The sequence below is a fragment of the Micrasema longulum genome, unplaced genomic scaffold, assembly GCF_059751315.1.
Source record: "Micrasema longulum isolate JH-2025_06_02 unplaced genomic scaffold, ASM5975131v1 h1tg002195l, whole genome shotgun sequence".
In the NCBI taxonomy this organism is placed as follows: domain Eukaryota; kingdom Metazoa; phylum Arthropoda; class Insecta; order Trichoptera; family Brachycentridae; genus Micrasema; species Micrasema longulum.
The window spans coordinates 194843-264282 of NW_028279359.1; the positions used below are offsets into that span (position 1 = coordinate 194843).

Here is a 69440-nt window from a genome sequence, read left to right on the forward strand (position 1 = left end):
TCTGCAGCAGTGAATCTGAAATAAATATTTCATGTTAAACATCGAACCCGAGACCTCTTGCATGATAGGCAAGTGCGCTGCCCATTACACCACGAGGTGAAAATATACATTTGCTAACATTAATTGCAATGTTTGACCACGAAAATAACGCTTCAAATATAAATGAGAATTTTATCTAATTATTTCACCAAAATTAACAAATGGAAGAATTGATGAAATACAGACTGACATAGTATTGGAAGTTGTGTGTTAATAACAAGAAATTGTATTTAAAAACATATTTAATTATAATATAATTGAGGCATTCATGTAGCGTAAAATATATAGAGTAAAAAAATTATCACAATCACAGAGGTTATACATTTAAAACATGTACATATTAAACTATGAGTTAATTAGAGTTTGATTCTGTATCCAAATTACAAATAATATGTAACTAATATTAGCGTTTATCGCAACTGAGAGGGAAGACATTTCAAGAAGGAAATATGCATGTTTAGGCATTTACAGGGCTCCGTACTTAGCATACAGAAGCGGAGAAGCAGGTTGAAATCTTCTAAGAGTCGTATCACAGTCTCATTGCTTTACAAACATCTTCCTTTGCCTTTTGAACTGAAACAGAAATATTTATTAATTATTTTGATTCAACACTTTATATACATATAAGGGCGGGCATATTGCCTTGAGGCAATTTCTTCCTACCTACCCAAACCGTTCAGTTTGAGAAAATTACAAGTACATAGACATATAGTGAATCTTACAATTTATACAAAATTAAAAACAAGATTTACAAAAAATAAAAATAACACTATACAATGAAGAGAGGAGAGGGGATGGGAAGGAAAGAGGAAGGATAAAGGAACAACTTAAATATTGAGATAGTGACATTTCAATCTTGACTTAAATTTTTTTTTTTTTTTTTTAAATAAAATAAATATTTGCGTTCTTATGATTTACCCAAATATTTAATTTTGAGGGCCATTTTCAACGAGTTGTAAATAACTCACTATTAGAAAATGGGAATTAAGTTGGGGTAGAGTAGGATTCGAACCACGGACCTTTGGTCCGTGAGTCCGAGACACTAGCCACAGGACCACAACCCGATCTAAATGTCAATAAAGAAGTCTCTAACATTGGTGGGTAGATTATTCCACAATCGAGCAACCACTACTGTGAAAGAGGCAAGAAAATTAGAGCGATGAAAGGATATTAAAAGGGTTCTCTCGTTACAAGAACGAAGAAATGGTCCGTGTTGTGATAGAGGTTGGAAGAGCTCTCTCAGATAAACAAGTGGGATTATTTAAATATTAGTGATAGAATGTGAATATTTCTTCCTTGCCTGATACTGAGCCAGTGTAGTTGCGTGCGATATGCGGTTATGTGGTCGAATTTGCGAAGATCAAAGATATAACATATACAAACATTCTGCAATCGTTCCAACTTATCAAGTAATTCAGAGTTAGTATCTGGATAACATACATCTGCATATGTATTCATTAAAATTTACCATTGCTCTATTTCACCGTAGGGTTAGGCTGAGAGGATGGATCGCCACACGTCTATCCTGACATACATTCCTAGCTTCTTCCAGATTCATCGTGACCTTCGGTTGTGTCTGCTTTTGACATGACCAGACTTAAAATTTTAGTTTCTCTAATCTGATTATGCCACGTCTTTCTTGTTCGTCCTCAACATTAACATCCATTCTCTACATATCCATATCTGTTTTGCCATTCTTTCGTCATCCGTTCGGTCTGCATGACCAAACTGTCTCAGTGACCCTCTCTCGATATTATCAATTATGCCCATGGCTCACTAAATGCAGTGTACATCGATCGTCTGTTCCATGAAAGTAAGGTCATGAGCCCTTCACTTCAGGTGCCAGTCCAGGAACATGAAATATCGCAGTGAGAGTACTTCCTCCATATACTCGAATCCGTTTTAAAGACTGTGGGTCTTCTCATCGATTTCACTCGTACAAAAAAGCAACTTTCAAAATTTTCTTTTATTGAGGAAACATACAGTACAATTACATAGTTTTATAGTACATACATTTGACTTAATTCCAATGGACCAGTGATGTTTCCATATTAGGTATATTATCATTACACGTAATCTTAATTCTATGATCTAAGGTTATTAATTAACTATTTTTAGTGCAAAAAAGAAGGAAAAAAAAAACATAAATGAAAGTAGTTTTAAAAATTAATATCTAAGTAAAAAAATTAATACATTAATTAATTTTGAAGTATTTTTAAAAGTTTGTATATCTTACTACTAACGTATTTAAATAAATGGAAATAATATAAAATTAAAAGGTATGAATTGATATAAATAAGAATAAAAAAATCATGCTTAAATGCAAAAAAAACACATTTTCAAATAGGAAAAACATATATATATAAATAGGTGCGAAGGTTTTCACGGTCACTGTTATCAATATTATGTATCTTTTTTGGGTGATACCGTGTATGTTGGATTTGATCCGACGTTTCGGCTACCATTGCAGGAGCCACCTTCAGGGAAAACTGTGTTTTCTCACACAGTTTTCCCTGAAGATGGCTCCTGCAATGGTAGCCGAAACGTCGGATCAAATCCAACATACACGGTATCACCCAAAAAAGATACATAATATTCATATATATATACTTTATGGAATTCAAAAAAGAAACAAATGAGAAAAAACAAAAAAGAAGAAAAAAATAAATAAAAGACAATAAATTTAAGTTGATTTTAAAAATATCTTCAAAAATAATGACACACTATAGTAAGAAAAGCAATATGTATATAATTTTTAGAAGCAATTCTAAAAGTAATTAAGAGTAGTTTGAAAGTGTAAAAACATGTCAAGCGTAGCTGAGAAAAAAAAAGAACAACAAGTATATGAAGTAATTTTTAAAATTTGAAAAAGCAATATTGAGAGAAGATTTTAAACCAAAGGTAGTTAATAAACTGCCCTACGAAATCACCCAACCTTTAGAATACCTAGTGTCAATACGAACTATTGCCAGAATTCGTTTTTACACAGATCGTGTTCCACTTTTAACAGCTTTTTTAACCATATAGATATATATCATACAGGATTACAATTATTTAAAAATAGTGTATTGAAAACTTTTGAATAAAACTCCGGTTGGTCCCTTTTTCTCTTATATCACTCAAATTACATACATTAATATTATTATTATAAATTAAATTTCTCTTTTGAAATTTTGTATTACTACTAAAATCGCTTTAATGAAATTTTATCGACTTCTCTTGGTTTAAAATCTTCTCCTTATATTGCTTTTTCAAATTTTAAATTGATTACTTGCCATACTTGTTATTCCTTCTTTATTTTTTCTTTTTTCTCTGCTGCCATTGGCATGTTTTTATACTTGTTATACTTTTAAACTACTTTTAATTACTTATATTATAAATAAAATCAATATATTGCTGCTCTTACTATAATGTGTCATTAATTTTGAAGATGTTTTTTAAATTGACCTAAATTTAAATTTACTGTCTTATATTTCACTTAAAGATTCTTCGCATCGTTTCTTTGAATCCCTTAAAATAAATATGTGTTTATGTTTTTCCTTTTTAAAAAAAAATGTTATTACTATTTTATTTTATTTTTACATCTGAGTATGTTTTTCATTCTTTATTTCCATTCTTAATTCTTAATTACTCTTACAAATTTTCTTCATTTTTTAATATTATTTCCATTTGTAAATACTCACTACAAACTACAAACCTTAAAATATATTTTTTTCACTTAAATTTAAATTTTCAAACAACTTTCATTTATGTTTTCTTTTTCCTTCTCTTTTTTATACTTTCATAATTAACATTAGATTTAATTGCTTTTTAATATGGAAACTTCACTGGTCCATTAGAATTAAGTCTAATTGTGTAAAATATTAAACTTTGTAACTGTACTGTATGTTTCCTGAATAAAAGAAAATAAAAAAAAAAAAATAATAATAATAAAATTAGTGAGTATAAATAGTACTTTTTTATCAAGACTTTAAGTACTCGCTGCCGGGACATGTATATATCCTATAAGAAAGCTTTTCAATAATTTACCATTAATATTACACAAAGAAATAAGATTTAAGACTGAATTTAAATAATACGTTCCTCTAAAAATAAAATTAGTTTTTATTTCAGGGATCAGAAATAACAATAAATTTGATAACCTACGCTTTTATATATCGCACCTTTGATAAAATAGTCATTACTCACAATACAAGAATTACCAGGAGAGCCCAACAACTAAAATAACATTTTGAATAATATAACTGAAATCACTCTAATAAATTTAATATGGCAACCGGTTTCAGAACAAAACTGTTCCTTTGTCGAGGCTACAACAAATTTAAATATAGTGGAATCCAAATATTAGATTCGCAGACAAAGCTATCATTCCGTTCTAGTTACATAATCAGTAAATCCCAAAACTGTCTATACAAATAATAAGCATATTATGATCAAAATTTGCCTATTGTTATCATTACATGGATATAAAAAAATGAAAATTCTTTTTAATTTCTACAAAATAACCCTACTGTTTAAAACATTATATGCAGGTCTAACAATGTAATTCTTATGGCGGCTGTACACACTCGTCGAGATTGTCTCGCCGAGAGCCTCGCCTGATGAGGCTCTCGGCGAGAGCATATCTGTACTCACTCGTTTTTTCAGTAGTACTAAATATTCCCGCAGTAATGGACATAGAAATTGCTGCTGCTGTTTCGTTGCCTTAGTTCTTGTATGTTTAATCGACCGTTTTGCAAATTTTACAAGACATTTTATTTGTTTTTAAAATCAAATAAGTAAAATCAGTAAGTGGAGATTGGCACTCAAAAAATACTATTTAGTAACGGAAAAAAAAAATCTTTAGCTACATGGACGCGTAATAAGAAAATGAACATATTGGAATTCATAACTCAATTTTCTAAAAATGGTTGTTTACACATACAATCTACATTTAAAAATGAGTCCATGAAATCGAATGCGAACCATATCGGCTTATAAACTGATTCAGCTGCAGCTCCAGACTGCATAGATCCAATAATTTTCTTTTATGTGGCCATTAGCGAATAACTCTTCTTTTTGAAAAAGTGTGTACATTCAACAGTGTTTTGAGTAGGTCCAAATGCTTGCAGACTGGCTGGATTTTCTCCCTAGGGAGTTGTTCATATTTAAATTTGTTGCAACAGAGAGGGAAAACATTTTTGAGAAGGGAATATGGTAGTCTAGACATTTACAGGGCTTATGACCTGTCATTGGCTGGTTTAAATTTAAATATGAACAACTCCTTAAGGAGAAAATCCAGCCAGTCTGCATGCATTTGGACATCCTCAAAACATTGTTTAATTAACTACCTGGTAAAAGAAGAAGTATACAAAATTGGAAAATTGTTTTCAGGCGTTGCCTAGTAGGTGAATTGGTTCAGCCGGATGAATCTCACCCACGTGATAAAGGTTTCAGCTCTTTTACTTCACAAAAGTCAACAGATGGAAGAGTTGAGGAAATGTGGATGTTCAAACATAGGCAGAATGGTGAATGTTACACAGTGTGTAAAGTGGCCACTTAAACCAGCCAATGACAGGCCATAAGCCCTGTAAATGCCTAGACTCCCGTATTCCTTTCTCAAAAATGTTTTCCCTTTCTGTTGCAACAAATTTAAAGTGTGTACATGCTCCCTCTCGTTTTCCTCGCGAGACCCAACGAGATCCTTTGACTCGGGCGCACAAAACCGACAAGCGACCGAGACGTCTGAGACCGACCGAGGCGAGGCACGAGAGAGCGAGACTCGACGAGAGCACTGTGTACATACTCGATCTCGGCCTGTCTTTGGGTGTCTCGACGAGTGTGCACAGCCGCCATCAGACAATAGGTTGGTACGTAAATGGGTTTTTACCTGAAGCATAGCTGTAAGACTATATAAAATGTATTCTGTTGCGATTTATCTCATTTATTTTGTGATTTATTCACGTAACCCGTTAAGTTATAAGACTATAAATATAAAGTTTATCATATATAACCCTGCATATCATGACAAACAAAAGAAAAAAAACGTGTGGATTTTATCTCTTTAAGAAAAGATGATAATTTAGAGCGCTTTAACAAGTTGTACTTAAAAATTCGCAACCTCTCTTACGCAAAATCTTGAAAAATAATTAATTAACTTAGAAAGAGTCAACAGTTTCATTTATCTAGGTTCTCTCGTCAGCGATGGTGTTGGGTGTGAAGGTGAAATACGGCGACGTATACGAATTGGCAAAAATGCTATGAGTCGCCTGGTGAAGATTTGGAAGAATCACAGTATAACCATTAAAACCAAAATGAGACTGGTGAAGGCCTCGGTTTTCTCAGTGTTCATGTACGGTGTGGAGTGTTAGACACTGAGGGAATCTGAAAAGAAAAAAATCGAAGCTTCCGAAATGTGGTGTTGGCAGCGAATGCTGCGGATTCCGTGGACGTCCAGATGTACGAATGCATCTATACTCCAGAAACTGGACATAAGAGAAAGACTAACATCCATGTGCGAGAAAAGAATCTTGCAGTTCTTTGGACATATTTCCAGGGGGAACTCTGATAGTTTGAAGAAAACTATTCTCCTGGGAAGTGTCGAAGGGACAAGGTCGCGTGGACGTCAACCGACAGAATGGAGTGGCCTAGTCACTGAATTATCGGAATCATCACTGACGAATGCTTATAGAAGAGCACACCGTTCCAGATGGAGGGAGACTGTCCACAGACGAGCCATGCCTGGAGTCAGGCGTGATCACCATCCTCAGATATGAGGCACGGATTGAAGAGAGAGAGAGTACTATAATTGTTACTATAATATATTATATATATTTTTTAAATGTAGCTTTAGAACCAGGTATGTTTGTATCTAGTGAAGCTGCTATGATTATTTGCTTGCAATTCAATTCGATGTCAAATACTTATTTAGTTTTATTTTGCATTGCATGTATTTACTATTATTTTTTGCCAATAAACGCTGTATTTTGGCAATGAACCTTACCTGAATATGGACATATTTTTGTGTACTTTGTGTATTCATTAACCTGTCATTCTACCTGATATTTAGAGTCTACATTACGAAATGGGTCAAACAACTCTTGGGAGTAATGTAATGTTGGCTACAAATAAATATTTTACAATAATTACGCACTTTGATCATAATGAGGAAGTTTTGTGATTTTAAAATTACTCCGCTTATAATTTTTCCGTGAGTTGCCCCGATTGGTGGGTTGGCTTTCCGGTGACCGGAAATGTACAACAACAGCCTGCTATTGGTGGATTTTGGAGAACTAGTGACATCGTTCAAAGCAGTTCATTTTTATCAAAATCATTTTTGAAACATCACCGTATACATAGAATTAAGAATAGTCCAGAAACCGCAACGCACATCAAACAGGAGGGGACTTTATTACTCATAAATGAGTAGGTTTACGTATTGACCCATTAGTTTCTTTGTAGATGTCGCTCAGTACGCAACTCCTGATTTGAATTCAACTATGCCGTGTTGTGTCCTTTTAAAGTGTAGAAATACTGCTAGGATCTTAAAGAAACAGGATGCAATCCAATTTCATGTGTAATTAGCAAATGAATGTGTACATAACAAATGCATTACTTAAAAATTTAATTATTTTTCCATCTGTCAGATTGTCAAAGAAACAAAATGGAAATTTTGTTAGTGTTGCCAGGGTAGTAAATTTTTTGACCCTACTTTGTTCATCTAATGAGAGAATTTATGAAAATTGGATCTCGGATTCAACAACTCTGTGGTGGACATTTGACTGACATTATCTTCAAAACATCAAATGTTATTTAACATGATATAAAAATATCAGTTTTATGTAAAATAAAATTAGTTTTATATTTTAAGTTTAAAGTTCATTAATTAAATTACTCTTATTAAATGACCCTTTACTTATCTACTCTGTTGTGTCAATCAATGTTTCCATGTGCACAATAAAATTTGAGAGAAATTATCAGATTGCTTTTTTTTTACCTTACATTTGTGTTATGACTTTTTTTCCCATCAAGCAACATTACGCTGCGACCTCACGAATGCGCGCGGTGAAAGTAGGGCATAGTGGGGGAATTATTGGACACAGTCCTATGTATTCAAATATGATTCTACGCTCCTTCTGGACTATTCTTAATTCTATGGCCGTATAATTAAATGCTCTTATTTTTACCGCCCATAAGAAAACCTTTTTTATACTTAATTCCCTGTTGCACTGAACTTTTTAACTGCGCAGATTCCGGATGCACCGTCTAGTTGTGGAATTTTACCCTCCCATTTTTATTTGTGATATGGTCGACGCAAAACAAATGTTATTTTTCTTTGTATAAAATAATTGATATGTTACTAATACATAATATGACTTTATTTACATTTAATAAAATGTGTTTTCCATTTATGTTTTACAAAGACAAATAATGATAATGTTCTACAGTTTGTCTCTTACGGTATTCAATGTTTCTGTTGACAATATTACTAAGCTAGACTTGACAGAATTATTTCCTACTCTTTGTTAAAGTGGGCATTTTTGTAAAAAACATTTGTATAAATATTTTTGTAAAAAAAATAGGGCACTGCATTTATACACCAATCGTAGCGTATCTTGATCGTTTTTGTTACATGAAGGTAAGGTGATCATTGATCAATCTTACGGTTCAGGTACCAGTCTAGGGACTATGAAATATTCTAGTGTGAAATCACCCCTTTAAATAATATTTCATATCGACCATGCCGGGAATCGAACTCGAGACCTTTTGCATGGTAGGCAAATGCGCTGACCATTACACCACAAGGCCGACAATTTTTTTAACATTCATTTAATTCCTGCAAAACTGAAAAAGCAGTTTTTTTGCAGAGTTTTCTCTATTCAAATATTTTAGTAACACATATAATGTACAGATAAAAATAAAAAATCTTAAACATATCAACCAAATAAAAGAAAAAAAAAAAATTAGTAAATAAAGTCCCTTTTTTGATACCGAAATATATGAAAAATAATAAATAAATATCACTTTTTTGAACACCGTTTTAAACTGTTTGGTTTTCTTTTCTTCTTCTTTTTTTACACACTAAACTTAGAATTTATTACTCCTTTTTCTACACACTAAACTTAGAATTTATTACTCCTTTTTCTTACTACAATATAGAGTGAGTTTCTAGAAACCATATCTCCATTATCATGTCAATTTTGTCTTTATGTTTATATCCTTTTTCTATTGATTTCAATGATACTATTATTTTTAATTTTTTTATTTTCTATACTACTATATTTTACTATTATTTTGTTGATATTAATGATACTATTATTTTGTGTATTTGATTATGTATGAATCTAAATTTGCGTAATTTATATTTATATCTGATTATCTTTTTTGCATTGTATTCTTTGGAATTTTATTATTCATTACTTATACCTTGTTTTTCTGGATTGTTATTTTATTGTATCACACATCATTATAATTTAATCTACCTAATTTTACAAAGTATTTTTTATTGTTGATTATTATGGCTTGACACGGGCATAGCCTAAAAAGCCTCAATAAGTTCATTAATATTTAAACGAGTGTAATTTTGAATGAATAAATAAATACATTTAAAAAAAACATGAATTATTACTGGGCGTCTATTACAATAGGAAGTTAACATTTAACTTCGATTTTGTCTACAAAATAAAATTAAGTTTTCTGTGTGAAGAATAGAATATGCATACAATTTTTTTTAAACAGTTTAATTTTTTTACGAATTCCACATTTTCACACATAAATTTCGATTTGACTTTTTACTGTCTCAATATGTACCGATGAAGATAGCGTTTGTAATCGAGGCCCTGGACTAGCACCTGAGCACAAGATTGATCAGCTTACTCCCCCGAATATTTAAAATATGTCCCATTTACTTTAGCATTTTGATTACAAACTAAACAAATGTACTAATGAGAAAGAAATTAAAGATCTTGGGATTGTTTTAGACTCGAAACTACTTTTTGAATCGCATATCAATAAAATTACCTCAAAAGCATTGAGAATGTTAGGTTTCATAATCGAATGAGTAAACACTTTGATAATCCAAAGGCCTAATTTCATTATATTATACGTTTGTTAGAAGCCATTTGGAATACGCATCTCAGATATGGAATCCCCAGTATGCCATATATATAACAAGAATGGAAAACATTCAGAACAAATTTATAAAATACCTAAAATACAAAACCGGTATTTCTTATGTATCAACTCTTGCTGCTTCCGCCTACCATGGAATCACTTCTCTACAATACCGCAGAGTGTGTGCGACCAACTACTGCTTCACAAAATGATGACAGGAATAGTTGACTGTGCAGAACTACTTAGTTTAATAACAATAAATGTGCCAGACAGGATTTGTAGACGGTACCACCTGTTTCATGTACCAATAAGTAAAACATTGTATTTTAAAAATGCTTTTTTTCGTAGGACTTTTTCACTGTACAATACAAAATTCAAAGACAGACTACACAAACATCACTCTGTCAGCTATAAATATGACACTAAAAATGCATTATGTAACTTAGTAGACATTATAAAAATAAATATGTACATCTCCCTTCCTCTCCTTATCCTCTCTTCATGCATCCTTGTTCTAATACCGTCCAATTTACAATAACTTACTCTTCTTTTTAAAAAAAATATTTTATTTGATTATTAAAAAATATATACATTAAAATAACATTTTTATATGTATAAACTTATTTGTATTTATATAATATGTTATATATCATCTTTACTAACTTTGTATACTTTGTGGAAATCTGTTATTGGCTCTGAGCTTATACACTATATCTATTTTTTTACTATAAATATGTATGCAGAGCTGTTGGTTTCCCCAAAAAAAATAAATGTAGTGCCCTATACACATTCAGGTCTGGTGTGATAATGATGGCGGAAGTGTGTAGTGGGATGTGCATGCTAGAGTTATTAGTGTCCTGATGTAGGTACGCTTACAAGTGGTTGTATGCAAATATTTACTAACGTGTATTGAAATGTTTGACCATAAAGTCTATATAGCTTTAAATATGAATAATAATAAAATCTGGTGCCGCATTAAGTGATAGAATTATATTTTTACTGTCTGGTGACCCCCACCTCGGGTCACAAGTAACATTGTGAGGTTTATCATCCGTTATTACTCATTCTATTATTGTTAACACTCTGCAAATAACATTGCAAACTTTACCTCATAAATGGTTTTTATTTATTTTAAATGATAACATTAATTGACGATATGGTTTCTATTCCTGAACTTTGGAAGACAGTGTATCAACAGTCATTATTGATAACAGCGAAATTAATTTGATTTCTAAAGAAATGTATCAGAATTTAAATATCATTACAAGTGCAAATATTTACTTAGTTATTAAAAATATAATCTATCATCATTTGAGGGGTTTAAATGCAAAACCACCACTGTCTATGATCACCGTATTTAGGAAGACCAATTGTTTGTTTTGATTAAAACCAAAAGAACTCAACAAAATATAAACACTCGTTCAGCTACACAAATTAACTGTATTGTCCCATTTGTATCAACCGCCTTTGGCAATATAATGTAATTATTATTTTTTTTATTATATAAATAAAAGACGAGTGATACTTTAATCCACAAATTTGGAAAATCCAGTGACCGGTTTCATCGCTTTCGCAAAATCTTCGAGACTGGTATCTTTATTAAGGAGTTCAATGTATTTATACAAAACAGAGTTAAGGATAGATAATTCAAAATTATATGAAAGTAAATAAAAAATAAAGTTGTTTTTATCTTAAGGATCATTATCAAAATTTTTTCGGATTAACTAATGAGTTGATATAATGCTATTTTAATGAGTTGAAGTATTTTATTTTTAGTGCCTAAAAATCTATGACAATTATGTGTGAAACAAAATATCGGCCAAATGCTCGCCACGGCTTCAATAAGCCAAGAACAATTCAAGAGCTAAAGAATGAGATAATTCTACACATTAACGATATTGAATCTCAATTATGCCTCAGCGTCATTGAAAATATGGACCATCGGATAGAGCCAAAGCCGTGGCAAGAATAGGAAATACATTGAGCAATATTAATTTCTGCATCATCATCATCATTCCCTTTCCACACCTAATGGTGCATAGGGCACTGCGTTGCTACACCAACCGCAGCGTATCTTGATCGTTTTTTGTTATATGTAGGTAAGATGATCAGTCTTACGCTGCTACGTCTTGTTCAGTAACTAGGAAATATTCTAGTATAAAAAAACCCTTTAAAATAAAAAATTCATGTCGGGAATCGAATCCGAGACCTCTTGCATGGTAAGCAAACGCATACTCAACTCAAAAATGACCATCTCCGACTATCGCCTTTCATATATTTTACACCGCACACCTGTCTTGGATTGATTTCAACTTTTTAATATTATATAGAGAAGTTCAACAAGAACACATTGCGTGGTGGATTACGGGTATATTTATTCAGTATTCTGATTGTTTACATCAACAAACATTTATTACTAACATTATTGATTACAAATGAGAGTGGCTACTGATGACACTGTTGCCAGTTCAGATAGGGGCTCCCTTTGGAAACCTGATCAATATCAGGTGATATAGGATGCTAACTTAGTCGATAATGCTACATTAAATAATGTGCTATGGTAAACTAATGCAGGAGGCACAGATAAAGCTGAATATAGCAGCGAACTATAGGTCTGCTGACCTGTCAGCTCAATCTCCATGGGGAATAATATTAATTACAGATTGTTCTCATGACCCCTAGCACTGACCATTCACCCTCAGTGTAATATTTTTGATTTGTCGTAAATCGTCTCTCTTTTTCGATGTGACATGTTACAGTTTATTTATTTAACATAGAGTGCATTATATTAGGAGATAAGCATCATTATCAAACTCTTATCTGCACACGGTGGTACGTAGGGCACTGCGCTGTTAAATCAAATGCAGCGTATCTCAATCACCTGTCACAGGAGGGTAAGGTGATCAATCTTACACTTCAGGTGCCAATCTAGGAACAGTGAAGTACTTAAGTGAAAACCACTTAATCCTAGATCACTAACCATTCGTCTAATAGACTCCGGACACCCCGTGCTTTTGCTGTTTCAATAAGTTCCCTCCGCCCGCCTCCCTGCCCACTTCTAGTACCTTCCTAAATAGTGAAATTATTTAGTTACCCACACGCATTGATTGCGGACGCACTGTAATTAGATCGGGATATATCGCTTAGTCGTCGTCTGACAGACGAAATGTTGGTAGTTCTGTTACTTTTTTATCCTCATATATTTAAACATAAAATTTATATGTTTATATAATTGAAGATTTCCAAGAAGGCAGTAGTCAACTAAAAAGTAGAACTACTGAGTAAGTTGCCCCGCCGAAAACGTCGCATGACGAAATACATTCGCAAGGGCTGCAAAAGGCCCGGATACAGACAAACTGAGATAAGCATAATAGACAAAATCAAGAATGTTCCGTCTGCCTTGGTGGTCCTTGTTCTACATTATCGTTCATTCTTGCTATATATATCCGTTTCACCATTCTTTCGTCATCCATTCGTTTCTGAAATCTGTACTTTAAAAAATGTATTGATTAATTTACTAGTATTTATTTTAAACGCTATTATTTGTACTTTGGCAGTACATATATTACTACTATGTAACACATCTATTAGAAAAGTTTTACAACTCATTAAAACGTTTAGCTGGTTACTTCAAAAGAATTCAATAATACATATAAGTTTTATCCCTTTGAAAGCAGTATTATATAGACTAAGTATATTGAATTGCTACACAACTAAAGTGAGTGCTACAGTAATTGGACACTCTAAATTTAATGGTAAAAATAAGTAAACATAAAAATTCATCTTCATAAAATAGTCTCTTTTTTGTGTGTTTTTTCTTAAAATGAACGCATTACGCATACTTATTTTTTACCATTAGATTTAGAATGTCCAATTACTATAGCACCCCCCCCCCACCCCCAAACAATCCATCTCAGAGACCCTTCCTTATCTCATCAATTATACCTGTCGCAGACCTGTACTTTCGCCTGATTTCCGTCCATTATTCGTTACCCAGCCAATATTTCCCACATTCGTTTCCAAACTACAGCCCCTGGGCCAAATCTGGCCCGCGACAGCTAATGGTTGTTGTTATAAATTGGATAAAAAACCACTTCTATTTACTTGTAGGTAAAGCTTAATGACAAGTATAATACGCAGAAAATTTAACTTAAGCATGAGTAACTAACTAATATATTGTAAACACATATAAACATTATAACATATAAACACATAAACATTATAACATATAAAATACTATGAGATTTATGTAATTGTGATTTTCCACTGACAATAGTTTATAGTTGTGGACTAATTTTAGCTGTACCAATTATCAAAAGAGATTTAAGATGCTCATGGGTTAACTTAGGTCTGTAAACATTATTTGTGTACTTCATTTCAAGTAGTACCAAAAATAGAAAACAGGCCACGAGCAAATTTATGCAAATTATCTCTCTGAATCTTAAACTATAAAATTCCAACAATGATGAATTTTTACATTTGTCCTTAATTTTATCACTGCACTGTAAATTGATAATTTCAATGCTTCAGCTGAAAGAATCTCATCCACATAATAAAGGTTTCAGTTCTTTTACTTCATAAAAGTCAACAGATGGAAGAGTTAGGGAAATGTGGATGTTTGAAAATAGGCAGGATGGTAAATATTACACAGTGTGTAATGTGGCCACTTAAACCAGCCAATAACAGGCCATAAGCTCTGTAAATGCCTAGACTTCCATATTCCCTTCTCATAAACGTTCTCCTCTCTTTTGCAACAAATTTAGATCTCAATAACTCCCAAGGTAGAAACTCTAGTCTATCTACAAACATTTTGACATTTCACATTGTTGAGACCTTTATTCACTCTTGTCTTAAATTGCTCCACACAAAGTGGTTTTTTTTATTTGTATTTACTCACCTTTAGGAATAACCAAACATTTCCTGAGACGCATAAGTTATATAAAGGAACCCGTCTTCGTCTGCATGATCCTGGTAGGCTTGTGCCATTGTTTGGCTCATACTCAACATGGAACGGTTATTGACAAGAAGGTACACGGCCTGAAATCAAATAATTTATTACTTTTAACCAAACTCGTCAAATTAAGGGTAATCCGAGGAAGCTCCTAAAACAGGCAGCAGCTGAAACATCCTATCTTTAACGATTACTTAGTAAATTTATAAGTATGTATATTATATTTTAGGGGTTCAAACTGTCAGTAGGGTCCCAGTGACTTTCAGATCATAGGTTAATTCATATGAACCAGTGACGTCATTCAAAGTAGTGCGTTTTTATTCAAATATTTATTTTTATTTTTTCCGTACATTTTCAAGAAACTTTGTGGTACAATTTAATGCTCTAATTTTTACCCCACGCAAAAAATCATTTTTTGTATCCAATTTTCTGTGGGGCTGAAGTTCCTCATTATAACAATTTGAGTTCTTGAATCGCAAATCTTTTTGATATCAGACACTCGGTGAGTTCAATTCTTACATATCTGTTGTGGCATCGAGCCTGTTTCTGCACTTAGACTTTATTACAGCATAATTAGAAAATGCCACTTCGCATAAAAAAGTTGTTAAAAAGGTAAGTAAAACAATGATAGCTTGTTTAGACACATTGAGGTTCTCTTTAGGGGTTCAAACTGTCAGTAGGGTCCCAGTGACAAATCTTGCTGGAGGGTGTGATTTTATAAAATGCTGCGAACGCCCAGTAGCATTCTACTGGCAACACTATTGACTAGTCTAACTCGTTAGCGTCCACGTCGCGAACCCTGGGCAATGGGATCACACTCGCAATGGTGTGATCACAGCAGATAACGAGAGGACGAAAGGCAAGCATCTGGCGCCTCAAAACCAAAACCAGATAGCTAAGGAAAGGTAACCTGACAGAAAAACCCACCAGAGAAGGCAACGGGAAACCACTCTGGTCATCTTTTCCCGGGAATCACTATGGCGAGTACATCCAAAAGTCGTTTTCTTAGCTGCGCCTTGTTACATCTCTTTTACTTCACAAAAATCAACAGATGGAAGATTTATGGAAATGTGGATGTTAAAACAAAGGCAGAATGGTGAATATTACACAGTGTGTAATGTGGCCACTTAAACCGGTTAATGACAGAGCATAAGCCCTGTAAGTGCCTAGACTTCCATATTCCTTTCTAGAAATATTTTCCCTCTCTGTTGCAACAAATTTACAGCTAAATAACTACAATCCAGCCTGTCTACAAACACTTGGACATACTCAAAAAATTGTTGAAAAATAATAACGTTTTTTTCCTTACACTGTAAAGTTCGGTTATTCTCGCCGGCGTGCGATTTGTATGATAAAAAAAAATATTTTCTGTATACTTTATCCATTTTTGTTATGTTTAATCTTCAATAAGCCTTGCAAAATTTGAAAATCAGGTACACTTTGTCAAAAAAGAGTAGAAAACAAAAAAAATGTAACTACAGTCTATTAAAATCTTTCATACTATCTGCTTTATGTGTGCATAACAAAAAGTTTTCATTTAAATTATTCTAATGTGCCTACTGACACAAACCATAATGTGTATTGTTTATTTTTTATTAGGTAAAACAACAGATGTTCAATTAAAAATTATAAAAATAGTACATACATCTAGTCAATGTTTTTCACAAATATAATGATAGAACATATTTTTTATTCATTTAACTTTTTATACGTAATATGAATTGTTCATCGGGGGGCTTATTTGCCAAATGGCAATTTCTTCCAACCAACCAATAAAATAAACGTTTTATTTATATAATTTAAGTTACAAAACATATTCAATAGAAAATAAAATAAAAAGCCAAAGATATGCACAAACAGGAATAACTGTATTTGTAAATAAATTACCTTAAGCAATACTATTACTCAATGTGAAAAGGGAATAGAGAGGAAAGGAGGAGAGATTAAGGAAGAGGATGGAGATGTTTTTTCAGGGCCCCAATTGCAGTGGAAAGATAACAGAGCTATCTTTGACTGTCTATAAAGAAAAATCGATATTTGTGTACGAAAATGAGTATATTTGCATGAAAATTTAAAGTATCTTAACCAGTAACCTATAATTGAACATATTTAAAAGAAAAAAATGTATGTACATTCTGCTTTTCATACAGATAACTTAATTTTACTTTGTAGATAAAATTAAAGATAAATGTTAACTTCATCGATTGATTCGGTGTTTATTTTGTAGAACTCCATATTTAAACTTAATTAGAAATCAAACACTGATTTGAGTCTACTGAACACTTTATTTTATTTTTACAAATATAGAAATTCAAATATAAATACCTAAATTCCCCATTACCTATTAAACACTTAGCCTTGCCCTTAACCATTGGTTTTTCTCTCAATTATGATTAATGCACATGCTATAGTTCATAAGATTATTTTTATTTTCTACTTAAGTACTTTGAATTATATAACTATATAAGGACATTCAATCCATCTAATCTTCACATTCGTTTGAAAATGCCCTAACAAAGCAAAACAATTGTCACGAATTGTCGAAATTTTTGGTTTTTAAATTTTTTATATTTGTAAAAATAAAATAAAATGTTCAGTAGACTCAAATCAGTGTTTGAATTCTAATATTATAATGTTAACTTCCATTGTATTTGGGGCCCAGATGTGATTTAAACAGAGATATCTTTGATAGTGGATGGGAGATGATTCCTCAGTCGAGTCACATGGACACAAAATGAGTTAGAGAATAGAGAGGAATTGTGGATGGGTATTGAGAGGGTGCTTTGAGAATTAGATTGAAGAGGCAAACCACGAAATGATAAGCGTTGAACATGTTACACAATGAAGAAAAAACATATATAATATTAAATAAGAAAGAAAAGAAGAACTCTGTAAGAAGGTTGGAGATGAGTAAAAAAAACGGTGAAGTGGATGTGAGGGATTTGTTTAATATAGTTGACCAATTCGAACATTACTTACGATAAAAACATAAACATATTAAAAGCTTAGAAAAAGTACATACAATTAATACACACTGACAAATGTATGTTTACTTTGTTCACCGACAGGCACAGACACATTAACATAGGGTTATTACAAATTTGAACGTACTGTACTTACAATTGATTGACTTATTTACCTGATTTTGAAGAATTTTCATTCGATTTCTTATTATCGCAAGAAACTGTGACATGGTGATTTCTTGAGGAACAAGGAACTTGCTTTTGTCCAGCAATGGTAGATTTTTCTCTTTATAGTATCTTTCTACAACCAGCTGAAAACCAAATACATTATTGGGCGTTGCTTTAAAAAAAAAACCTATACAGCGTGTACGGTAATCATGTAGACATCCAAAACCACGATGATCAGTATGAGTAAGAAGACATATTGGAACATTAAAAAAAAAACTTTAGAAGCGTTTCAGAACTCGAATCGGCTTGTGGTCCCGTGGCTAGAGTTGTGGACTCACGGATCAAAGATCCGAGGTTCACGCCTTACTCTACTACAACTTATTTACAACTCGTTGAAAATGGTCATCAAAATTGAAATATTTGAGTAAATCATAACAACCCAAAGCTTCATTTATTAAAAAAAAAAACATTTAACCAATATTTGGTTGCTTACTTCTATAGAGGAGAAAACAGGAGTGATCGAGACAAGTGAACAAGACTGATCATGTTACCTTCATGTAACAAAAAAATGATCAAGATACGCTGCGATTGGTGTACCAATGCAGTGCCCTTTGCACCATTAGGTGCGGAAAGGGAATGATGATGATAGTTCATAAGATTATTTTTATTTTTTACTTAAGTGTACCTTGAATTATATAACTATAAAAGGACATTCAATCCATCTAATCTTTGAATTCGTTTGAAAATGGCCTAACAAGGCAAAACAATTGTCACGAAATTTCTGTTTTCATATTTGTAAAAATAAAATAAAGTGTTCAGTAAACTCAAATCAGTGTTTGATTTTTTATATTATATGTTTAAAAATGGAGTTCTACAAAATAAACACCAAATTAATCAATAGTTATTTACTCATTGAAAATGCCCCCCAAAAATTCAATATTTTGGTAAATTATACAAACACAAACATTTGTTTTTTTTCCAAAAAGAAAATAAAAAATGAGTATATTTTTTGTGAATACATAGTTTCTTGACACACCGAATATCGTCCTAGCTGGCTCTGCGCTCTGCAGAAGAAAGCAACCAATCGGTTTATAAAATTATTTTTTTGAATTTCGACATGCTTCTAAATATTTTTTTTAATATGCCAATATGTCATCTTGCTCATACTGATCATTGAGGTTTCGGATGTGACAGAGTGTACCATACATGCTGTAGATCAGGGAAGGATTCCTAAAGTTTTTCAGCAACAGAACACTTTGGAAATCTGAAAATTTTAATAAAAAATGTTTTTAAAACATTTTTTATTTATTTAGTAATGAGGAAGTTCAGTGGTTTAAAAAAAAAATATTTGTTAAGATACTATGAAACTCAGCCAAATTTTTTTTTTCTTCTTTTTTTATAAATCGTACTAGCTGACCCGACAGACGTTGTCCTGCCGAAAACTAGTAATAGTTCTACATTATCTCTGCGTTAACTTGCCTTGGAAAATACATTTTATTGATAAGTAGGTACCTAGGTAATTGTTTGCGATTGAATTCCAAAACCAAAAATTGTTCATATTTAAATATTAAATTTAAGTAGGTACTTGTTTATGGTTGAATTCCAAAACATTACATAAATATTTTTTTCAAATATGGCATTCTTTTTGCAAACGTCAAACTCCGGTCTTTTCACCAACAGAGGGGTGTACTTATGTAGGAATACGATTTTTAAAAATGTATTGAATTTAATATTATTTTAGTATTACCAAAAATCCAGTAAAAAGAAATAAATGGATAGAAATTATCAGGAATTTAAGGAAAGAATCTGATTGAGACCCACAAAAAACAAATGCTGTTTGTAAACATTCAAAAACAAACTTTTTTATAAACAAAAAAAAAAAAATCTTTCCATTTTTTTGTCAATGCGTTCTCCTCAAATGCAACCCTGGTAGATCGATGAATAAAACATTTATGTTCTTTACTTATTTTTTACACATTGGATTGAAGATTTTAATATCTACGAACACGCACAGCGCAAAGATCTATATTTCTCTGAAAACCGCACGTAAATCGGTTAAGCCGTTTAGAAGGAGTTTAGTGACATCACACGTACAGAGGAATTATTTATATACAGATTATCAGCGCTATGATTTTTTAAAGTTTTGTATTTCTGAAATAACTCCGCGTGTAACGTCAGAGGTTTATTTCCGCTTATTCTCATTCAGTTTTTCCCATTGGTCCAGAAACACCAAGCAGACCGGAAATCTTCCATAGCTCTCAGATCATACCCAGATAGCAGTGAAACTTGGTACAAACTTGATTTAAGATTGATGGAAGGTTGAAAAGGAAAATTTGACGCGACAAGTTTTTATCAAAAGTTGCTGGAATATTGTTATGACAAATTTGAAGAGACAAGTTTTGACAAAACTTGCTGGAATCTTGCTATGTCAAGAATGGTATTTCAAAATCCGAAAGTCATATAGTGATGATCAACACATTGCCATATACATAAAAAATATGTTGAGAATTCCTTTTTTTATTTAAACTGTTATATTTAATCCCAGGACTTTTCTACAAGGCCGATTTTTTTTTTGGCACCACAACAGGCCGTGAGGCCCAATTATAGTGGTGAATTACACCACGGTACGCCCAGCCTTAAGAAAATCACTTTTACTTTTTGCGTTCTCACCAGGAATCGAACCCAGAACCTTCAATGTGTGAGCCAAATGTCTTAACCACTACACCACGGAGGCCGCAGAATTAAATGTTAATACTCAGTTTAAAGGATAAACTATTGATATGCCACTAAGGAAAAAACATTAAAAATGAGTTTTTGTTGCACTGTCACTCGACAAAACCGTCTTGTCAAGAGCTCTTTAAAAGTAAGTATGATAAATATTTCATCCACTGCATAGTGCTTACAATAGTTTAAACTGATTAATTATTAAATATCACAAATATTATACTATTATTGAATTGAATTGATTGAATTATGTTTTATTTACAGAACGAAAAGGCTGTTGATAATGTATCGATATAATAAACCAATACTTTAACCCCAGAGGCTCTTTTACTTCACAAAAGTTAACAGATGGAAGAGTTGAGGAAATAAAGATGTTTAAACATAGGCAGAACGCTTAATGTTACACAGTTTGACACAAAGTGGCCACTTGAACCAGCCAATGACAGTACATTAGCCCAGTAAATACCTAGACTTCCATATTTCCTTCCCAAAATGTTTTCCCTCTGTTGCAACAAATTTTGATTTGAATATCGGATACTTTTTACCATGAGAAATCCCGCTAGTCGAAAAGCTAGTAAGTCATAAAACAGTTTTATTTATTTGTTTCAGAGTTGAGAGACAAAAGAATGCACCGGACTCTGATCTCCAGTCAATTGACATGAATTACTTGTCATCACATCATCTCACTTTCTTGGCAAAAATAGCCCGTAATTTTTGTTCAAAATAAATATACTGAGTAATAATAACAAGATATTTTATTTAATATTAATAATTTTAAGTAGCTTCGTGTTTTTTATTTTTTTTGGTTTGTGTTTTTTGTTTCATTTTTTTTGTTTTTTTCCTTTTTTGTGTTTTCTTGTTTTTTTGTTTTTTTTTTCTCTATTTTTTGTTTTTTTTTTCTCTATTTTTTGTTTTTTTTTAATTTCTTGTTTTTTTTTTTGCTAAATAAATCCAAACTTGCATGATGTTTGTTTTTTTGTTGTAAAAAACAAACATCATGCAAGTTTGTTGGATGGTAACTAGGAAGTTTGCTTTAAACTTGCCTCAAGTTTACAGAGTTGCAATCTCAAACTTGGGTCAAGCTTGAACTCTTGATACTTCAAACTTGATACAAGCTTGAGGCAAGTTTAAATTGCTATCTGGGTAGGTTGATTCATATGAACCAGTGACGTCATTCAAAGTAGTGCGTTTTTATTCAAATATTTCTTTTTATTTTTTCCGTACATTTTCAAGAAACTTTGTGGTACAATTTAATGCTCTAATTTTTATCCCGCGCAAGAAAACATTTTTTGTATCCAATTTTCTGTAGGGCTGAAGTTCTTCATTATAACAATTTGAGTTCTTGAATCGCAAATCTTTTTGATATCAGACACTCGGTGAGTTCAATTGTTACATATCTGTTGTGGCATCGAGCCTGTTTCTGCACTTACACTTTATTGCAGCATAATTAGAAAATGCCACTCGCATAAAAAAGTTGTAAAAAATGTAAATAAAACAATGATAGCTTGTTTAGACACATTGAGGTTCTCTTCCAACAAACTCGTAGTGGCCGACTGAATTTTCGGTATACATTTACGCACATGAACATATACGCATACACTATAGTCCTTAAAATGTAACATGATTAGAATGACACTTGTCAGAAAAAGTGACGACATAACTTTGTAGTAACGTCAAAAGAGTTAGTTATATTGACACACGAAAAATCATTTGTATCTGGCGTGTTAATTTATTTTTTTAATACAATGCATGAAACATAAATCAACATTTATATATAAAGTCAGCTTTAAAACTAAAATAAACCTAATTATTAACGACGTTCTTACAAGGATACATCATTTTGCAAAAAACGTTAGAGATGGACAAATTGATCAATGTAAATTGATCGAATAAAAAAACAATTCATTTGATGTTGTTCGTGAAAAAGTATAAATGTCTCATTTTTTGTGAATAATTGTGTTAAACACACCATAATAGGCTTGTTTTTGCGTTTTTTATATCAATTTTCGGAAACAGAGTGATCAGTGATCAGTAATTTCCCATCACTAAGTAATGAAAATAGTTTGACAGCTGTCATTCTAATCAAGCTATATTTTAAGGACTATAATGTACATTGTACATACACACGCGTACATATATATAATGAATAATAAATTAATGAAAACTTACTAGTTTTCATTAATTAATGTTTTACTAAACAATAAAAAATAATATGTCACTAAAAGTTTTGCTCTTGTAACGTCTCTACCTATAGCAAAAGAGTTGTTTCGGAACACACCTATTCAGGCTCCGTGGATCACAGTTTGAGAAACCCTTAACCCTGCCATAAATGGATCATCACAAATTTAAAAAAAAGTTTTCGTACACTTTTAGTTCGAAAATTCACCCACTGCGTTTGAGCCGTCGCTCTTTAACAGACCTGTTGTGAACTTTATTAATTTGCATTGATTAAACATTTTGTTACGTAGTGGATTTTTTTTTAGTTTATTTCATTCACTTCTGTTAAGTGGAGGTTCAGCCCTACAAGAAATTGGATACAATAAATGTTTTCTTCCGCGCGGTAAAAATTGGAGCACTCAATTGTACGTCAAAGTTTCTTGAAAATGTAGAAAAAATATATAAAAAATATTTTAATAAAAACGCACTACTTTAAACGGCGTCACTGGTTCATATGAATAGAGATAGAGTTCAATGATAAGAGAGTTACGGAAGATTTCCAGTTTGCTTGCCGTCAATGGACCGAACTGAATGGGCAGAACTGATCGAGAATAAACGGAAGAGAACCTCTGACGTCACACGTGAATAAATATAATATAATTATGAATAACTTATATAGCGCCATTTTCGTAATATAATACCTCAAGGGCGCTTTACAAAGATAAAAATTTAACTTTTTAATTTAAGAAAAATAATGTACTTTTGCATATTACTTTAGAAATACAGTAGTTGTTTTAGAAATACAAAACTTTCAAAATCAAAGCGCTGATAATACGATACTTGTATAAAAATTGAAAAAAAAAATGGCTTGGTTTAATTAACAAATAAACACTTAACTTAGCTTAGCACATTATACCTACATTAAAAGTCTGTTAAAAACAACGATAATTCGTGATCCGTACTTTTTTGAGCAATTCCTGAGAATTGAACTGATCCACGAATTTTCATACTAAATTCTACAGTTAATTCGTAAAAACGTATATTTCTGACATATGTTCATAAAATATTATCATGGTTCGTTAAAAAAAATTCAGGAAACACAGAGGGTTCGGTCATTGAAGAGTGAACACCTGGGTGGTAGATATTATGTAGGTACATAAATTAATAAAATGACTATTCAGTAAAACAGGTCAACTGATCTCGCGAGAAGATTTAAAGACATAAACAAAATCAATTTGTAGTTTTATAACACTAAACCTTTAGCCATCCGGCGTTAAATTACGGAGAAAGTAAGAAGTCCGAAATCAGCTAATGAAAGCTAATGCTGAAAGAAATCATACAAAAAATGGTCCTCTTGAACATATATCGCCATTTTTGTACAGCGCCCTTGAGGTAGGTATTATTTTACGGAAACTGCGCTGTATAATTTACTCATAATAATAAAAGTAACGTAGAATCACACCATTTATTACGTTTAATGTTGAAATTATGAATTTATTTACAACACCTCCATATTTGCAATCATTTTGTGAACATAACATCATATTTCGACACATACGTAAATAGATTATATTTTCCATACTAAAGTGATCTAGAAATTCCAAATATAAAAATAATCTAATAAATAATATTATGTAGACTTCGTAACGTAACATTTCAGTCGAACTTTTCTTCATTCAAACGTATTCTCGAATTTTCTTCAGGGACTATGGTACCATGGACTGATTTTTTATGAGAGGTAGAACCATACAAAAACTTATAAAAATCGCCTAGTTTATCTGCCGTCTTCAGACGTGGTATTTAAAAATAAATGTGATAAATAATTTTGAAAAACGGAAAAGGGATTTTGAGTATTATTCAATTAAAATCTATAACCTACTTCCACTATCTATTAAAACAATTAGTAACGAGAAAATGTTTAAAAAGGCTGTAAAAAAATATAGTGGAGCTAGGTAGAAGTAAAATAGATTGTCTCAACTGCTCCACAAGTGTATAGTTTATGTTAGGTTTTTGTTATTTTCATTGTGCGTTTTGTAATATAAATAATATAGATGTACATACATACCTAGTTTTTAAAACAGTCACCCCAGTGAGGTCACATTTTTTTTATTATTGTTTATAGTTTGTAAGAGTAAAATATGAAAAAAAAAATACTCTTTCTCAAAAACAAAAACCAGAATCGGTTCAATTTTGAGGTGCAGAAACGGGACAATGAAACGTCGATTTCAGTTAGACATGATCAGCCCGACGTGCAGCCTTTTTCGCATAGTTTCAGGGAAGCATTTATTGATTAGAGAGTTGTAGGATGAGATTTTTGAGGGTTGTGGAGCACACCAGATAGAGATTGACAGAAGACACAAATCAGACGAGTGTAAATCTGAGTCAGGTATAATTGATGAGATTAAGAAAGGATCTCTGAGATGATTCGGTTTGGATTTTCCAAATGATTCATAAGGATATTTTTAAAAGTACATTATAATAAATGTTCCTCCGAAGATTCGCGGTATGGTCCTGAAAACTTGTATATTTTTTGTATTTATTTTTATAAGAAGGTAAACATGAACAGAAAATAAAAAAGGGAAAATAATGAAACCCACAAAATCGCGAAACCGGCTTGTCAGCTTCTTACAAAGAAAAACGTTAGAGAGATTATATAAATTGAAAAATTAATAAAAACATTATTAAGAACTAAAAGCATATGTATTTTTTACACGAAATTTATTTACAAAAAATTAAATAGATGACTGTTAACATAAAATAATAATCAATATAAAGCCTTGTTACATATTAGAATTCCAATCGTCTATTCGCTTAGTAGCTGCAAGACGTGTTGTAATCTTACTCCTTTTTATTATTCATATTATTTTATTTTTTAAATATCATTAATACACTAAATTTATTTGTCAATTTTTAAAATGTGTAAATGGGGGCTAAATTTCTAACTGTCTATGCGCTCTGTAGCTGCAGGACGTCCTGTAATCTAGCTCCTATCTGTTATATTTTTTGATTGATCTTAATTAAAAACGAGGAACTAGAATCCCAACCGTCCATGCGCTCTATAGCTGCAAGACGTACTGGGATATTTATTAATTGTAGAGCGCCTTTGAGGTAATATTCACAAAAATGGCGCTATATAAATAATCCAACTATATATAGCCATTTACTTCTTTTTTCTCAAAAGTTTTGTCAACATTTTCTTTTAAGATCTGCTTAGGAATCTTATTGAAAATTTTAGTAATTGTATAATGAAGTGTTCTAAATAAATGAAATGAATAATTGAACGGTAGCCAAAATAATAATATATGGTATAAATATAGTCCCCGTTGTCTAAAGTCTAATGATCAGCGCGTTTGCCTACCATGCAAGAGTTCTCGGGTTCGATTTCTGGCATGGTTGATATGAAATTTTTACTCGAAATAATATTTTTACACAGAAATTTTTCGTAGTCCAAGAGCTGGCTACTAAAGCGTAAAACTGACCATTTTGCCTTCATGTACCAAAAATGAGTCTTTGATGCTTGCTGCGTATGCCTCAGGATAACCTAAACCCAAGTTGCCTCTTCTTTAAACCTACGGACTCACGCCGTCCTGAGGTGCTATTCTGAATCTTTTCTACCCTCTAGAGAGTGGTTAATTTGTGAATTTTATTTTTTTGCATGCAACTATACCTTGCTTCATATATTGCCTATTTATTGATAATTTTAAGTTGCTAGAATTTCACTCGTCCATGCACTTTGTAGCTGCAAGACGATTGGTAATCTAGCTCCAATAGGTAAATGTTATCAACTATCAAATATCTAAATTTAGTAAATGGGGTGTAGAATTCCAACTATGCATGCGCTCAGTAGCTGCAAGACTTGTTGTAATCTAACTTATATTTTTATTTAAAAACATATATTTCGTTTTTGAAAATATCACTAAAACTCTAAACTTCCTTGTCAAATAAAAAATAAACAAAATTTATATAAGGGCTAGATTTCTTACTGTCCATGCGCTCTGTAGCTGCAAGACGTGATATAATCTAGCGCATATATATTATAATTGGAGACGAGAAACCTGAATCCCAACCGTCCATGCGCTATGTAGCTGCAGGACGTGCTGGGATATTTATTTATTGTACAGCGCCCTTGAGGTGATTTTTACAAAAATGGCGCTATTTAAATTATCCAAATATAAATTGCCACATGATTAAACGTTAGATGATGAATTAAACTGTTTTAAAAACAGAAAAAAACTAATACGGTATGGTCCATTCTACCTAATTACCTAAGCGATTTGGATATGCAGGTCGCAATAATGCTATAAATGAAAATTGTCATGTTTGATTTAAAGTGTTCATATTTAACAATGTTTGAGATGAGTTATACATATTTAAATTTATTTCGACAGAGAGGGAAAACATTTTTGATAAGGGAATATGGAAGTCTAGGCATTTACAGGGATTATGACCTGTCATTGGCTGATTTAAGTGGCCACTTTACACACTGTGTAACATTCACCATTCTGCCCATGTTTGAAATTCCACATTTCCTCAACTCTTCCATCTGTTGACTTTTCTTTTTAAGTAAAAGAGCTGAAACCTTTATTGTTGTGAAGAGTTATTATATTCCCTTCTCAAAAATGTTTTCCCTCTCCGTTGAAAAAAAAAATAATTTGAATATCTCTCTAGGAAGAAATCTAGCCAGTTTGCAAGCATTTAGACATACTCAAACATTGTTGAATTAACTACCTGGTAAAATAAGAAGTATAAAAATTGGAAAATTGTTTTCAGGCGTTGCCTAGTAGGTGATTTGGTTCAGCCGGATGAATCTCACCCACGTGATAAAGGTTTCAGCTCTTTTACTTCATAACAGTCAACAGATGGAAGAGTTGAGGAAATGTGGATGTTCAAACATGGGCAGAATGGTGAATGTTACACAGTGTGTAAAGTGGCCACTTAAACCAGCCAATGACAGGTCATAAGCCTTGTAAATAACTAGATTTCCATATTGCCTTCTCAAAAATGTTTTCCCTCTCTGTTGAAATAAATTTTAATGTCTGTATTTGTTTGACGTTTAATCATCAGTGTGGCCAGATACGAAGCAAAGTGTAAACTCGTGCAAAAAAATAAAAAACAACAAATAAAACACTCTCTAGGGGTGAGAAGTTTCAGAATACCACCCCTGGGCTTGTATTCCAAACGCTCTCGCGGCCGTATTATCTAGTGTATTTACATACAAAATACACGAGTAAAACTGTTTTCTCGTGCCGCGAGAGTGGTTCAGAATAGCACCCCTGCTGCTTAATCGCAAATAACTATCGACGTGCATTTATATTAATAAACGACGTGATACCAATTTCCCACCATGGTTGTTTATCGTATTCGAAATCACAATGGAACATCCGTGAACACCTAATATTAAATGTCAACATATTTAAGTTTCACGACGTCTAATCCAGCTGCGCAATCACATATTTGAATTTCACCGTGTGTAAATATGGAAAATATTCCAAAAGTGCTATTATTATTTATTTATTTATTACGCTTTTTATTGAATTTAGCCGGCGGTTGGCAAGCCGAATGTCAAGAAAAGCAGTCGCCATAGTAATTGTAATTGTAATTTAATTTTCACTTTTTTGTACAAGATATTACTTACTATTTTGCCAATGCAATACATTGTACTATTTACTATAGAAAACGCTGATTTTTCGCCAATGAACTGTATTTATTTACGAGGAAAACAAATATCAAACTGACTCGAGCGTTGACTTAGAGATTATACACGCGTTGACTTGACTGCGATAACTTAAGCATGTTCATTACTGTTCATTGTGATCGCTCAAATGCTCAGCATGTTTTTAAGCACGTCGATAGTTAGTTGTGATTGAGCTACTCTAGACGCAGTCAAATCATGTGATTTTTTTTATTTTATTCATCAACATTATCCCATTTCCGCTCCTAATGGTGCATAGAGCACTGTATTGGTACACCAATGGCAGCGTATCTTGATAGTTTTTTATTATTCTCGAAGGTAAGATGATCAGTCTTACGCTTCAGGTGCCAGTGCAAGCACTATGAAATATTCTAGTGTAAACTATTCTAAACACATTTTTAACAAATGTTTCATGTTAAGCGTGTGTGGAATCGGACCCGAGACTTTTATTTTTTTAATTATTTTTTTTATTTTTATTTATTTATTTATTTTTTTTAGAGTTATTATTGTAATGATTTATTTATTTAGTGTTGTATTCTTTGGTAATAATTCTGTATAAGGAAATCGAGTGGAGATTAGTCCGCTTTATATGGTGTTCCGGTTAGTGCGTTTGCCTGCCATTAAATTACTAAATAATTACTACTACTACTACTACTACCATCACGCCATTTCCCCGTAGGGGTAGGCAGAGAGAATGGACCGCCACACACGTCTATCCTGACATACAATCCTAGCCTCTTCCCCATTCATACATCTTGTCATACATGCCCTTCGGTTCTGTCTGCTTTTGACATGACCAGACTTAAGATTTTGGTTTATCTGATCATGCCACGTCTTCCTTGGTCGTCCTCGTCTCACGTTGCCGTTTATTTTCGCCATATTTACTTGTTTTACCATTCTTTCGTCGTCCATCCGTTCTACGAGACCAAACCATCTCAGAGTCCCTTTCTTAATCTTATCAATTATACTTGACTCAGATTTACACTCTCGCCTGATTTCATCATTCTAATCACAAATAATAATACAAAATATTAATAATACAATGAAAATCCATTCACTAACGAAATTTTATTGAGCCGTGTAGATTTTTAAGTCTGAAATGGGCCTGTAGGCTAGTTATTAAAGTATAAACGAATTTACTCTGGATTTAAAGCGTCATTTTTGTGGAAATTACATCAACGGCGCTGTACAATAAACATCCCAACACGCCTTGCGGCTACAGAGCGCATAGGCGGTTGAGATTCTAGTTCCTCGTTTCCAACTGTGTTAAATTTTAGTAACATGCAGGAGCTAGATTTCAACACGTCTTGCAGCTACCGGACAGTTAGAAATCTAGCCCCCGTCAACATTAAAAAAGTGACTAAGAAATGTTTTTTACAAAATATAAACGTTTACAGATAGAATCTAGATTACTATAAACATCTGGCCAAATCAACGAATGGAAGGATTGGAGAAATATGGACGTTCAAACATAGGCAAAATGGCGAATATTGCTCAGTGTGTAAAGTGGCAACAACTAGCCAATGACACGTCATAAACCCTTTAAATGCCTAGACTTCCATATTCCTTCTCTGAAACGTTCTACAGGTTTTTTGTTGTGTAATAATCTTAACGACTCCTTGGGGAGTAAAATCCAGTCTTTTGTATCCCTACTAACATTTGGACAAACTCAAAATATTGTCCGTAAAATTATATTAAACAATCATTATTTAAATGACGAAAAACGGGCTTTTTCACTTACCGGTATTTTTGTGGGGAACTTGCTCCGGATGGCGGCAACTTCGTCCTTTCTACTTTCTGCCAAACACCGAATTTGAAATTAGACCATACTCGACAGTTACATAAAATTAGCACACTACTTATTCATGATTTGTTCCTTACCGAAGCCTTTCTTAGTCTTGAAACACTGGCGAACATTGCAATTGACGTCGTGTCTGAGGATATTCCTCATGGTTTTGGATGTGGCGTAGGTCAACTCCATGTATGTGGCCAGGGCGGACAGAGTGCGGAGCGGAGAAGCCAATCGGCGGGTGATATTATTATTATACCGCTATTATTGTGTTCTTGACAGACCGATAACCAACTATCAATAATGGCGATGTCTGTATTTACCGTGTAATTAAATGCAACTGATTTATTTCGCTCGCAACAAATACACTGCAGGTCATCGTCATTATCTGTTGACAGAGAAGTTGCAATACTTTTATGTCAGAACCTACTTTTTTTAGCAAAATGGCTGACCGGTCTTTCTGTCAAACGTAAACTGATTATTTTTATTTGTGTTATATTTTATCAATTTAGAAATATAATTCTACCCGCGTCTTTGTTGTTACTTGTTATCACACACAATGGCGCCGAGAGTTTGACGTGTTTTGTAAAAGGAACGAAATAAATAACGTTGAAATAATATTTATCGTCAACACAAAAACGCGATAAATCTATTTTTGCGTGAAATTACATTTAAAAAAAAAATTAAATTGCAAATGTCAATGGCCTACCGATTCAGCGCCGGATCTAAGGGGCGCCAGCTATCTGAGAGGCGCTTACTGAAAAGGGACGAGAATATACAAGTTTGTAGACTAATAATGCACGCAAAAACAATACTCACAGATTAAAAAACTACTCTCACTTAAATGAAAGACATAACCCCTACAATACATCACATACAAATAATATTATCACTAGATCCCCAACACAAAGACAACATAAACAAATTCAAACTGATACCACTTTCGGACAAAGGGATTTTTAGTATTATTCAATTAAAATCTATAACCTACTTTCACTGTCTATTAAAACAATTAGTAACGAGAAAATGTTCAAAAAGGCAATAAAAGAATTAATAGTGGAGCTCGGTAGAAGTAAAATGGATTGTCTCATTCGCCGAAACCAATATTGAATCAACTGCTCCACAAATGTATAGCTTATGCTATGTTTTTGTTCTTTCATTGTGCGTTTTTTAATATGAATAATATCGATGTACATGAATGAATTATAAACATAAATACGTAGTATTTGAAACTCTCTGAACATTTTGTTAATTATCTCTGTTTATTAAGTTAGTCTTCTTTGTTTATTCTCAAATGTAAAAATATTTTTAAAAAGTATATTGTTAAGTGATCTCGGCACGGGTAACCCCAGTGAGTTCACATTATTTTTATTATATAATTATAGTTTATAATAGAAAAAATATGAATAAATAAATAAATAAAATAAATACGAGCATATTATTCTGCCCTCCCTTGTAAGCAAGTGTCTGGGTCTTTGTGCCAACTAACCCTATGGTGGGGTCCGGCTCTGGGCCGCGATTACAAATTATCTTTATCGGCACATATCGAGACGGTATAAAGCAAAGTCGATATTTCTGTGGCTTGGTTCTAAAAAGGGTCATTGTCGAAAATCACAGGAGAGTAACTTTTCAGCTATTTTGTAACGTGGTAATAAACTGTTTCAGTGGCTCAATCACAAATAACTATCGACGTTCTAAGATCGTTCATTTGAGCGATCACAATGAACTATAATGGACATGCTTAAGTTATCGCAGTCATACATCAACGCGTGTGTAATCTCTAAGTCAACGCTCGTGTCGGTTTGTTTTTTTGTTTTCCTCGTAAATAAATATAATTTACTAAAACTTGGCGTTTACTATAAAAAATAATACAATATATTGCTTTTGCAAAATAGTAAGGAGTATCTAATACAAAAAAGTGAAAATAAAATTACAATTACAATTACTATGGCGACTGCTTTTCTTGACATTTGGCTGATAATCCGCCGGCTAAATGCAATGAATAGCATGATAAATAATAAATAAATAAGTAAAAATAGCAGTTTTGGAAGATTTTTCATATTTACACCGGTGAAATTCAAAGATGTGATTGCGCAGCAGGATTATACGTCGCGAAACGTAAATATTTTGACTTTTAATATGAGGTGTTCGCGGATGTTCCATTGTGATCGCGAATACGATAAGCAACCATGGTGACAAATTGTTATCACGTCGCTTATTAGCACGTCGATAGTTATTTGTGATTAAGCTACTGGTGTTTTAAACTATTATCAATAAAAAAACATTACCACATATGTGTGTGTATGCATATTTTTTTTATTGACCTCAACGCTCTACCAAAACATTGGCAAGAAAGTCTGAGTCCAATCTGATGTTGGCCCTTAAGGCACAGATTTATGTACAAAAATGTGTTTATTTGTTTAAAAATTTGAATTTTTAATTGAACATGTTTAGAAGAAAAAAAGTAAAACTATTATATTTTTCACACAGAAAACATTATTGATTCTACTTTGTATATAAAATAGAAAATAAATGTTGACTTCCCACTGTAATACGGGACCTGGGCCGCGATTACAAACGCTATCTGCATCAGTACATAAAGTAAAAACGGTATAAAGTAAAAACGAAAAACGAAAATTCAAATCATCTGACACAGAAAATCGCATTCCTGCATAAAGTGCACCCCCGTTGGTAGAAGAGCAGAGTTTGACATTTGCCAAAAGAATTCTGTATGAAATCTGTATTTCAAGTTTCGGAATTTAATCATAAAAAAGTACCTCTATTTACTAATGAAAAGTTACACCATATTTTTTTATGTTTATCCAAACGGTTTTTATATGCTTTCACGACACAAACAAACATTTAAATTTAGAATTGAATGTCAACGTCAAAACCCGGCTGGCGGTTAAAGCATGACTAAATACGAGTTGGGCATGAGTTTAGTGTAATAATTTTAGAGGGTTCAGGGAGCGTCTATGTGTATTAATAGGTCGATTGGTTTATTTAAGAGCACCGAACCTGTTTCTATGGTTATGTAAAAGCATTATGAATTAAAGTTTTGTAAGTATAGTTAATAATGTTTAATCTTAAGAGGATACGAGGGTCTGACTTTTATTCATACAAACAGTAATTATGACACTAGAGCAGTGATTTTTTTACACACTATAGATACTTACCATTAGCGTGTCCCTATTGCTTTTATTTTTTAGAGGCTATTTGCGTCGCTTCGATATTTTAAACTATAATTAGAAAAAAACGTGAGAAATCTCACAAAAAAACTAACGTCATGTCATCTCAATGCCTTAATGTACATTTTAGTATTTTTTTAAATAAAAAAAACACAGAACAGGCCCAAAAACTGACCTTTTAAACTGGGTCTGTAATCTCCCACATCGTCCCTTGGGTTATTTTTTCGGCCATCGGGCTTTACATGTTAAATAAATTGTTTACTATGAGAACTAGAACTATCCGAAAACCCGTAAAAAGGCCCAGTTTTATCCGTTGTAATATCGTAACTATTTTTCAAAAACCCAAGACGTACCGATACAGAAAAATTTATTTTGTGAAAAAAATAACAAAATCGGTTCACAATTTTGAGATGCGGAAAAAGGGACAACGGAAATAGGATTTTGTCTTTTTTAGTAGGGCATAAAAGTTCCGACATGCAGTTGTCTTTTTCGCACAGTATTGAGGAGGTATATGCAAGACAGTAATAGAAAAACAATGTTCAAATACCTACTTATTTATCGAAATTCTCTGTCACCGCATATCCTCACAATTTAAGTAATCCGAAATCCGAAACAAAAAAATAATAATGTAATAATTTTAACTAAATACAATAATTGATATCAAACTTTAAATTCTGTTCATTTAATCTATTTACGAGTATATACTCAAATCTAACAATATCAAAGCATTACCGGGTTCAGCTAGTTATGATAATAAAGTGTATATATATATATATATATTTTAGTTTTATTCCACTTTTATTTATAATTGACACGCCAGTGTCGCTCACGACGGAATCCAGTCAATATAAATAAAAGCGGAATAAAGCCATACACGTATAATCATCATTATAATTTAAATACGGGCCCAGGGTACGTATTCTGATGGGAAATTAAAATTTATCTTCAATTTTATTTATTTATTTGACTCTTTATATACATATAAGGCCGGGCCTTATATTACCTTATATTACCTTAAGGCAATTTCTTCCTACCTACGCAAACCGTTCAGTTTGAGAAAATTATAAATACATGGACAAATTGAATCTTACAATTTTATACAAAAAATAAAAACAAAGATTAACAAAATAATAATATATATTTAAAAATTAACAGTATACTATAAAGAGTGGAGAGGGGATGGGAAGGGAAGAAGTAGGATAAAGGAACAATTTAAATATTTAGATAGTGACATTTCAATCTTGGCTTAAATGTAAATAAATAAGGGGCTTCTCTAACATTAGTGGGTAGATTATTCCACAATCGAGCGGCTACTACTGTGAAAGAGGAGGCAAGAAAATTAGAGCGATGACAGGGTATTAAAATGGTTCTCTCGTTACTATAACGAAGAGATAGTCCGTGTTGTGAAAGAGGTTGGATAAGCTCTCTCAGATAAACAAGCGAAGTGGGATTATTTAAAATATTGTGAAGAAGTGATAGAATGTGAACGTTTCTTCTATGCCCGATACTGAGCCAGTGCAGTTGCGAGCGATACTCGGTTATGGGGTCAAATTTGCGAAGATCAAAGATATAACGAATACAAATATTCTGCAATCGTTCTAACTTATCAAGTAATTCAGAGTTAGCATCTGGATAACATACATCCGCATAGTCAAGGAGTGGAAGAAGTAAGCCCTGGACTAATGTTTATCTACAAAGTAAAATTATGATTTCTATTTGAAAAATATAATATGTTTACAATTTTGTTTTCATGCAAGTGTAAGTATATACATTAATTGCAACTACGTAGGTATTAACTATGCACGACTGCACGACATTCTCCGATTCCGCGTTTACATTCCTTAGCCAACAAATTTACTTGTGATATACAGGTAAACGTCGTTTTACGCCGGGACCCGTCCGAGAGACACCGGCGTAAAATCAATTCAAATACATATATTGGAAGATGTAAGGTTAGGTTCCGTGTCAAAGCTCTAAGAACAATCTAACATGTTTATTTAATACATATCCCATATACATTCCAAATAAATTACAAATGTATTTAATAAATACATACAGTTTAAATTCGTTTACAAAATAAATTATAATCTTTTGAAATAAATGATATTTTTTTATAATAAATACTAACTCACCAGTTCGTCGGTACCAAATTAAATTCTCCCACTTTTTTGAAAAAAACATCCAATTTCATTTGCTTTGATTGTTGCTTCCTTCCTTGCAGAATCATAGCACAAATTACAAATATTCGAATATTTTTAAAATTGTAATAATCACAATATAAAAATATAATCATTTCTTTATATTTTTCTTAAAAACAAAACGAAAACTAACTTGTAAATAATCTCACAAACACAATAGGCTGCTCGCGTAAACGGTAATAGAATAAGACAACGTGTAAAAGTGTGTGTGCTATTAGAATCGCGGCGCCTGCTGTCGTCTAATGTCAGCCGAACCGGGGAATCCCACGCCGGCACCATCCGGCGTAGTTGTAAATCGGCATAAATCGAACCGGCGCGGCGCAAAACGACGTTTAACTGTAGACATTTTAAACTATAAAAACACAAAATATACAGATCTTTTTCATATTTCTACTTCGTCATCCAATTATCACAAATGTTCAACAATACCAAGAATACATAATCTAGGAAACACTTATTGCATGAATGCTGATATTTTGTCGAATTCTTTACTAGTAGGTACAAATGTAATAAATTTCTGTGGGCAAGGTTGTTTGATATAATATTCTGAATTGTTATCATTTACTCTACTCTTATACTACTCTCCATTCATAGTTAAATAATTTATTTTTTCTAGGTGCTTTACAATTATTTTGTATACTATGTAATCTTTAATCTAACACCAAGTCTTTGCTTCAACCTTATTTTTACAAAAGTATGTAATACGCATTCCTATTTTTATATACAATACACACCAACAAGCTACAAAAAGTGGCTTGGTGGGATTTTAGTTTTAGTAAAAATATAACAAGTGAATTTTTTTTTAATTGTAAAAATGTATAATTATGCTATTAAATAAATAAAAATGTATGTAATCGTTTTATCTTTTGTAAATGTTTCAAGTTAGAATTTATTTTGCTATTCTTAATTATTTCTTATAGATACTAGACTAGTCTAGTCTTTTTTTTCTTAAATGTACCTATAGCTTTTGCATAGTTTTTTTTAGAGATGTATACTTTTGAGCGTGTTAATTTTATTTTATACCCGCTAACAATTCGGGGGCTTAGAGTCATAAGGGCGAAACTACAAAAAATGCTGTTTTGTGTTAAGTACTAATCTGATATCCAAACAAAATATCCTGTTAGTGACAAAAAGATGAAACTCATCCGATAAGTAGTTACCTAGATAAATTTGTGTGAAACTACAAATGAAGCGTTTTGTTTAGTAAGAAGAATAAAACACCTTTTACATCATTTTGTTAATTTACTAATGTAAGCGCAAGTTAGGGTCATATAGACGAAAGCGTAGTTTCATATTTTTGTCCCTAAAACATTTTGTGCTCTATTAACTGTATTTTTTATTTTCTTTATTTGTTACCCTTAAAAGACAGTATTATTTTTTGAAAACTGTTTTATCATTTATCTCAAAACTGTGTTTTTGTAGTTTCGCCCTTATGACCCTTAACCCCCGAATTAACTGTGTATTTATAGCAACACTAGGGTTTTTATTGTTTAATAGCTGTTTTTATATATTTTTATAAGCATATTTAAAAAAAAATAGTCTATATTACTGGATATATTGATTTATATAAATGTTTTACAATATTTATGTATATCATGTTATCTATATATACCTAAAGGTGTTCTTTAAACCCTGTCACATCCGAAATCATGATAATCAGTAAGAGCAAGAAGACATATTAGCATATTTTAAAAATATATTAAGAACAAATGTATGCATATACTGATCATCGTGGTTTCGGATATGACAGGGTTTAAAGAACACCCTGCATACATATAAATAAATAAAAATAAATACATTTTAATGAACATTGTGTGAGATAGATAGGAGAATATTTTTCTGGGGTCGGTACGGAAATAATTTGTATCGAGTCAAGAGAAAGTTCAGTGTTCCGGAAAATTGGGAATAAAACATGAGTTCTTTTCACGCGGTAAAAAATTGTTCGTCGAAGTATCTCTAAAATTTATGAGAAAATTAATAACAACGATTTTAATAAAAATGAACTATTATACTTTAGATCTTAATTCGTTGCAACGGAAAACACCTTTAATAAGGGAATATGGACGTCTAGAGTCATTTATGACTTGTCATTGGCTGATTTAAGTGGCCGCACTTTACGCATTGTGTAAAATTCACCATTCTGCCCATATTTAACCATCCGAATTTCCTCAACTCTTCCCTTTGTTGATTTTTGTGAAATAAAGCTCAGAAACCTTTAAACAATATTTGGACATACTTTAAATAACGTCACAAGTGCTTCAAAATCAACCAATGATAGATTTCCGGTTGCCGGGAAGCCAACTCACAAATCAGGACAACTCACCGAAGAGAACTATATATAATGACGTCACGCGCGAAGTAATTCAAAAATAGCAAAACGTAAGGAAACGTAACATCGTAGCGATGATAATATGATACATAAAAAAATGTTTTTGGCTTAGTTTGATAGTATATTAACAAATATTGAAATTCCTCATTAAATTAATAAAAGAGGCAGTGATTTTAAAAGCCGCTAATTCAAGAAATTTCAAACGCGCGCCCTGCGCCACCATTTTACAACAACAACTAACAACCAATCAGATCACAGCAATCATTGCTAAGCTCGTCATAGCGGCAAGCGAATATTTTTTTGGTTATTTCGAAATTAAATTGAATTCCTATTGCCTTTTTAGATTGTACATTATTTAATCTTTGATTAGCCAGACAATATTGTTACTTGTTTCATTTCATATAGGTAATATTTTGTATGGAAATAAGTAGGTGACGTCGCAGCCAAATGTCAAAACAAAGAAATCGTTATGATTTTATTTTTCTGAATAAGCGGCAACACAATTATATTTATTTAATTTAATAAAAACCAACCTGAAAAATACATTTATTAAGTACAGAGACACAGATGATAGTGACATAACCGTGAACGACTCATATGCTTGTGAACTTGAGCTTATATTTTACCAAAAATGTCAACATTTATATAAAAAAAAAAAAAACAAGTTACAGCTGATGTGATTAACATTAAAATTAATTTTAATATATTTGGTTGTCTTTTTATATTATGTACCTACCTATGTGTACAAGTAACAAGTGGTAGGTACCTATATTTTTTTACCCTTTGTCAAATAGACTTCTCCTAATTACCTACCTACCAAATTTAGTGATTTAGAAATTATATTTATTTAACTTTTTGTACGGTATGTTATTTGTACATTGGTGGGCTTATTGCCAAATGTCAATTTCTTCAAACCAATTAATAGTGAAATAAATATTCAAAGTAAGGGTGTGATTAAAAAAATACCTTTGTTTACAAAAGCCTACCCTGTGGAGTCACAGTTCAAGGGTTTATGTGATATACTATGGTACCTATTCAAATCTCAACTTGAAGAAAAGCACTTTGTATATAAATGTAGACGTAATAAATTCTGCTAGTGTTAATTATAACTGAACTGTTTAAATGGCTGAAGTGAACTTTCTAAACGTCCAAAATGACTGAACTACGGAACGTAAACTGTTGAAATGTCTGAATTTGTTGAAATGGTTAAAACTGAACTGCGAAAATTAGCTGCATGTAAACTGTTAAAACATCCAAAATTGAATTGCTGAAATGAAATATGTAAAATAACTATGTAAGAAAAAAATATGCTGACAAAAAAAACCATTTATTATGATTACATTTGATGAAAGACGTAGGGGTGTCTATATTAGTGGAAGGAGTGAGACAGCTAGAGCGGGAGAGTGGTTTCCTCTCTCTCTCCTCACTGTACGGAGTGGCCTATGCCTGCGGATATGTATGTAGAGCCTCGCAGCGCTAATGGTTTATAACGCGCACATTTTAAATAAACTTTTTTTTTTCTCTGACTTTTTTCCACTCTCTACCCTCCCGATCCGGCCTTCTACTCGACTTCACTTCGCTTGGCTTGAGACCTTGGCTTCCCCTAAACTTCCATTTCGGATGACTCACTACGGATTCCTGAACACGGCGGTTGGACCCTCTGACGACATCTCGGACATCTCGCCCTTCTGAAGACATCTCGGACTTAATGAGACACAACTGGGTCGCCTTATACTCCACGGTTTACATCCAGGGGACGGGGCAGTTATCTCGTGACAGCGGCTGAACCAAAACATGACACCAGTAGCGCGTCAGCTACAATCTGTTTTTTAAATAAAATGAAAAATGTGTCTTGAAGAAAAAAAAGGATGAGTATGGCTGATTTAAGGTTTTTTCAATATACCTACATTGATTTAATATAAATTGAATTTTTAAACACATTAATACTAAACTAATACAAATTTTGACCAGTCTGATTTTTGGTTAAAGATATTGCTTTTAGCAATAAGCCTGTCGAAGTGTTCTTATTCTTGTACCTACCTGAAGTTTTAAATAAACATACTAAAAAATACCGATTTAGACCATCAATTCAGAAATTGTCAATTTATTTATTCCCATGCCTAGCGAAATTAAAAATTGATTGGTGAGTTTATTTTTTAATTACTGGTGTAAATGATAATCTGCAAAAAAATAATTCCATTTAATTTTGAACACGGCTGAAATATTTTAAGAAAGGAAAGGAGCGTGAGAATGAATGGACTGTTCTCCAATACTTTAGGATAACAATAATAATCATGGTTTATTAACAAAAATATCTAATATAATATTTTTTTTTATCTACTACATACACACTTAGGTAATAGATTTCTCTGGATCGTGTCTAGTCTGCCTAACTAGGAATAACTTGTTTTAAGGCAGACATTTTTATAAAAAATAAACAATAACATTACTACCTTCTAGTTAATTTTTTATACAGTTATACAATATTAATTTATACCATTTATTATTTCAGAATGTTTTTGAGTAAATTTTCCGATTGTTCTCTACCTAAACCCAGAAACCAATTTATTACATATTTATTTAATTGAATCCGGGTTATGGTTTTGCAATGTTCGGGTAAAATATTGAATATTTTGGGGCCCAGAAACCTGAAATTTCTTTGCTTGAATTCAGAGTTTGTGGTAAACCCCATGACCCCTCCTCTAGTTTGACTTCTGTTAGTGTTCCTTTTGGGATTTGGTAGAATAATTTGCTTTCACAAACATTATTATTCTAAAAATATATAATTGACTTATGTCTAAGATCTCAAATTCCTCAAATAACTTGACGCTGGGGTACCTGACTTTTTAAAAATTATTTTAATTATTGATTTTTGAGCAGATTCGAGAGGTTTAAATATTGATTTATAAGTGCCTCCCCATCCTATTATGCCATAAGTTATAATTGAGTGATTAATGAATGTTCACTATGAATTGTTTTGCGAGGGGAAAAGATAAAAATATTACGAGTATTATATCGTGCATGAATCCTTTTAATTTCTATCAATGGCAATACCAATATTCAAGTAAATATATTACTCGTGAACTGTTGTGTAAAAAAGAACATTACAATGGAACATTGTATAACAGGCTATATTGAAAGGTTGTTTGATTATTGATCAAAGGAACATTATTTTTAAAAAACTTTCCTAATGTGAGACGGGTATGTCTCGAAACCAGTAGACACAGAAAAGTTGGTAAGTGGTTATTTACAAGTATTTAACAACATTTAGTAATAAAAATACTAGTCGTACCTTCTTAACCATATACACATCGATTCCTAAAAAAGTAAAAATTTTGAAATAATCAGTTTTGGAAAAGAACTGTACAATGAGGAAGTTCAGTGCTTTTTTATTAATTTTTATTTGTTAATAGACTATTAAACTAAGCAAAAAAATATATATATATCGTATTATCGGCGCAATGAATTTTTAGAGTTTTGTATTTCTGAAATAACTCCATGTGTGACATCAGAGGTTCAATTGGTAAGCAAACTGGATGTCCTTTACAGCTATAATATCATCGGTCGGTTCATATGAACCAGTGACGTCGTTCAAAGTAGTACGTTTTTGTAAAAATATTTTTTATTATTTCTTTTGTGCATTTTCAAGAAACTTTGGTGTACAATTTAATGATCTAATTTTTACCGCGTGCGAGAAAACATTGTTTGTATCAGATTTCCCGTAAGGCTGAAGTTCCTCATCACAGTAAAGTTGTGGCACAGGCCGAGGGAACAACTCCGATCGGCTGAAATGTCAGGAAGATTAATAAAAATGCAGCGTTATAATTTGAGTTTGTTTATTAAATAACTGCACATAATATAGTTAGCATTCTGGATGAAAACTATATCAGAAGTTCTACTTACAGATCTATATAAAAATAAAAGGAAAAGAGTTTGAATGTTCAGCTGTTACATTATATTACAATAGACGCTCATCCCTGAGATCTAGGGCGCCCACTCACTAACTAATTAAGTCACAAAACATACTTCGCAACAGTCCGCCAGACACACGTTACACTTGACCAAGTATTCCCACTCTACGCCGGCTTAACCAAAAACTTTATTTACAATTCTCTATAAAAACCTACCAACTTTGTAATGATCCTTACATCTACAAATGACTCTTGGTGAACTATTCATTTTACTATCACATAATATAGTGTTTTACAACAAAGGAAGTTCCGAGGGGCGTGTTATATATCACATGCGCCTCGTGTGACAACTTCCGAGGGACACGTGCACAAATATCACATATACTTGATGTGGGTGACGACTTCCGAGGGGCACGTGTACAAATATCACGTACACCTCATTCAGGTGACAATTTTAGAGCGGCATGTGCACAAATATCACATACACAGTCTGACAAGTAAAGGGCACATGTATAACATACCACATGTAAATCAAACACAGTACACCGTCGCATACAGCTAAATTTAAAGTGTTTCTAGTAAAAAAATAATTAACTTTATATTTAATTTCCAATGTGATGAGTTGTTATTATTTTTAAATAAATATAATATAGCCTGCTACCATTTCGGCTGTACGTAACGACGGCATGTCAACTTTCTCTGCTTTACATAGCCCAAAACACATTTACAAGATCACAATAAGTGAAATTACAGTTAACCAGTTTGATCGATTTCTTCCATCGGAATGGACATTCAATAACAATCTATAATACAATAATCTCACTAGTTGTGTTTTGTTCCGAACGAGTGCCGCATCACTTCGCAGTAACGTTTCGTTTCTCACTATTCCTCGCAGAATTGTGGCGCTGGATTTCAATACTCGATTTAAATTACCCATTTTGTACATCGAGATGTACAAATAATCGTAATAAAAACATTAACAGTTGGCATTAAAATCCAACAAATTACTTTGTTTAAAACCACAATATAAAATATAATACTTATCAACTGGCTTCAGAGGGTCCGACCTTCGCCGTAACAAGATTCAATATGAATATTGCTACACAAAAGGATTTTCATTACTATTGAAAAACTCGCTTAAAATGGAGAACAGTTAATAATTTGACTGTGCAATATAATGGAATGTGATTGAATTGGTGTAAATTCAATAGAAAACACTTTAAAACAAGGTTTAATATTCTAATGATCGAAATTACTTTCAATCTTGGTAGCAGTGTAGTGATATAGACACATTTATCACTCCAATATTATGGAAAACTTCAATGGTCTTCTTCATTTTTAACAAGAGTTTTGAGAAAGAACACGGACTCGTTCGTACAAAAGATTATTACAATTATACAATTCGAATACAATGCCAGAAGTATAATATTTGGGTAAATATATCATCATTTTGACAGTGCCCACATCAGTTCAAACAAATAATTAAATTTTCAATCGCAATAATTACTGAAGCTCCCGACGATGCGCATTAACGGACCTGAAATTTACTGATCTTTGGAGGTGTAAATACCGTTATTGTAAGTTAGACATTAACATTTGGAGTCCTAACAAACTAATGAGAAAATAAAAAGACAAACTGATGAATTATTCTTCGAGGGCAATTATTTGCTCAATATAATTAGCCGTTGACCGTAGTTTTGTTCTGCAGACTGGTTGAATGAGTATATTGGCAAATACAATAATGGTGATGCAAGTCGGGAGCGTGTTCAGTGTTCAATGACGGAAGTGGTACGATAACTCGGATAATGAAACCAAAAACTCCAAATGAAGAAACATAACGAGTGAGAGAACTAACGAGAACGCAATATTGAAAGGAATACGAGTCGCGTATTTGTGAAATGAGTCCAATTCTGGGTATTCAGAAAGTGTAGATACAGCGTAAACATTGTATGTTGAAAATACAAGCTTTCGAGAGGGTTGATTTAAGATGTTTTAATAATAATTTTAAAGAAATTCAGATTTCAGTACTCTGTAAAATTATCACCATGTATCGTATGACATTAAAAGTTGGGTCTGAACTAACAACTAACCCTAATAAACATGTTAAATCGGCTCTCCCGGAAGTGTCATATTTTCAACATACAATTGTTTACGCAAGTGCCATTCTCAGAACACGGGAGGCTCTCAAATTACCAGGATAATCGACTCATCAACCTGAGAATATTGTTGATAAAATGTATGTATTTTGTATTTGTTATTTGCACCACAACGGGCCAAAAGACCAATTACAGTGGCGAGTTACAGCTCAAAACACAGGCGCGAGAAAAACCACATTTAATTACTGCGATCTCACCGGGGTTCGAAGCTCGGAGAACATTTTTGAGAAGGGATACGGGGGTCTAGGCATTTACCTGTCATTCGCTGGTTTAAGTGATTATTACACACGGTGTAACATGCACCAATCTGCCTACGTTTGAACAAAAATAATTCTTCAATTTTTTTGAGAAGTAAATGGTACATTGACGGTTAACAGCCTATTTACCCTAGCCAAAATTTTAGGAATTCCACAAGAAATGTATTTTGAAAATATTTTTGTGATAGAACGTTGACTTTCCACCTTGATAATAATCCAGCACTATCGGGGGGTAGTGAAATACCCAACCGGCGATTGTACACGGTTAGTAAGGGTAGATAAGAAAATATAAGAAAATAAAAGAAATATATAGGACTGCCCTCCTTGCTATATTTTAACAAGAGATGCGGTTTCTAAGATTTTTATTGCCAGAGTCCGGGTCAATGTTTGCCGATACAACAAAATACACTGTCGGAAATGGTAAATATTTGCGCGGTGCTCAAAAACGGGGCAAGATGAAATATATATGTTACAATATATCGACGGTTACAGTACAACAGGTAGTAACCCACATTCAACTCATTTTAGAGAGGGAGAGGGTAAAAACATTTTCTCTCTTTTAATTAGTAAATGACCCTGATTTGATTCTTGTTATCATTGGTCAGTGTTGTTTTAATAATTAATTTTAAAAATAAATTATAAGAGGATTGGATATATTGTCGTATTTTTAGAGCACAGATCTTATGATAAATTGCTTTCAGGTCAAAGATTTTTTGTGGGTTACGACATATTGCCAGTACAAGAAGAATTTTTCCGCACTTCTGCATACTGCACTATAACCGTCAATATATTATATTATAAAAGTGTATATTTTATGAAACAATTCAACAAGTCGGCAGCAAACGAATCACGATTAAAATTGCCTGTGGCTGGAATTGTTGGCTAGGATATTTTGGCTGTTAACCGCGGAAAGTGCACGCATGTAGGTTTTGGAGAAAATTGACGAGTCGGTAAAGCGTACGAGTTAAGATAGCAATTGTAAACAGTGATTGGGCGGTGGCGTGAGGGGCTACGAGTGCGGGGGGAGGGGCGGCCGACCCTCGAGCTTGCCGTAGTCGAGCAGGAACTCCTTGGTCTGCTTGCGCCAGCTGTGCGCGTCGAAGTAGTAGTACGTCCCGCGCTCGTAGGTGCTGGTCTTCTCCAGGGTGGCGACGCCCGGCGCCTGGGTTATCCACACCTTCTCCTCCGTGTGGTACCTCCACTCGCGGTTGTACCTGGCGGACACGAGATCAGTGGGTTACTTCTTCCGCCGACAACTGAGCGATAGACGGGCAATATTTCTGAATTAGAAGGCCGATGTCGATAAAAAAAAATTAAATTCAACTACTTTATAAACACATACATGTGTGGTAATGTTTTTTATTTATATTCAATATCAAACAGTTCATTAAAATACCACAAAATGGCTTTAAAATAACTCTTCCGTAATATTGTGATTTACGACATTGGCCTTTTTAGGTCCGAGCCACAGATGTGTTTTTGGCTTAATCATTATTTAAAAAAAAATAATTATAACAACAATTTTTTAGGTACTAACATGACTAGACACATGGATAAATAAAATAGTGTAAATGAATGCCTCAACACAGGTTGTGCTCAGCGAGGTCTGTATATCTACGGAAGAAAGAAAAAACTCGCCTAGTGAGCACATTGCTTGACGAGTAATTGACATAATGAACAAAATAAACTATAAAAAAATAGCTCCCTTAACGAGCGACATTTTGCATGAAAGAGGCATTATCACATCAAAATTTGTACAAATGTGCTGGATAAAAATAATGTTATAGATACAAAAAATATTTATCCTTCCTATGTGAAGAAGTAATTGAGGGCATTGGAAGCAAAGATAGCAAACTCCCGTTTTGGTGTTTTCGAGAAAAATAACAAAAACTGCTACACTAATGCCAAGGAGTCTTTATGTTAGAAATGTTATTTTCACTGAACTTAAACTTTAAGATACTAATAAATTAGCGAATTCAAAAAACTCTCTTTACATTTGTATGGCATGGCCATTTTGAAAATTTAAATCTCAAGCCTGTCATTGGTCGGATAAAATGGCTGATGGATATTGCTATGTTTGCTTTCAAACACTATTTTCAAACCATCAGAAGTATGATTTTAAGCTACATTTTACAACTCAACTCATGATTTTTAGTACAGAATGACATCATAGCCAAAAAAAATTTTTTTGGAGGTTGCTATCTTTGCTTCCAATGCCCTCAATTATACGAATGAAAGCGATGCCAATACCACAATAAATACGTTTTAGTGTATTACAAAGAGCACGACAACAGAACTTAGAACAAGGAAGACAGAGACGCTGTTCTGTGGCCGGTGTTTGTGTGAAAGAGACAAAAACGAAAGAAATTTGTTCTGTCGGTTATTGGCCGTTAGCGGGAGTGCACGCTAGTTATATGACGGACGTATTTATGATTCTTAGTTTATTTAGCTACGAGTATAACAGGCCAAAATTATATTATAATTTTTTGATTACGGAAAAGGGAATTATTTAACAGTTTTGTTTCAGGTAACGCGATGTTACATTACAGTAGAGCCTTTTAAGAGTTGGAAAAATTAGGCAAAAAGCTTAGAGTTAAAACATTGACCATTTTGTCAGTCAGCTCACTTCTCCTGCAATGGGCTAAATTGTCTTCGGATGGTGATAGATAAATAGTGTAAAGAACGTGTTGCGGACTCAGAGGTCCGAGGTTCAAACCCCGCTGTCAAAACTTTATTTCCATCTGTATCGGTTGAAAGCGGCCCCAAATTAAAAGGGTAAATGAATAATAGTGCAGATACTAACAGTTCAGAGGCGGCGGCCAGCTGCAGCTCGTCGCCCACGAAGCAGTAGAAGAGGTAGAAGAGCAGGTCATCCTTGTAGCGGTTCAGCTTGACCGGCGCCAGCTTCTCCCGGATGGACACGTTGATGAGGTACTCGGGCGGCACGTGGTAGTCGATGTCCTGCGGCCGGCAAGGCGCCTCCGCCCAGGGGCCGGCGAACGTCAGGTACAGGTTGTCGGGCGAGTTGAGGTTGAGACCGAGCGTGGTGAGGTCCTGGCCGAGCGCGAGCGCCACCAGCTCGGGGTCCGCCTCCGCCGCGCGGATGAAGGTCAGCAGGCCGACGATGCCGTACTGGTTGCCCACCATGCTGCCGGGGATGTTCGTCACCTTACCTGCATTGCGTTACATATGTTTATTTATTTCGATGTCTTGCAACATTTTTACAGAAATAAACAAGTTAGTATTACTCTGGACACTGATATTTTTCACGTCACTGAGGGAGTTTTTTTGATGCAAGATTCACTTACTTTTTATACAATATATTCTCTCAAAGATTTTATGTGTATGGACAGGCGCACGGAAGGAATGCGGTAATGTGTTTTGATGCTGCCTGGTTGAGTTTCGATAAAAATTTAAGCATTGATATTCAAGAATATGATATTTATTTATTTAATCCAATATAAAATACAAATACATAGTTAACAAAAATGTTTATACAATAGGTAGGCACATTTAATATATATATATATATATATATATATATATTTATGGATATAGCCACTCCACTGGCCCACAGGCACGTTTCGGAGTGTCAGTGTATTATTTATTTATACATAATTGTACATAATTTCACATCAATTGTGTAAAAATTCAAAAGAAATAAAAAATTTAAAAAATTAAAACATCCCTACATCAAACGAAAAAGGATTTTCAATAAACTAAAATTACATTCTTATATATAAAACATATTCCTCAGCTTCCTGTCTAGTCTTTTTAGCAATCCAGTTATGTACTCTAGCTTTGAAAATATTGTTTTTCATTTTGTTCGCCAATATGTCGTATTCTTAAAAAGTTGTATAGCTTAGGGGCCAGAAAAGTATAATGCCTTTGTTTGTAATTTGTTTATTTTCTCTGGGAGCAGAAGTATTGTCTTTTGTCTTTGCCTAGTGTCGTAAATTTGTTGTCCGTCATTATGTCTGTCAGGATTTTGATGGAAATGTCTTAAAATTGTCTTTATGTATATTTGTCTTATGTCTAGTACTGGAAATTTTGTAAAAAGTATACCAAGTCTTTTCCGGTTACACTTTCGAACAGTATGCGGTGTATGAATTTGACACTACGTCGGTTTGTTCGTCTGACATTAACCTACAAACACACACAAGTCGAGTCCGCCAAACAATAGCGTCTGTGTTGTATCATGTTGACGTTTGTGCCTGAGAAAGACCATTTGCAGCAAGCATTGATTTTCTTAATCAAAAGAAAAAGGCCGTGGAAAGTCATCGTTTGCTGGCAGAAACACATGGTGATATCGCTCCATCGATTACAACATGTGAGACATGGTTTCGACAATTTAAACGTGGTGATTTCAACGTGAAAGGCAGTGCGCGCTTTGGTAGACCACAAAAATGCAAAACGAGCAATTGCAGGCGTTACTGGATGATGACCCGACTCAAACTCGACAGCGATCGGCGATGGCATTAAATGTGTCACAGCAGACGTTTGTGAGAAATGCAGAAGATCAACACACTCACGCATTGGTCGAAAGACGACTGGAATGGGCCAAAAGACATGGCAAAGTGATTTTGTTCCACGACAATGCGCCGTCTCACACAGCAAAACCAGTGAATTAAACACAGTATAGTTTTAATATATTACAACAGAGATGAAGAACATTTAAGAGAAGGTAATATGGAAGTCTAGGCATCTACAGGGCTTATGACCTGTCAATGGCTGGTTTAATTGGCCACTTTACACACTGTGTAACATTCACCATTCTGCCTAGACTTCCATATTACCTTCTCTTAAATGTTCTTCATCTCTGTTGTAATATATTAATATAAACAGCTCCCCAGGGAGTTGAATCCAGTCCTTGTCTACAAAAATTTGGACAAACACAAAATATTGCAGTATAGTTTTGATTGAAAAAATACAAAATAGTTTTAATTAAATCATAGGTAAATATGAATAATCCCCAATGATGACCGTTTTTACAATTTTTCTGCTGTATATTTAGTATAAGTCTAGTACAATAATGATATTTTTATGTAATTTAATTTTTTCCATACATTTTAATTGCCTTACTTTAATGTCTTCCTCAGTTTTACACTATTTTTGTTGCTCCCTTGAAAAACGTAAAACAGGGGTTTCACTGTATACACCTAATTTAATTGGCTTTTTAAATGATATATATGTATGAATTAAGACGTAATATTTTGTGATGTATTGTGATTCCCCTAAAGATAAACGAAAAAGCACCGCGCTCTTTTAATTTAGTAAAAGAATTATCGTAATTATCGGTCAGATCAGACCAGTCTGAAGATGCCCATTAGAGGGTGAAAGGGCTAATTGGTTAAAATAAATAAGTGGAAGTCTACCAAGTATTTTTTAAATTAATAACTTATACGTAAATATAAGTTATTAATTTTTATTTTAATTGTTAGCAATTTTTATACATAAAATAATTAAGGGGATGAATAAAATAAAAACAATAATAAAATTTAACCAACAATGTCATACATATGAAACAAGGGGTAAAAAAATGATAAGATTACTAATGAGGAGAAAAACAGAATCTCGAAACTCATTGTACAAGGGATTGGAGCTGTACAATGAGTTACCTGAAGAAATAAAGGAAATAGAAAAAATTTAAGTATTTAAAATTAATTTGAACAAATATGTTATTGAGAAATTTTGATAAAAAATTGTAATATTATTCAAAGTTTATATTTGTTCTTTAGATGTTATGAACTAACTTAATAAAGCATAAATAAATAACTACAATGGAATTCCATCAAGAATTGTCAATAAATAATTTAAATGAAAACAAAAAGAATTATTATAATTTCTTGGTGATAGTCTTACGCATAAGGTTCCAGTCCATTATTCACTCTTTCTACAAATGTGCCTTTATCCCAGTTCCACTTTTCTATGGCTGGCTGCTTTCTGCATATCTACGTTCAATTCACACCAGAGATATGTGATTTTGGTGTACAGGGGCAGATTGGCAGACAGGGAAATCGGGTTGGGATAAGCCGCCGGCGTGTTAACCTGCCACGATTAAGTCTGGGGTTTAATTCCAATGATGTCACGGACTCACCGTCGGGGAAGGTGTGTATGCCCTTCTTGTCGTGATGGTTGTGCGCGAGCGCGACGCCGCAGTCAGGGGGCGCGTCGTGCAGCGGGCCGCCGGGCGCGAGCGCTGGCCCCTGGAGGGCCACGCCGACGCCCACGCCGCCGCCGCCCCCGCCGCCGCCCCCCGTGCCCGGCAGCGCGGGGAAGTCTTCCGAGGACATGGTGAACTCGCTCTGCTCGCCCGCCGGCTGCTTCACCATGCCCACTGGAAGGGAAAACATCACTGACACTTTATAAGTTTGAAGGACTTTTTTCCCGTACTAACGTGGCACCTATGAATTGACAAAGAGAGATGATAGATATTATTAAAACTCGCTTGCAAAAAGTAGCATAAAACCAATTTTGAAAGCGAATGAAGGTGTATATTTTTAATAATTCATGGTACTGGTGTTCAAAACTTTAACCCCAGCTTCTCTCTGCTTTTTATTTCTGTCACTTAACACTTTTATCCACGCATGTCTTCAATTAGAAGCACTTGGACTAACTTCATTGGCCAAAAATATATATAATGAAAAGATAAAATTAAGAGCTCACGCATTCGTGGTAGGCCGGGTGTCATTGTTATAAACAGTAAGCTAGAAGAGAGACAGCAGAGATGGTACGGGCACATATGACGGAGACCACCAGACCATACAGTAAATAATGCAATGTCTATGGATCTTACTCGACAGTTATCCAGAGGAATTCCAAAGAACACCCGGATAACTCGATGTTCTGCAGAGAAACGACCTAGATGAAAGTGACACCCAGAACCGTAGATTATACAGCCTACGAACGAGAAGAGCTGACCCCGACGATGATCATCAAACTATTCACGGCAAAAATTACTTATTTATTTTTCACCAAATTTACTATGGTAAGAATTGTTTACAATTAAGAGCTTTAGAGATTAAAAGTCACATAAGTTCAGAGGCTGTCGACATGAAAAAGAGAGCGATCTCTCTTGTGTTCCTCTTTTATAATATTTTGACAGCGCTTTCTGTTGGCCGGTATGTTTTGGCACAGTTGTAACTATAGCCTTACATTTGACATGTAAGGCTATAAACAACAGGCGTTTAAAGTACATAAAAACTGTCTCTAGACTGGCATTTGAAGCATAATACTGAAAACCCAACAGATGACAGAGATACACCATACTCGGTGTGCTGATGCAGTGTCCCGAGGTGCGGGTGAGATGAGGATACGACGGTGACGATCGGGTATAAACTCACCGTATGGCTTGGAGCCAGGGGGGGGCACGTGGTGGTGTGGCTGGTCCCCCTGGCCGCGCGTGGTGAGCGAGGGGAACTCACTGGGGTCCAGGAGGGGGGGCGCGTCCCCCGCGCCGCCCCCCACCACCCCCTGCAGGGGGCCTCGGATGGCCACCTAGAACAGATAATAAGATTGTTACACAAATTATCGAGGCCAGTCCTGACAAAAATTTATTCAACATTCTTGATAAATAAAAAGTGATATTTGTTATAGCCACCAGGGCTGGTATTCCGAACGCGTTTACAGCGCGCTATAATGCGTATTTAGTACGTAAAAACGCGCTATACCGCGCTATAATTTCGTTTGGAATACCAGCCCTGTAATAGTTATGCTGGCTATAGCTTTCAAAGTTTTGTCTTTCATTTAAGAAATGACGGCTATACTGCCCTCATAAGCAAAAAGACAGCTTTTTAACTAAAATATCACAATATGAATTAAATATTGGGTAACATCTCAGAGTAATAATGCGTGAACCTACAGAGAAGCCCTATCACTATGTTTCATAGAACGCAAGCGATGTTGGTTTGTTGGTTAGCAACCAATTGGTGGCCATTTTGTTTTATTTAACAACATAAACATAATGGTTCGATCGGATGCTTTTGTAACTGTGCTTAGCTTTGTTTGTAAATAACTTGGATATTTATGTTATAATAAATCAAAATCGACTATGGTGAATTGCAGTATGTTTGGTTGCAGCAGTAGGAGCGTCAAAGGTGTTAAAGGAGACAGTTTTCACAGGTAATTGATTTAGAATATTTTCCCATGATTTACATTGATTTTTGGCATTTATTTTCCTGACACGTGTATTATGTTGCTTAAAAACTCTCCGGATATCAACATATTTACTTCAGACATTATTTTTTCTCAATTTAGGAGATAAATTTGTGAATTAATGTATGTTTACTGTTGATAATGACAGTTGATTATGGGCAATATGTCAGGGCCGCACTAGGCATCCATATAAAGTTTGAGTTTTTATCGAGTAGAGGTCGATAAAATTTTACTTGAAAATAGCAACGTTAACCTTGAAATCGCATTTAAAATGACGTGTCCAAATTTCTGGCCGCTACGACTCGCCGTTTCGGAGATGTGACGGACAAAAAAACAAACTCAACACAGGACTTTGGTTCCATAGAGGTGAGATTTATGTCTCAATAAATGTAACATAAGTATATTGTGAATAAAATGAATGAATAAATAAAAAAATAAACACACACATGTATTTTCAGTTTTATAAAATAAATATAGGCGAATTATAGAAAATAAATTGGAATAACCCTACAATAATAAATACACAGGTACACATTTAAAAGTATTTACAATGCAAATTAATATCCATTTAGCAATTCTCAACCCAAGTACGGCCCATTGTTTTTCTGCAAACTGTAGCTAACTTAATACCCAATAGTCACAGAATGGTTTTTCTATGTTTGGGCTCCTCTATAGCTTGGCGCATTATTACTCTGAGGGTAACATTCTATACAAATGTTTGAACTATTTGATGTAAAGCAAAAGGTGGTAATTAAAATATTTCGCTTCCAAATTATCGTCTATCAAGATGAATAGGCTGTGCTTCATCATCAAACCCTTATCCGCATGGAGCATAAGGGTCTGCATCGTTTAATAAAATGCAGCATATTTCGATCATCCGATAGAGGAAGATAAGGTGGTCAGTCGAACACTTCAGGTTCCGGTCCTAGGATGATGAAATCCTGCAGTGGAAAATTGTGTCGATCTTCCGGGAATCGAACATGGGACCTTAAGCACGGTAGGCGAATGCGCCAATCACTGCACTACGAGGAGGACGTTTCTGCACTTGATTTCCTATTTCAGGATTGTTTATTTCATTCGACCTGAGCAGCCATAGACTCAAAACACTCTTCCGGGATTCCAGCCCTATTTCACGGAGAGCGCTGTATTCTCATCCGCCCGGATACAGATGAAATAAGCCATTAGCCATCAAAATATTATTTTTTGATAAAAAACAAACAGTACCATAGAGGCCGAGTTGGGCACGCCCGCCATGGCGAGGGCGCGGCGCTCCTGGAAGGCGCGCTGCTGGAAGAGGGCGGCGGGGGCGGCGGGGGGCGGCGCGGGCGGGCCGGGGGGAGGCGCGGGCGGGCCGGGGGGCGCCGGCCCGAAGGCCCCGAAGCCCGCGCCGCGCCCCCCGAGGCTGCCCGCGGCGATGGCGCGCGGAGCCTGCTGGAAGTTTAAGTTTGCCATAACCTGCAATCACACGACACGTATCCATTACAATCTGCAGTGAGTTTTATTCATAAAATAACAAACCATCATGCCATTTCTTCATGGGTGGATAGTATGCCATAACATCAGCTTAATTTGTAAAATACATAAATTCCAAACATACTTTTTTAAGGGGAGAGTAAAATCAGTTTTTACATAAGTGAATAAAATTTTATAATCTTAAAAAAAAAAAAAGCAACACTGTATGAATATACAAGTTCTGCGCACATGTAGATTTTATTAAAAAATATTTTGATTATTATAGATACAGGATGTGGCGTAATGAATGAATACCTTATACCTTCGGATAGGGGCCATGATGATGGTTCAAATAATCAAAAATACTTTTTAGTAAAAATCTCTTAGTTTTCGAGGTTTTCCACATTTTTTTAAATTTTAAGAAAATTACACTCTTCGTCACTCTTTGCGGCGGTGAGATTGAAAATCAATGAAGGAGAAGTCCTACAAAGAGCCTATCACCTCAGTCGAGCAGCTACGGGAGCATCTGCGCAGTCTTGTTCTGAAACCGGTCGGCGGATTAACTCTGTTCCTTTGTTATTATTTAAGATAAATAACCGTTTCGAAAAGGAAATATGACAGACATTTGCTGGGCGGGCTATGACCTGTATTAGTCTGGTTAAAGCTTTTATTATTATATTAAGTCACATTATTAACTCATTTTTTCTATGATATATTATGCTGCCCTTCAATAAATAAAGAATATTTTTATGTATTTTTTTTGTATTTTTTATTTCCTTTTTTAATTACAATAAAACAAAAAAGTCTTTCTTTTCGCTTTCTTATATTACACAAACATATTATACCGGTCTATTTATTATAGGGGCAAAAATTTATAAACATTTCTTGTATACCCAAGAACAGGCCATGCCTTTGTGGGATTTTTTGTTTACTAATTTTTACTGTTAATATGTATTTCACTGCTATGTAATTATCCTTTTTTTTAAAACTCTGTTTTACCTCTTACGTATATTGTAAAAACACAAAAAAAAAAAAAAAAATAAAAAAAACATTATTTTGTACACTTTGTAACATCCATTCTGCCGGCATTTAAACTACCCCGTTTTTGTAAATACTAAAAGATTAATATAATAATAATCATGGTATAAGTAAAATTAGCGCTAAATAGTGTTTTTTTTAATACGGTTGATTAGTATTTCTAAGGTAACCACTTGTCGCCTTATATGTATATTTGGCTGATTTATATAGAGCCATTTTTGTGAAAAATCACCTAAAGGGCGCTGTACAATTGTATACTTAAACTTACATTCTGACTAAGCTAAAGTGACATATTATATTTTCTGATTTAAAATTGAGGGTATGATCATCTAAAGAAGTGATATTTTAGTCGGGATCTAAACTGACTGGGACTGTCGATGATTCGTAAGTTTGAACGCAATCGGTTCCAGGCAGAGGGGTCGGCAACGGCAAAAGCACAATCGCCGAATCGAGTGTTTGGGGAGCGCCGGATTTCGAAAAGTTTTCCCCTGCCTGAATCGCATGCTGATCTAATAGTAGATTTTCTTTGACATGTATTTTCCCTAATAAAAAGGTTCGATAGGTATCTTGGAGCCATTTCATGAAGGGATTTAATTACTGTCCAGCAAAGGTAGTATTTTATTCTCTCTGGGCTTTCTCTGAGATGTTGTGAGATGTGAGAATATTATTTTACTCCCGTAATAAGCCTCGCTGCTGTACTGCCTTCTGAATGTCATCTGTTGATATTGTTGCGGAGTAAGCGTATAGTGCCGAAGCCTTTATGTTGCTCAGTTTTTGGACATTTCTTTTTTAGCAGTGGCGAATCGCAGCGCAAAACTTGGGTCTTGAAAAAAAGAAAAGAAAAATCACATCACTGTGATTATTTACTTGTACTCACTGGGAGTTATTTACTCACACGCTGTGCAAAATTTAACATTTTGCCTATGTCTTAAACATTCATCTTCAATGTTTCATCTCATGATTTTCGTGAAGTGAAAGCTGAAACGTTTATTGATGAAGGAGAGATTTTATTTATTTATTAAAAAGTTGATTTATTTATTTTACGGACTTATGCAGTCCATTCTAACGATGGTAAATACAATTTCTTATAATAAATACAGGCACTAATAAAATAAAATACAACTAAATAAAATTAAAGCTAGGACAAAAAAAATCAAAATTACTACCTCAAGACAAGATCAGTCTATCTTAGTGAATTTTTAAAACTATAAAGACTTACACCAAAAAAGTCCAGATCTTGTCTCGAGTTTACAATACGACCCAATCGGGACATTGGTGCATGCGAGCCATAGTTTGCGCTGTGTTGATCGAGGAACAGCACATTATTATTTCGCAACCGGCGGATCGGAACATTGAATGCCACTTGTTCCGTTGTTTAGTGGTCCAGGTAAGTTTAGACACAGATTATAGTGACACAACCAGGAACCACCCATGCCATAAAATGGGTCATTCGGCACTGGCTGCAAATGAAAACCAAATATCGAGCTAGGTTAGTAGTCAAAGATGAGATATAGAGATGAGAAACATTTGAGAGTTTAAGTCTGCGCCTGCGCCCAGAACGGCGCTGAAACGGAATTTAGAATTTGCTTCCATCGCGGTCGTTCTTTAAATCGATACCCAGCCAGCCAGTAGCAAGTAGTACGCGCATGACAGCGCTGGTAAACGGACGCGCTGGGAGGGGTTATGTTTCTTTTTATAATTTTTTTTACAATGCAATATTAAAATTCCTCCACAATTTATCGCGACTATTAATACAATTATTATTACAATATTTGTTTAGCGTAATCTAAATGTTAGGTATTATGACTGATAATTAATTTATTAAACATGCTATATTATAAACATTATTTGTCTAAATTTAGGGGAACAAATAGTTCTTGTACATGTATTTGATTTTCCAATGTAGTGCCCTGTGCACCGCCAGGAGCAGATAAGGGCAGGCTGATAATGAATCCAATAACACCAAGGTGTTTTATTCTTGTAGAAAAAATAACCTGTAGTATATTAACTTATTCTATTTCAATATAGAAAAATTGAGAAATATTTGGCAATGAACATCACGTTTCAAATTGGACGGGAGATATTATTAAATGACTAATGAATATTTTATTATGCTCCGTGTACATCGGTCCAAAATCATAATTTCCTTATCCATAACATATGGTGCATAGGGCATTGTTTTGGCATACGAAATGCAGCGTATCCAAAAATTTTACTTAAAAAATATTTTGAACACTGTAGGTCTGGTTAATTGCTACAAAGCAATTTCTTAGAACTAACCAAAGTATTCCCCCTGTGTACAGAATACAGTTCTGTGTGTGAAATAAAACCAGAACCCTGGACGAGTGTTTTCGACTCGATCGCTGCTTTCGGGTAAAAATCCTGAATTAGCAAATCAAATGTAGATATGTCTGCTGCGTTTTAAAGTGCTTGGCGCATAAGCCTATCATTCTCGAGTTTCTGGGTTTGATTCCAGGCAGGGTGGACGTGAAATGTTGATTTTAAATGTAGTTTAAATTGCAATATAGATGATGCACTATGTTACATATCAGGAGATAATTATGATACAGTGATAAACAAGATTAATTATGATTTACGCATGGTATACAAAATGCTGGCCACCACTGACTTGGATAGATATTTGAATTTCAAAACACATTCTCAATATGAAACAAAAAAAAATCATTTGTGGGAAGATTACGAAATGTAATAGATATGAAGAGTAGTTCTTTTTTTTTTTAAATTTATTTATCAACCCTTACAGATTATTACATTTATTTTACAAAAATTATATATCATTTTTATTTATACTCTGTTATTGATTATAATATTTTTTACGCCTTTTGAAAAGCTTGTCCGAGTCTTTTATTTAGTTTTGTCTGGTAGTTTATTGTATAATTTCAGTCCCTGATTTATTAGTCTCGATTAAAAAAGAGATAAAAGAAATAGAAGGAATTGAATTATTTAAAATTAATTTGAAAAAATAAGTTTTTGAGAAATTTTGATAAAAAATTGTAATGTTATTAAAAGTTTAAATTAGTTCTCGAGACGTTATGAACTAACTTAATAAAGCATACATAAATAAATTAAATATCCCATTGTTCCTGGAGCGTAAGACTGATCACCTTGCCTTCATAAAACAGATTATCAAAATACGCTGCATTTGGTATTTATTTATTAACAGACATTGTCCATTTATACAATTTGGTTTTAATATTACAATAAAAGAATAGTTAAAAACATTTTTAAAAAAAGAAGAAAAGAAGCATTGACAAACATAAGGGACATCAAGACAAGATCTGGACTATTTATGCCAATGCAGTGCTCTATGCACCACCGGGTGAGGAGAAAGACACGACGATGTTAAAAAAAAAATCATATTAGGAGTATATTATGCAAAAATAAAATAATATAATGTGAAAAAAATGTGAACTATTAATAAATCGGCGAATAAATCATATGAATACTCTATTCTTTACCACAATGGGTCTGCAGAATAAAAAATGGTGGATCACATCATGCGTGCTTGAGAAAAAACTGTAATGCCTCCGGGAATTGAAACCAGAACAAGGCGACGTCTTTGTCACTGCTGTGGTATCACCACAATTGTATTCTGTAAAAGCTAAGCTATAATTTTCAACACTTTTGCGATAGAAGTGATTGAGAAAGTGCACATACTGTCAACTTGGTAATTTAATCAAAATAACCACAATATTTTCTAAGCGCAGATGTAAAATGTGCAATTTATTTAGATAGAAAAAACACAAAACGAGACAATATTTTGAGTTCGTCAAAATTTTCATAGACAAGGACTGGATTCAACTCCCCAGGAAGCTGTTAATATTAACATATTATAACAGAGATGAAGAACATTTTAGAGAAGGTAATATAGAAGTCCATGAAGAAGCATAAAAATTGAAAAATAAAAATTTCAGGTGTTGCCTATGTATGTAGGTGACCAAATTCAAACAGATGAATCTCACCCGCATAAATAAAGGTTTCAGCTCTTTAACTTCAAAAACGTCAACAGGTGAAATAATTTAAGGAATATAGATGTTCAAATATATAAATTTTATAGGGAAATTTCAGATTTAGTGCTGCTTTTCAAGTTATTAAATAATGTTCTTGACAGTCCTAAACTTTTAAATTGTGTGAATTTTTATGTGAGACAGCGTTGGACGAGACAAAATACTTCTTTTGCTGTTGATTTGCATAGTTCAAACTATGACAAATACTCACCTATTCCACAGTTCCACATGTTAGCAAACAAACACAGAAACTTAGATTTATTTAATTTATCTTTATATAAATTAAAATCATTACTTTTTAATCACTTCTTTTTAAATTATAAAAATGTACTAAGCGTTATACTTGTTTTACTGTTTATGCTATGATACATCGCCTCTGTTAGTTCTATTTTTTTTAGATTTAAACCCTTTATTTATTGTTAATTTGCTGCATACCTATGTTATAATTTCTTATTTAATTTTTCTTTATTATTTCCTTATTTTCTGCTGATTTTATTTTATGTATCTATATTTTCTATACTGTGTACAGGTGTTTTGTTTCATTATAATTGTTTTTCAATATTATTTTATACTTTGTCAAAGGCGTAAGCCGTCGAAATAAATAAATACATATGGGCAGAATGGCGAATGTTACACAGTGTTTAAAGTGGCCACTTAAACCGGCCATTGACGGTCATAAGCCCTGTAGATGCCTAGACTTCTATATTACCTTCTATAAAACGGTCTTCATCTCTGTTGTAATATGTTAACAAAACGAAACGTTTAAGAATACTGGGCTCATGAACATCGCTTTTAAAGAGCGTTATATTTGGTAGAATGTGCAATTTGAATTCAGAAAAGTACGTTTTCTGGCTAAAGTGACGCGGCTTTTACTCCACCGAGAAGTTTTGACATTTTGGAGGTTATAAGTATCGTAATGAAATTACGAGAACCGAGTAGTTCTGAAATAAAACTAAATGAATGATATAATGTAAATAGATAAATGCTTAAACTACAAAGGAATAAAAGTTATTACATCTGTTCAGAGTTGCTATTGATGAGTAGTGAGATTCCAACTGCTTCCCGATCCAGAATGCGTCTTCATCAAGGTGATGGAATCGGTTCACAAAAAGCGCAATTTTTTCGGGAAACGTGTCTTTCACTTGTAATTTAATCACTAAAACGCAAAACTTTCATGGTTATAATAATGTTCATTGTCAAACAATGGCGACCTAGCCTCACAGACACAAAAATACCAAAAATTCAACCCTTGATTTCACTCATTATAGTCATCCAGAAAAATATTTTAAAATAAGCTAACTTCAACAGACGCAATTTTTTTTCAGAAATCGTTTTTAAATCAGGAATGACAAGCAATGATAAAATTAAATAAACAAAAGTTTGTTGACTCCAATTTGCTGAGCAATTTGCGACCTACAACGTACGGCACAAATGAGATTTGCCGAAAAACCCAAATTTCACTATACACTTAAACTTATAAAAACAAGATAAACAACCCTTTTTTATAGAAATATAAACGATTTTAAATCTAATTTAGCTTAAACGCCACATTAACTATCACAAACCGTAGTGGCCATATTTTTTACACCGGAAACATAAAAAAATACGGTAACGATCTGTATTCATTAATATTAAAAATATCCAAAATATTATATAAACAGCATTCAAAGTATTGAAAATATTTAAATTTTTGTACGTTTTGATTTAAAAACAGCACTTTAAGTCATTTAAAAAATGTATTCGGAATCAATTATAAAAATCTATGACATTTCTTGAATTGACTTCGGTAGTTCCTCGAATCATATGATCTCTCGTTCTAGTTGTACGGCGGCTCGAGCTGAGACTCTCTTTATTCGTAGGCGTTGACTGGTCTTCCTTTTCTAACTCTTCGAAGTTCAGTTCTTTAATTTAAAAGGAAAAACATCAAACAGCGACCATGGCGCTAAGCGATGCTGATGTTCAGAAGCAGGTAATATAAATACGTCGTTGATTTTTCGCGATTTTGCAAATCGATCAAGGGGCAGTGATGTACATTTATTATTTTTTGTGTTTTATTGTTTTGTTTCGGCAGGATTTGAGATCTAGAGTTTATTTCCACCGTAGTTCCATATGCGGCGGGATATTCAGAGTGTAGAAAGCTAAAATAATTATGTTTCTTCGAGTTTTTTTCCATATTGGCAAGTCACATGACTTAGGGTTGAGTTCTGACTATTGTGCACTTTGCAGATCAAGCACATGATGGCCTTCATAGAGCAGGAGGCCAACGAAAAGGCGGAGGAGATCGACGCCAAGGCCGAAGAGGAGTTCAACATCGAGAAAGGGCGTTTGGTTCAGCAGCAGAGATTGAAGATCATGGAGTATTACGAGAAGAAAGAAAAACAGGTCGAGCTCCAGAAGAAGATGTGAGTAGTGAATCTTTTTGAACTCAAACATCACTTCACTCGAACATCTTTATTCTGAATTAACCTTTCCCTAGGACAGTGGTCCTAAAAACATCCGCGCGTTACGGTGCTGTGTAGTCATTACGCATGCAAAAAATTAGAGATTTTAAAATAAATTAAAATTTAATTTCAATTTTAAATCGTAAAGTGTAATATTCATATGCAATTGCTTAAATTATTTATAGTTGAAGTCAAAAGTGATGGTATTTTTAATCTAATTCCTTAAAACATGAAAAAAAACATTAATTCATTCTCTCAGTGCGCGCAAAAGAACCGCCCCCAACTAAAGCCGAGAAGCTACTAACACAGCTAACGGGCATCTGGGAGAAGTGCTATAAATTTTGCTGTTCGCGCGTGCGATGCGTGAAATTGTCTCTCGCTCCCGAATGTACCTGTATTATCGAGAGTGAGACAATTATATATCATGATAACTCTTTTACTAGGTACCCAACATGCGACGCATTGGTAAACTTTCTATTATATTTGTGATATTTCCGATTTTTTATTAAATGCTTTTTATGTTCCCAATAAGCATTATTTATTGAATAAAAAAATACTTTAACCGATAGGTAAATGTATGACGGAGGAATACCGAAAATCTCAACCCATCATTTATTATATTTATGGAGATATTAAAGTTAACATACAATGAGTACTAGCTACACATCACCGGGAAGGATCTGATCAGTTTTGATTTGCATCTTGCGAGTGCTGCACCTAAACTAACGATCCACTGGATACAGACTGAATCCGCCATTTTAATGTACAGGTATACATTGTTTTACGCCGATGTTCAGGTGCGAGAGACACCGGCGTAAAAAAAATCTGCGTAAAATGAACACAAATATAATGAAAGATATAAGGTTAGGTTCCGTGTCAGAATTCTAAGAACAATCCAACATGTTTATTTAATACATATCCTATATACAGCCTGTAACTGGGAGGGTGGATCATCGGTGGCAGAGCGATGGGGGACCTCAATGCCTATCGATTAAATCCCCATATATGTTCAGCGATATTCAGTCGTTCAAATGTCATTCGGATTTTTAAGAAATTTTAGTAAAAATCCGATTTTAGGCTGGATGTCCCAAGTGTAGCCAAATTATTAAATCTACGTTCGTAATTTTTTTTTCCGAGTAGCTCAATAGTAGGCCTTTTATCCTACAATACAGTTTTGAGTCGTTATTTAATTTATTTCCAAATAAATGAATTAATATTAAATAAAGATAAATATTTTTTCAAATATATTTTGCATTGAATGTAATGCAAATGAGGTAGCCAGCTATTGTTGGTGTTCAAAATGAACACTAACACCCTTTCTTGGGCCATTTTTCCATTACAGTCTGAAGATCAACTGCCAAATATGAAGAGGCTTGTGAATTATGACTTTGCCGATTACTTCCTCATACAAACAAAACACGAACACATCCGTTAACTTCAACTTACCTCGAAATACTAAACTGACTAAACTCGCCGTACAACATATTTATATGCGTAGGGAGAGTAGTACTTAGACGTATCATAAACGTTTCTGCTGTTGCGGGAATACTTTTTTGTACCTGGAAGTACCAGATAGGGCTTTTTGCGTTAAGGAGATACTATCGCAGACGTATCACATAGGGCGGTCAATTAAATAATTTGAACTTCATATGTGATTTACACTAAACTGTATTTCGGCACTTGAATAATTATTGCATAACATCGTCGATATGTACTGAATTGAATCACTGTCGAAGGCTTGCCTTTAATCCGATAATAATCTGTTTGCAGCCAATCTTCTTATATGCTGAACCAGGCCCGCCTGAAGGTGCTGCGCGTGCGTGAGGAGCACGTGCGCGGCGTGCTGGACGCCGCGTGCACGCGCCTCGCTAGCGCCGCTACACGACCCGACGAGTACAAAGACCTTCTGGTGGCCCTCACTGTCCAAGCTCTATTCCAGGTATGCCAAATATGTGTGGCAAATGATATGCGCACCTTCAATAATTTTTAAAAGTATTTTTATTAAAAATATACTAAAAGTTTTATGTAACTAAAATATAATTAATTTTAGATCGGCAGATTACGCCATTTCAAATTCAGACTAAACTTAGGTATCTGGGATCTTAATAAAGACTAAGTATTAAACTAAAATTTGTTGTAATAATTTAAAGATAATAAATTGAACATGAATGTGGCCGCAGCCAAATTTTAATTTTTGGTTTTTGAAAAGAAATACAAGCATTTTATATAACATACATTTTTGTGACATTTTCCTTTATTTCTACGTGAAATTATGCCTTTGGTAATACTTAAAAAAACTTTTTTTTTTTTGAACACTTAAGGTTGAACTTGCCAAAAAAGAGTCTGGCTCTTGTGTTTGGCAAGTTTACAAAATAACATAAAAAAGAAACAAAAAATGCAATATATTTATTGAAATATTTTAGCTTAAACTTTTTTTTATAGAATTGTATTCTTTTTTTTTTAAAGAAGATAATTCTGGTTGTAATATTCAATTTCTTATATAACGTATTTTGTAACTTATTGCAGTGCTACTTATTACGGCAGTAAAAAAATATTCTCACATTTTAGAAATTTGCACTGGCTAAAAAGCCCAGAGAAAATAAAATACAAGCTTTGCCGGACAGTATTCAAATCCCTTCGTAAAAAGGCTCCTATTCTAGATACCTATCGGACCTCTGTATTAGAGAAAATACATGTCAAAGAAAATCTACTCTTAGGCCGGCATTTGATTCAGGCAGAGGAAAACTTGTCAAAATCCGGCACTGCCCAAACACTAGGTTCAGAGATCGGCCCCTCTGCCTGGAACCGATTGCCTTCACACTTGAGAAAGCTCCATAGTCCCAGTCAGATCAGAATGTTTGTTTTAAAAATGATTTCTTTCATGCGTTAAAAATTAGATCATTCAATTGTACAGCGAAGTTTCTCAAAAATGTATAAATAAATTGTAAAAATGAACTACTTTTAAACACCATAGGTTTTGTTGAACAGCTGATTATAATAGTCATTCAATTGTGTGTTGTGAGAGATTTCCAGTATCCGGGAAGCCATGTGTTAAGACCTTTTATGAGCAGATTTCTAGAGATATTTAGAGTATTCTGATTATGTCTCATCACGTAAACACATGGATATTTTTTTGTATGACGTAATTAATACTTACATTTGAATTTGAGTTTTGAAGCTTTAAAAATGCACTTTTGCCTAATCATTATTTTTAGACTGCTGTGTCATGAATGAAACAATGTGTACTGTGTTAGTAACATTATAAGAGTAGGTAAAACAGGGCACTATATTTTTTATTTTATTTATTTAAATCTTAAAGTAGGGCACACATATCATAGATATTGTTATGTGTGTTCTAATAATAACATTGCAAATATATTTAACTTATAAATTGTTTATCACATATGTCTTGACCATTATTTTAAATTTAGATATGTTTTTTTCTTCATAAATATTTTTTTCCATTTCGTAATACTTTTTAATTGCTTTAAATAAAATTTAATTTTGTGACTTTGCCTTTTTCCTAAATGGAAGTCTAATTTTGTTCTTTTCTCTAGTATTGTGATCGTGTTCATGCTGGTTCTCATCAATTTTTTTCCAAAATTCAGTTTTTTTATTAGAGTTTATAATTTTATGAACAAATATCATTGTATTGTAAAATATTCTTTGTTTATATGTTAATAATTTCATTTCATTTACCATCGACTTTACCCTCGTGTATCTGTTTTTTTTCAAAATGATTCTAAAGGCTTTATTTTGTAATACAGTTAGTTTATCTATGTTTTCTTTGTTTGATAAAAATAAAATGCTACTACAGTAGTTAACGTGTGGTTCAATAATTGCTTTGTAAATAGTTTGGCAAGAGTCCTTATCAATAAATCTTCTGATCCTTCACAAAATTTATATTTTTTTTGCAATCTTATTTATTACCATCTTAGCGTTTTAGTGAAATGTAAGTTTTGAATCCAACATTACACCTAAATATTTAATTTCAGTGACTTCATTAAGTTTTTCATTTTCTATTTGGCTTTGAACAACGCAATTTGTATGTAAAGGTCTTAAATATTTAGATTTGCTGCGTAGTAATATTTCTTATAAAGGAAATAGAACTTATGTCATGATTGGAATTACGCAGTTTTGTTTTAAGCGAATTTATTTTTAACTATAGCGTCTAAACGCCGGACATTCTGCTTCATAACAAACTAATTGTTCTCTTATACAAAAGGGGAACGCATTGAAACCACGGTTAGATTGTGGTCAGATTAAAGACACAGTCAAACAGTCGGTGTGATCAGTGGAGAGTGTTATTCGCGCCGTTCCCTCGCGAGGGTAGGCGGCGAGGATAGAACGCCATATTACTCTGTGCATACGGACCTCGCTTTCTCTACTTTCATATGCCTTATCTTCGCAGTCGTCACCTACACCCTGTAAATAAAGGAAATTTTTAACAACTTTTTTTCTACTTTTGGGCTTCTACTAGCGCCGAGTTCCAGAACTAAAAAGACAGTACACCATGTTTAGTTTGTTTTCATACTTACTGGGTTCTCCTTTTTATACATCAGAACAATTCACCGACTTGAACTCTTCTGAAAAAATCGTGGCAATGATAATAGAATCGGCTTGTGGTTTCGTGTCTTGGACTGTCACAGATCAAAGCTCCGTGGTTCGAATCCCACGGTCCCCAATATGATTCCCATTTTCTAATTGCGAGTTATTTACAACTCGTTGAAAATAGCCCTAAAAATTTAATTTTTGAGTAAATCATAAGAATGCAAATATTTATTTTGGCTTAGTTTAATAGTCTTTTTTACATATAAATAAAAATTAAAAAACCACTGCGCTTCTTTATTGCGCTCAAAGCTCTCGTTCCTTCACTCGCCCAACCGTGTAATTTGTGCTTCAGCTGATGGAGACGAGCGTGACCGTGCGCGTGCGTGCGTGCGATGTGGGCGTGATGGGCGAAGTGCTGCAGCGCGCGGCCGCGCAATACAAGGACAAGATGCGGCGGGACGTGACGCTGACGGTGGACCAGGAGCAGAACCTGCCGGCCGAGAGCTGCGGAGGCGTGGAACTCCTCGCTGCCAAGGGGCGCATCAAGGTACAGTATATATTTTTATCCATCAGACGTTAAAATAAGTTGTGTCGGTTTTTTTCCAAATTTATTAATGAGAACCAAATGTAAAACAAATGGTAAAGGTCATATATCATCGTAAGAATTTTTTCTGCTCTATATATGTATTCTTTTTTGTATACAGAAAACTCAATTTGACTTTGTAGATAAATGTCAATTTCCTATTGTAATACGGGCCCTTTCCACTGTAATATTTTTTTGTGTACATGCCTATTTGCAAATTTTTGAATGATCTAAGAGCAAAAAGGCATTCCAAAATATCACTCCAGAGATATTTCTTAAAATATACAAGACTCATGTAATACCTTTATTGGAATATGAATATCAAGTATGGAGTCCCTACTTTACTAAAGACATCGAGCTATTGGAAAATGTCCAAAGATGTGCAAGGAAAATCCCCAAATTACTCAAAAGGATGCCTCATCATGGTAGATTAAAAGCACTAGGACTTACATCATTGGAAGAACTTGGGACTTGATGGAAACTTATAAGCTACTCAATGATTACTACAGCTGCCCCCTGCATGAGATGTATCAATTAAATCCCAACATAAATTTACAGGGCCATAACTGGAAGCTCTATCGTCCCCAATTCCTCCACAATCCCAAGAAAAACTTCCTTTTCAGCGGGATAGTTTCATACTGGAATAAATTGCCAGGCCTAGTCGTCCATTCCATTTCGGTCAACCAGTTTGAAAACCGTTTGGATGCTGTTTTGAAGGAAGAAGAACTTGGACAAAAAGCAGTACACGAGATGTAGGCGCATCAGCAAAGACTGCCTGCCCATAACAAATAATAATAAAAACGATCAAGATACACTGCTATTGGTGTACCCATGCAGTGCCTTATGCACCATTAGGTGCGGAAAGGGAATGGCTTGTGAACGCAGTGAGTGTATTTACCGTTAGCAACTGTTAGTCGCGCACTTTACCCTAATAATGTGTTCCAACTTGGTGTTGCAGATCTCCAACACTCTCGAGAAGCGCCTGGAAATGGTGGCCGAGCAGCTTGTCCCCGAAGTGCGCTCCGCCCTGTTTGGACGCAACCCCAACCGCAAATTCACCGACTAAACTACCCAACCCATGTAATCCACTATCCGACAATAGTTAAAGTTTTGTCTTAAATCACCAATTCATTGGATAGCATTAGAGATAAGGCTAGCATTAGGTACGCTGTTGTTATATAAATTAAGACTATTATTCCTAGTTGTATGTCGAATTGCTGTTAAATCATATATAATGTGTTGAACCCCGATTATACAAATTTATCAAATTCGTATTTATCGTACGAGAATATATTCTTTAACATTCCTTCTTTACTAAATGCATGGTTTTCACCTCGGGCCTAGCGACCTTCGGTTCTCAGTTAAACTAACCGGCGCTGGCAGCCGCGAGCGGGTAGCAGCATCTCGCCTCGCTCGCACCAAAGTTCCCAATATCCCGCAGTGTTTGCCGCCCTTTGCTGACTGCGAGGCGATTACTTCGCTCGGGGCCGCCAGCCGAGGTAGTCTCCGCTTCCGTAAGAGTGTTTACATTAGATTGCTTCGTCGTTCATATTTAATGGTTTGGGCTAACTTTTAATTAGAGCATAAGTGCTGTTGTAAAATTTGTCAACAAAAATGTTGTATATATAGATGTGGAAAAATAAAAAAATGTACAAAAAATTTTGTTATTTTATTTCTTATTTTTTTTTTAGGTAATTTGAAAAGAAACAATACACTGAAAAATATACAATTTTCATATATTCGTCGATACAATGATGAAGTTCAGTGCTATGGAAATTTGATACAAAAATGTTTTCTTACGTACGGTAAAATTAGAGTATGGCGAAGTTTCTCAAAAATGTACAAAAAAATTTACTGCTTGAACTACGTCACAAGTTCTTAAAAACCAACCGATGATATAGTGTTGTGATAGATTTCCAGCTTACGGAATGCCAACTCAGTCAAACAGAACTCACTGACTAGAACTTGTGACGTCACAGGCGGGGTAATTTAAAAATGACGGAACTTAAAAAATCATATAGCTGAAAATGTGATACAGAAAAACAAACGTTTTTTCTTTTGGCTTAGTTTGATAGTGTGGCTTCGTCTCCCTGGCTCCTTGCGTTCGGCCCATCCGGAGTAAACGGGAGGCCTAGGCGCACCGAGAGAGCACTGACCGCTAAGTCAACCTCAAAAGTCCTGAAAAGAACTTTCCAACGGGTCCTGTTGGTGCAGAGAGGCGATCGCAGTCAGGGCAATCAAGTCCAAAGCCGGCAGCGAAGAGCGAAGTCCGGCGGGAGGCGGAGAGGGCGGAGGCGTCGAATGAAACACACACCTCAAGTGTCCGGAGCAAACTAAAAGTTTATTTAAAATGCATCCATTATAAAGCGCCAAAGGCACACTGCCCGACGCCCACGCGCGCGACTGCTGCCGTGTACGCGAGCCGCCGCCGGGGAGTGGGGGTGCGGGAGACCGCTCGCTCGGCCCCCCCCATTCTTACTCTGCCCGACGGTGCGCAACATACAAGAATAAATACACACATAAATAATAAACATACATAAAATCAACATAGAAATAACCAATTAGATCCTATTCTATAT

At 33.9% G+C, this 69440-nt stretch overlaps 3 protein-coding genes and 1 long non-coding RNA gene across 5 annotated transcripts; 1 reads left to right on the top strand and 3 right to left on the bottom strand.

The window, feature by feature from the left end:
* Window positions 1-263: 263 nt before the first annotated feature.
* On the bottom strand, window positions 264-31139 carry LOC148272764 (microtubule-associated protein 1 light chain 3 gamma-like). The gene is made up of 5 exons (XM_088239605.1): window positions 30668-31139; window positions 30528-30583; window positions 18222-18356; window positions 15029-15168; window positions 264-612 (listed from the first exon to the last, which is right to left on the bottom strand). The coding sequence occupies exons 1-4, from the start codon at window positions 30765-30767 to the stop codon at window positions 15031-15033; spliced, it is 429 nt and encodes a 142-aa protein (XP_088095731.1). The 5' UTR covers window positions 30768-31139; the 3' UTR covers window positions 264-612; window positions 15029-15030.
* LOC148272765 (uncharacterized) lies at window positions 26736-28365 on the bottom strand. The gene is made up of 2 exons (XR_015824783.1): window positions 28311-28365; window positions 26736-26879 (listed from the first exon to the last, which is right to left on the bottom strand). It is a non-coding gene; the product is annotated as an uncharacterized LOC148272765 (long non-coding RNA).
* A 10970-nt stretch (window positions 31140-42109) lies between the features above and the next one.
* Window positions 42110-60889, bottom strand: Rga (CCR4-NOT transcription complex subunit regena). Of its 2 annotated transcripts, none has more exons than XM_088239601.1 (6): window positions 60302-60889; window positions 53993-54223; window positions 51958-52111; window positions 50712-50951; window positions 47418-47787; window positions 42110-45828 (listed from the first exon to the last, which is right to left on the bottom strand). In XM_088239601.1, exons 2-6 carry the CDS (start codon window positions 54218-54220, stop codon window positions 45624-45626), a joined length of 1197 nt encoding a protein of 398 aa, XP_088095727.1. In that variant the 5' UTR covers window positions 54221-54223; window positions 60302-60889; the 3' UTR covers window positions 42110-45623. The 2 variants fall into 2 exon arrangements, with proteins under 2 accessions (XP_088095727.1, XP_088095726.1); XM_088239600.1 differs by having other exon boundaries at window positions 50712-50969.
* Window positions 60890-61099: 210 nt separating this feature from the next.
* Window positions 61100-68476, top strand: Vha26 (V-type proton ATPase subunit Vha26). Its single transcript, XM_088239602.1, has 5 exons — window positions 61100-61255; window positions 61513-61688; window positions 63498-63666; window positions 66631-66825; window positions 67820-68476. The coding sequence occupies exons 1-5, from the start codon at window positions 61223-61225 to the stop codon at window positions 67925-67927; spliced, it is 681 nt and encodes a 226-aa protein (XP_088095728.1). The 5' UTR covers window positions 61100-61222; the 3' UTR covers window positions 67928-68476.
* The last annotated feature ends 964 nt before the right edge of the window (window positions 68477-69440 follow it).

Coding starts and splice junctions, on each gene's coding strand:
- Vha26 (XM_088239602.1), top strand. CDS start 61,223: ATGGCGCTAAGCGATGCTGATGTTCAGAAGCAG. Junction 61,256..61,512: donor ATGCTGATGTTCAGAAGCAG/GTAATATAAATA, acceptor TGCACTTTGCAG/ATCAAGCACATGATGGCCTT. Junction 61,689..63,497: donor GTCGAGCTCCAGAAGAAGAT/GTGAGTAGTGAA, acceptor ATCTGTTTGCAG/CCAATCTTCTTATATGCTGA.
- Rga (XM_088239600.1), bottom strand. CDS start 54,220: ATGGCAAACTTAAACTTCCAGCAGGCTCCGCGCGCCATCGCCGCGGGC. Junction 52,112..53,992: donor TGCCCAACTCGGCCTCTATG/GTACTGTTTGTT, acceptor TATCTGTTCTAG/GTGGCCATCCGAGGCCCCCT. Junction 45,829..47,417: donor CTGGCCGCCGCCTCTGAACT/GTTAGTATCTGC, acceptor CGTGTCCGCCAG/GTACAACCGCGAGTGGAGGT.
- LOC148272764 (XM_088239605.1), bottom strand. CDS start 30,767: ATGGAGTTGACCTACGCCACATCCAAAACCATGAGGAATATCCTCAGA. Junction 30,584..30,667: donor CAAGACTAAGAAAGGCTTCG/GTAAGGAACAAA, acceptor GGTGTTTGGCAG/AAAGTAGAAAGGACGAAGTT. Junction 18,357..30,527: donor AGTTCCCCACAAAAATACCG/GTAAGTGAAAAA, acceptor TTTGGTTTTCAG/CTGGTTGTAGAAAGATACTA.